General features: G+C 36.6%; 1 protein-coding gene across 1 annotated transcript; it reads right to left on the bottom strand.

The window, feature by feature from the left end:
• Window positions 1–46,148: 46,148 nt before the first annotated feature.
• LOC140251108 (cytosolic beta-glucosidase-like) lies at window positions 46,149–60,309 on the bottom strand. The gene is given in 8 exon segments (XM_072334392.1): window positions 46,149–46,525; window positions 46,719–46,795; window positions 47,683–47,806; window positions 48,869–49,081; window positions 49,083–49,216; window positions 53,797–54,030; window positions 58,164–58,236; window positions 60,124–60,309. Coding segments are annotated over 6 exon segments (963 nt in total). The 3' UTR covers window positions 46,149–46,525; window positions 46,719–46,795; window position 47,683.
• Window positions 60,310–72,089: the final 11,780 nt, after the last annotated feature.

The raw sequence follows: 72,089 nt of genomic DNA, 5'->3' as shown, positions 1-72,089 counted from the left end.
AGGAGTCAGCAGGGGTCCATTGATCAGGAGGCACCCCTGCTGGTCGCTCCTGGACTTTTTTTGTTTTTTGGGTTACCATAGGACGGACTTCTAATAAGTCCGTCTTAAGTGGCTCTTCTAGGTCAGATTTGGTGATCTTAGTTTGATCCGATGTTTCAGGATCCTTACTATCATCCATTGTAATATATCTAATTTGGGGGGTGTTTGAAAAAAATGATGAATTTTTCCCCGTTAATAGATTAATTTCGCCCTCCAATTTTTCAATGCGGGCTTTTAATAATTGATTTTCATGTTCAATCTTATCTGATTTAACCTCTGCCTGATTTAAAGCATTCAATAAAGGCCAAGCAGCCATGGATGCAGCCATTTGCCTTTCTTTGGTTGTCAAAATATCTTTTTGCAACCCCTGAAAGTATTCAGTTAGATGGTAAGGGGACATATTGCCCGTTACCCGTAAGGGCCCCCATTGTTCTATAATCGTCGCTAATTGAAAATATGGGGATGCCTCAAACCCTGGTATTTGTCCAGGGAGGATTTTCCCTAAGGGGGTGATCTTCTCCCCCTTGAACCAGCTAAACACATTCCACAGGAAAGACATTTTTTTTCCGATATTTGCAGGCTCCTGCCTGGCTCGCCAAATGTATTGGTTTTAAATGTACAGATGGAAACAAAATGTACAGAAGGTATATAAGTGAATGAGTAAAGGGAAAACTCACCAACGGTGGTGCCTTGACTGAAGCAGCTGAGGCAGTCCTCCCTGGTGAGCGATCTCCAAGAGATACTGCTCCAGTGGGAGTCAGCCCTTAAATGAGGTCTCAGAGGGGATGGAGTCAAGCTCCACCCCTTCCGGGAGCACAGCTACATCACTCTCACCTGTGCTCCCACAGCTGACCCCATACTTGCCTCAGCTGATTAATCAGAGGTTCAGGCTGTGATTACCAATCTCCCATACAGCATAGCATTCGTATTTCCTTGTACATGTTAGAAGTGCGTTAAAAACATTAACTAGTTAATTCTCAGGACACCCTTGAGAGGTGGGTGTATGAGTATTACCTTCATTCCATACTTCTTTCCATAATAGGGGAACAATTAAAATGAAATCGATCAGCTAACTTTAAAGAGACCCTAATTCCTACAAATAGGAAATAATAGGTCTAAATGAGTATACTTCTGGGTGTTTAAAAGCAGTATTCATCAGCTGGATTACAGCTGATTTTTCAGTGTAATTAACTTTGTATCCAAAAATCAACTTTATTGGTTCGCTTCTAGTATATTAAGCTCAATAGGAGGGATGCCCCATTTTCTCTGGCAATAATCAGGTTCCCTTCAGCCTTGTAATTGATTCAAGCAGGAACCATATTATTGTCTAGTAAAACAGAGCATCCCTCCTATTATCCCTTAAGTAGCAGTCAGTCTGGGAAGAAAACAGTTACAATGATATATGAAGTTAAGACAGATGCCAACTAAATAGATATCTGAGTAAGCTGGAAAGAAAGAATTAAATAGTTTGAAGAATCAATAAAGGTACTACTTCAGCTAACCATTGTGCAACTCATCAACTAATCTCTCATTATTATCATTCATATCCTGAGTGCCCGACACATAGCAAGCCCAAGAGGCCTCACAATCTAATTTGTCAGCTTTCATTTAGTTCCCACTGTTTTCGTACTCTCTTTCCTGTAGCATTTTAGATCTCTGCATTTTGATGTCTCTACATTACTGCATTAGTGTCCCCACTGCTAGAGAATCAGAGGACTTGCTAGGGCTGATTCTATTGCTCACTTTCTTACTGAGAGTTAGGTCCAGAGTTCTGGGACAAAACCAGCTCAGTCAATTATACTTGTTTTTATTTATTTATTTATTCACATTTTCAGTGCAGTGTGGTAATAAAATATACTTTGTCTTTATTGGAAAATAGGCATAACATAAGCAGTGCTTTTATTGCGGGTGAAAGGACCTCTGAAGGAAGGTGAGTGTTGTGGCACTGGAGTATTATGGCACAGCAAGACTAACAAGGGAATTATTTCTATCCTGGTAGAGAAGCAGGAATATGAGAAGTGATTCACTTTCAGTGCCTGCAATGGAGTCTGTGAGGACTGCCTCCGTAGCAGCGAGCAGTTCCTGCAAGGAATACCAGCAGATGGGTTGCACCCAAGCTGGCACTGGCAATGGAAAGAGGAAAACTGACCAGTACGACATGAGGATATCTTAATACTGGAATGACCTCCTCTACAGTTAGAACTGAGAGTGCAAGTTTGTTTTTGGATTCCTACATGATCAGCTTTGGACAGCAAAAGTAGGTGACCTGGCTGAGAGGCTATGAGAGGAAATATGACTTGAATTTATCACATTTTCACAAGTCACAAGCTGAAGTTCTTTCACCACAGTACAGTCTAATTCTAGCTAGGCTTCCAAAGCTTCAAAGGAAATGCAGATTTTTGGAGAAAGTAAAGCCTCATAACTTGGTGAGCACCTTTGCATTGTGTTATGGTGCTACAAGTCACCACATCCCAGCTGAGAAAGAGCTGGATGGATAAGTATTTCTCAGTTCTCTACTGAGAAATAAAGCACATGAGCATCCAACACTTGATCGTTTTGCCAACTCACAGGACTCTGAATGTGAGCAGAGTGCATGCCACTGAAACACCGTTGGCATGACTGCTGGCCTCCTCCACTTGGAAAGAGCCAGGGAGAGTACCCCATATCTCAAACCAGCTTCAACTATGAAATGGTGATTCTTCTCCTCACCCCTTGTGAAAAGTCAGCAAATAAGGATAACATGTCTGTGATGTGAGTTGTCCCATTTGACTATGTATTGGAAAAACAGGGAGAAGACTCACAAAGCAGGCACAGCTCTTGACCAGAGAGCACCAGTGTCCCACTAAATTGAGTTGTGTGAATGCCTTTGTCCTAATTTGGATACAGCAGGACGCTCACAGTACCAAAGCTCAGACTCAGTCACATGCAAGGTGCAAATTTACTTGCTGCAACTTCTAGTGGAGGAAACCTCTCCCTTTTCTATAAATTTGGCAGGCTTGCAGTTATACTATCTCTGATCTGTCCCCAAATAGCTGTTTTACCTCCCTTCCTCCTTTGCCCCTCATGCTCCCCTTATTAAAAGAAAAATCAATCTTCTGTTTGTTCTTAAAACAGACTTAAGAGCTGTTTTGGGTAGGAACCAGACACTAAGGGTACTGGTGCTGTTATTTTATTTTATCAGATCTCAAACCTCCTGTATAAGGGAGGAGGGAAGGGGTTGCTCTCTGCTATTGAATCTTGCGACTAAATTTGTTGTACTTGAACTAAGTAGCTGCCATCAGTATTATGTAGTTGCACATTTAGGAGATCATTTGAAGTGTTTAGAGACTTCCCTTCCACACCTTCCAGGCCACCAGATGGTTTAGAAGCAAATAATCAAATGGAGAACTTAAAAGACAACTGAAAAATGCCAGCTCATTTCAGCACTGATCTGTATTATGGGTAATTTACTCACATCCAAATACATTTGTTTTCCTAACTCAGTCCCTGATGACTTTTCTCCTTTGAGACATGGTGTGATGGCTGCAGCTGTGCAACCTTGCCACTTCCCTCATTTATGTGGGAGAGTGGAAGTATCAGGTTCATTCCACTTACAAAAAGCCACATTTTGGATAATTTGCCTTGAAAAGTTCAGATCAGACAGATACAGACAGCAGGAGGACTGTAAGCCTCAAGTCAAAAGAGTATTCTTGAAGGAACATAGACATTATTATGGTTATAACAGCTAAAATTACCTTGTTCCTTGACATTATTAAGCATAACAAATATTGCCCAGAAGGTTCATAGAGCAGAGCTGAGCATTTATTAAAATCAAGTTAGCAGTATCTCAGTCTCATACCACATTCCAAGAATGAAGAATGATATTTTACCTTCCATATTTTCTGTAGAATAGAACACAAATTTCTTAACCATTTCTTTTAAGAACAAGGAAGTTATTCCCCTCGTACTCTACGATTCTTCTTAAAATCTTGATTGTGATTTTGAGCAATGACATTTTAAGCTATTTTTTTATTATTATCTTTCTGATTGTACAGAACCCTTTCATGGATTCTGGTCTTGGAAGATTTATGGTGTGGTGCTACTACTAACCAAAACGGTTGCAAATAAAAATTTTTAAAAATATAAATAACATCTCAATATATTAAATTCATTATCAAGAAGATGATACACTGCTTTCTTCAGTTTTGAATTGCCTATGCTTTTAAAACTTTGCAAATAATATTAATTAAATGATGGAGGAGTTACTTGTCACATATAACATTGAACAGTCTTGGTTAGCAAAAGGAAAGTCAAATGCTTTTCATCAGATTGCATAGTCTTCTTTAGACACTATGCTCTGTCCAGTGTCTAGCTTTGTGTAAAGTGTTATAGGGAACATAAGAGCTGTGATGTTTCATATATTCAGATAGACTGTAATATTCTTCCCATCTGAAAGACATGGCGATGACAGATCAGATGAAATCATCTACTGAACGTTACTGATGGGTTGCACAGGGTTTCTCTTTGCCCTGCTAAGCTTACAATCTTTTCCTGGAGAGAAGTTATCTGGAACTCTTAATTCTTTTTAGGTGTATTTTCCACCTTCAGAGGGGACTGAAAAGAGTACTACTTTATCACTAAGGCAACAATAAATCAAAATACCTTTTCCCCACATTGCTTGTCTTCAGTATATTTAATCGTGATTTCACCAATGCTTGCTCTCCTCCCCAATGAGGGAGCAATCAATCTGCTTTACAAATGAGGAGTTTGCTCCAGTTGTTGGACTAAGTAGCTCAAAGCAAAGCTACAGAGTTCTACCCTGGAAGCAAAGGATGAGACCAGGAAACAGCACTGAGATTACTGCAAGTGGGAAAAAAAAAAAAAAAAAAAGAGGTTGTGAGATGGAAGAAAAGATTTGCATCTTGTTGAGTACCAAGTGCTGTGAAGCCACACGCTTCTGACCAAGGAAACTCAGCAGTTTCTCCACACTTTTTTCTAGAACAGATGGAATATGCATTTTTTTGAGACCTAGTGGGACTAAGAAAAGTGAATTATAAAATAATATTTTTCAGCTTATCACTTACCAGAGCAAAAATAAAACAGAAAACCACAAATCCACAAGACTCTGAAGATTGGTAGAAGGAAGGAAAAATATTACAAACATTATTTTTCTTGTAGCCTATAATACTGTCTGCCATCTTTTTACTGATGTAGCCAGGATCTAACAAGCTTCATGCTACATTCTACTATAAGCCTTAATAGAAATGTAGTAGAGTACAAATAAACGGAATGCAGAATGAAATTCAGTAAGGTGAGATAGTTGTTGTTTGCTTGCCACTGATATATAATGAACAGAATATAAGAGACAGAACAGTTATGAGTTGAGAGAATACGTAGATTTTTATCAGGGGATACCTTTTCTCTCCTTTCCTCTGAGTCTCAGAATTAACGGTGAAGGTGGTTAAATGCAGAGGAGCTCATTAATCTGTCTGTGTCTGGAGCGTTTTACAGAGATACCATGCAAATCAATGCCTGTGAGGTAGTTAGCATTGTGCTTATGTAAGCAGCACTACACAGGCACAAAATCTACTGTTCTTTAATTGTGCAACGTTTGAACCAATATTTATTTAATTTCGTTTAATAGTGTCAGTAGGCAGCATGAAAATGTTAGCTTTTTTTCTGAAGGAGGTGAGTGAACTGAAAGCACACACACAAAAGACACTGTTGCAGACCCTTTCTCTCTTGGAACAGAGTTTAAATTCTGAAAAAAAAACATGTATGCACTTTTCCCTTATGTTATTATAACTATTGGAAACCCATGTGAAGGAGGGTAACTGTTACTGTACCCTTAATGTGATTAAACATTTCCTAGCTTTCCAGTTTTACAAGGCAGAAAACTGCCAGTGCAGTTTTCATGGCATCAAATAAATGCTCTACATCCTAATTAGCAATCTATATCAATGCTGAGGCCAATGCAGACAAATAAAAGCTATGAATGCTGCTGTGCACTCAGTATAAAGCAGAGCATAAAGATTAATAAACAAAGGAAATCAAAAAAGTTTCTGTTGAGTGCCACAAACAGATACGCTGAGAACATCAAGTCTTTCTCTGAGGCATTAAACTCAAAGCATTAAAAATGTGTCAAAAAATGAAAGATTTTTATACATAACTAAATATTGTTCAGTGATAAAAATAGCTTTCCTCATTCTTGGTTAGACAGAAGAGAAGAACCCTCAGGGTACTAAAGGGCCTTATCAGCAGAGAATAATAGAAAACTGATGGAGGGAAATAATCTCTCTCATCTCAGAGGGGTGACTATAGTTGTTACATTACATACACTTGTTGCCGTTTATCTATATGCAAGACTCCACAGTATCTTTCAGATTAATTTAGTATCTTAGGAATCTGTCATACCTTTGGGGGAAGTGACTCAATTTGGAGATTCCTAGTGGATGTGAATGAAGGCAGCAGCGTTCATTTCAGAACCAGTTTCAGTACAAGTTGGAATGATTTGATGCAGTTGCAAGGCTTTTGCAAATACCTGATGACAGCAGTTATGTAAATCATCAACACGATTTTGACTAAAAAAATTAAAAACTTGAATTTCATATCTGGGGAAGCGAAGGATTGAGAACATTTATACAATCACGGAACCATAAGGATTGAAAGAGACCACTAAGATTATCTAGTCCAACCATCAATCTGCCACAACCATTTGTCTGTTTGGTGGAAGATGTTTACCTGGCTTCTATCACCACTGTCTGAGGTTCATGGAGACTTCTTCTCTCTTCACAGATGGTTTCATTCCCATCACTTCATGTTGCTCTGGTTACACCAGCTCAGAGCAAAGCAGCATCTCCTGAGAGGCAATACCCACAAGTAGCAAGGCTTTCCTGCTCATTGCAGAATTAGGCTCCTTTGTGTCAAATTTATGAAGGCAAATGAGTTCATCTAATGGGTGGCAGACTCCTGTGATTCAAATCAAGTCCTCTTCAGACATCATTTACTGTTCTAGGTTCAGTATCAAATGCTAGAGTTCAGCAAAAACATGTAAATGGAACTGCTTATATCTCTTTAAGATTTTCTGAGATTAACTTAGAAATATTTGTCTTCACTCAAATCCTGACGTTCCTAAAATTTAAATAAAATCCATTAATCAGCTGTGAGATCAGTGATGGTGATTTATTGTGCTGCAGTAAGACTTTAGGACATCTTTGCCATATATCCTCCAACATGAAAGGTATGCAACATTTATAAACGTAATCTCTCCTAGCAGACAAACCTAAATGAATTAGAGATCTAGACCAAGTGTGTTGTAACAATTATTAAGGTAGATAATCAGAATAATTATGAGATTGGCAGTTAGTTTGAGCACATAGAGGTTGAATTCTCTGACAAGGTATTTGGAGAAAGAAGCAACTAGCTAAACAGACAATGGAAATGATTGAATTGGATTGTATAAAGTGTTTTGCATAAGGTTTAGCCCAACAAACAAGTATAGGAATGATTACAGAAGTTTTAATACAGAAAATATATGCTGCTATGGGTTGTAAGAAATAATTCCCCAACTAAAGGAAGAAAGCCACTCAGGGAGTCACTTCAAGATCCAAAGCTATCAGTCATAAACAGGCAGGCAAACTATGGTACTTCCATGGTAATAATAAAAGCACTTACCTCTGTTTCAACTACTTGGACTTCTCTTTGCCCTGGACTCATGCATACTTCTTAGGAGAAGATAAATTCACATGTAATGTATCACTGGTTTTCAATTTCATTGTGATGAACCCACCAGGTGGATAACATAGTCCATCCTGTGTTTTACAGAAGAGCTAAATTACATTGTGCCCTCCATGTGTTCCAAGGGATATTGATTAGACTGCTTCGGAGTTTGAAGAAGAAAAAAAGAAAATGTACTATGAATTTCCTCATCTACATATTTTCTTTTCATCTCCCCATTTTCTGGCAATAATTAGTTTGCAGAAGTCAGCAGGGCTTATTTATTTTCTCGCTTGAAAAACCACAGTTGCATTTTTAAAATAGACCTCAGGAGATTGGGGGAGTTTATTCTTCATGAAGAAACATAACAAAGTGTTTGGGAATTCTCATCCCTTATTCTTTTGTTAGCTTAAATAACAGACAATATCTGAATGCCTATTTGCTTGCAACTTCTACAGAGTTATGTTAAAAAAAGGACCACAGAGACACTCTAACATTACAGGGCAAGCTGGATCGAGAAATATTTAATGCCAGTCCAGAGATTCACAGGCAAAAAACTGCAAATGAAAATTATTACAATGAGTATAAAATTATTATAAAACTGTCACATTTCCAATATTTCATTTCACTTTTGACCATAAGCTCTGCAGCTATAAAAGCAGTATCTTTTACTTCTTCAATGTGCACAGATGATGCTTTGCGTTCTTCAGGGCCTATGATGTTAAAATGCCTTTAATTATGTCCCAGATAGCTGTTCTGAAGGCATTCTTAAATCTCTTCAAGGTCAAAACCTTACTTCTTGCTGATCCTCAGATCATCATTCTATGATTTCTGTTTCACTGACATAAGATCTCTATTATTCTTGGGAATCACTATACTGCTGTGGAGGCTACACTGGCATAGGATTATATCAACTGTCCCCAAAGGTTCAAATGCTGCTTGTTGATGTCTATTTCTCTTTTATTAATCCTTAGAAGTCAGATGGGTAGAAAACTAATGTATGTACTTCCTACTTGAAAAAGATAGCAATATTGCTAAGCTACTCTTTTAGTTTTGCTGCTCTTGGGTTCATGAATATCAAACATATGGTAAACAGAAGAAGCATCTTACAAACTTCTGTTTCTGATGGCATATTGTAATGAAAATGAGAAAGAAATGATTGGTTGCCAATCACAACTATAACTAGGCACCTTGAGATCCTCAGTCCATGTGTAATTTGTGTTGAATTTAAACGATTGCTAGCTATATAGCACGCAGTAATAGACTCCACTCCCAAACTAGTAATTTTAACTCAGACACAAAAATTCAAAGAATCTTCTTCATGGATCACTGCCCTTGTTAACAAGTATCAAATAGGATAAATTGTATATTATAAGACTGTCCACTAGCTCTGCTATGTTTAAATCTTTCTCCCTTTCCATAATTGCAGCATGCCCTTTTAATAGAATGATCACATCCACCAGTTACAAAAAACTGACATAAACTGAAATTTTATGTACTAAAGGTACGTGTACTCCTCGCATAATATTCTGGTTGGTACACATACTAAGAACATTAAAGAAGAAAACTTTCAGCAACACACAAATTCTGAATTTCCCCAATGAACTTCTCATGCAGAATCCTTTTCTAATACAGACAAACAAGAGACCCACTGTGAATATATTACTGCAAATATGCTTCAATTCATTAAATGAGACCACAATACAAATTACTTCTACAAAAATGCAAAATATCATACACAGTAAAATAAACAAATATCACAGAATCACAGAATATCAGGGATCAGAAGGGACCTTGAAAGATCATCTAGTCCAATCCCCCTACCGGAGCAGGAACACCTACACCAGGTCACACAGGAATGCATCCAGATGGGTTTTGAATGTCTCCAGAGATGAAGGCCCCACAACATCTCTGGGCAGCCTGTTCCAGTGTTCTGCCACCCTTCCCACAACGATGTTTCTTCTCATGATAATGAAGAACCTCCTGTGTTCCAGCTCCCACACATTGCCCCTTGTCCTGTGACTGGATGTCTCTGAGAAGAGTCTGCCTCCATCCTCATGACAATTGCCCTTTACATATTTATAAAACATTAATGAGGTCACCCCTCAGTCTCTTCCAAACTGAAGAGAACCAGCATAACACTGTTATATATAAAATTAAGGACTATTTTCACAATCAGTCTGAATGCATGCCTATATTCCACTCCTAGAAATAAGGGTCAATAACCAAACAGTGCTTTTGAAAGAAATACAAGATAGAATAACAGTGAAATCAAAAGCACCATCCTTCTTTCACTTCCAAATCCAGACAAACCTTCAAATTGTTTTCTTTCAGGTTTTATTCTATTCTATTCTATTTATTTATTTATTGGTTAAATGATTAAAATCCCCTATTGTTATCTTACTCAAGTAACAAGCCAGTCATATCTTATTAAATTCACAGTATGAAGGCAGTAAATCCCAATTTAAATAAAGAAATAAATATTTCACTTCACTCTTTTGGTTAATTATAGGATGTTTTGTTTTTACCAGTTATGTAAATAGTCCTGCAGATTTTCGTTAGAAACTGGAAGGAAGTAACACTTCATGATTTTTGTAGTTTTGAGAAAATGGAATCTAACGACTTACATTCACGGTAAAAGAGTTATGCACTTAATTCTCCATGCATTGTACTAAGAATTGAGTGCTTACAAAATACAACGTCAGTTTAAGTGTTACATTCAAACTATATAAACTAGAAAGGTCTAGTTCAAAAATAATGGTATAAAGAGTTTACAAGATGCAATGTCAAATATAAAGCTGTAACAGGTCACACTGGATATTAAATACAAAAATATATATAAATAATAATTAATGAATTGCTATCTGTGAATGAACACATCCACTGATACCAAGACTTGCAAACTATTCCCTTCTTGACTTGGCTATGACTTGGCTGGAACATTTCTTGTCCCTTGTTGCACACCTTATTTTGAAATAAATGCTTAGGAGTGAGTTAATCACTAGTTCACAATTATTAATGAGTTCTGGAGATATATCTACAAAATGAGAAAGCTTTTTTGGAAATCTGGTTGTACTCTTTTTGCTCATTTTCATTTTGAGTGTGCAAGATTGAAAGGTAAGATTTTTGTGGCAAGATTGTGTGGTTGATTACTCAAAAATAAGAAATCAATTTTAATGATAATTCCTCCTTCTTTTACTTATCTGCAGTAATATTAAATAATGAGATTTTAAATGTCTCTTGTGCTATATAGTTCTATAAGATATGTTTCCCTTTAAAGCTACATATTATTTATAGCATGAAAAACACAACGATCCTTCACCCAGAACTCTATCATTACAAAAGCCTAATGAAAAAGCTAGTCCATCAAAGTGAAGAATATTAAACTGTTTTGTTTGTCTAGAAAAAGCATAATCAGCTCTTCCCACTGTTGTTGCACTACCTGTAATTAATACTAATTAAGACTGAGGTACTCAAATATGAAATTGTTAAGGAAATCTGCAGGCTTTGCTTTCCTATTTGTCAACTTTTATTTGATAACAGCAGGTTAAATTCTGATCTGAGGAACATTTAGCCTCAAACTATCATGCAGATTGTTTTGTATCTATGTAATTGCCAAAACTGCTTTGGTCAAAACTCCTGAACACATTTTATTGCTAATTTTGGCAATAAACCTGTTAATTAGTTAATTGTAAAGCATTACTGAATAAGTAAAAAGGATCCATCTGTTTGTAAAACAAGATTTCTTCTGGGCATAACATTTACAAACCACACTGGTAGACACAGTATCACCTATTTGTTGATAAAATCCCTTGCCCTTGATAAAAAGGTACTTTAAAGGAGATTTGTATTATATCATGCACAGTTAATACTACCAAAGTTGTAATATCATCAGGAGGGCCTGAAAAACTGGCAAAGAGCTTTACCTCCTCTCCTCGCCATGTCACTAAATCAGATCTGGCATAGAGAGATAGCTGCTGGAGATGTGGACAAATAAAAGGTGTTCAGTTCTTAAAGCAAATTTGTGGTACCTCCAGTTGAAGAAGATTTTTAAGAACACATCACATCTACCATTGCCATAAGGATTCCTTCTGTGGGCAAACTTGGATGCCAAATAAAGTACCAGGTTTTAGGAATTTTGCCATTGACTTGAATGGGAGGAGGATCACAGATTTTTCCAGGTGAATGCATAAGCAGCCTAGGAAGCTTACACTGATGTTACTTATCTTTTCCATGGCCAATTAAATAGGCTTATTTTCTCAGAGCTGTCAATGTGGCAACTTCCATGAACACTAAATTCATCCTTTAAGGAAAAAAATATGTTAAAAATGTAATGCCTTTTCTGATCTAAAGATACTGAGGAAAAAAAAAAAAAAAAGACATCTTTTCAATACAGAAAACAAATCTCTTGTATATTTATGTGGATTACAGAATAGTTTCCATACAAAAATATTACATTTCTTTTATCAGAGCAAAGTAAAGATGATACAATATTCTTGTCTGAGATTAAAAATATATAAGAATGGAATACTGGAATACTGATAGCACCATACAATATAAAAGAGGATTGGATGATGTACTACGGGTGCTGATAAGAATTATATGGGTTCTAGCAGAGAAGTAAAATGACATAAAAAGATAGAGACAGATGGCAATAGGAAATGCATCTATAGAGGGTACCATAGGAGTAAACAGAGAATGAGTTTGGATAACTCAATAGACAGGCATTTAAGGGATAATACTAATTGAATTATGTACTGTAGCCAGATAGGATAGACTGATGTTTCTAAATGCCAGAGGAAACCTGAGGCATCTTGGCCTGCACTGGTAGCCTCTACTTGCCTAGTCTTTCCCCAGGAGTTCAAAGTCTGTTAACAACTCAAGACTGACTTTAGGCCCACAGTCATGAGGTACCTGCTGAGGAGAAATTGATTTATTAGAAGTGGTTAGGAACAATTCACAGGAGTAATCTTCGGTTAGAAAAGTACCCTTTTAACAATGTGAAAATTTAAAGTGAAGAAATACTAATCTGACCTTAAAGAACTGGTATGTCTTGTGACACTGCAAAGTGGCTGTGTCCCATGGATGGCAGCTGTCAGCTAGCAGAGGTGCATTGTTAAGGGCAGTTTGGGGACAAGGACATGGCCTCGTCTGCTGAAAACATGGGTGGTAGGATGATACAGAGTGGTTCATTTGTAAAATCCTGTCACTGGGAATGTACAGTCAGGAATATACTTCACTGACATTTAAAGCTAGATTCAGTTCCTAGTTCTTCCCTGAACAGCAGCTTTTAGTTCAGGCCTTATGAAAATAGCATGAAGCACATTGCCTTGTTGTAGCTGCAAGGAGTGAAAATTACTGTTTAAAAACAAAAAAAGCCAACAAATTCCCCCCCAAAAAACACATGAGAAACAAACAAACAAACAAAAACAGCCTTCATGACAGACATTTTTTGGTGAACCATGCTGCATTCATCAGAAAACCATTTTAGAAGTCACCTTGGGCACTTTGACTTGGAAGAACAATGAGTGGTACTTCCCAAAATGTTGCTGTCTGTGGGCTGAAAAAGCAAATGCTTTCCTAGCAACATTTTCTCCAAATCCTGTTATTATTACATCATTTCTTATAAATATTATTCACAGAAAATCTTAATTTTCAATATGAGCACCATTTAAAATATTTCTTTTAAAATACTCTGGCTGTACTTTTAAAAACAAGTTAGGGGTATTTTAGAATGGGTGGAGAAGATACCGCCTTGCCAGGACTAACTTAATACCTATCATGAAATTGGTAACAAGGTAAAAAGAATGGAGTTACAAGAGGAAATCCACCAATGAGAGCATTAGCCTATTCAGAACAGTACAAATATAATAGACTGAACTAATCGGGTCAATACATTTCTGTCAGTGTAGAGTACCCATACAAGGTCTCACACATCAGCTGAACTTAAATGCAGTCCTTGTACAGACCCTTTGAACAGGACTGAATTCCACCCTCCATAGTTGAAAAACTGCCTTTCATTCTGATTGCATCAGAAAATTAATTTATTCCGTGCTCCAGCAAAAGAGCAACTGGTTCAGTTGCCAACACAATATTTTGAATAACAGTTTATACTACACTTACAAATAATCTACTATCAGGCTAACCTAGAGGGTTTTTACTGCTTTGTGGTAAAATCTGTTTAATAAAAATACTGACATGTGCAGTGTATCAACTGATATAAGTAAGAGTTATATAATGAAATAAGACCTTGACAATAACATCGCTGAGGCACATGAAGAAATACTGGTACAAAAGAAAATGAAGAAAAATGTCAGGAAAATTACTGAAACCAAGAAAGCTTTAGTGAAAGACTAAGAAACTGGGAAGGATACTGAACACTTATGGAAAATGTAGCATGCTATTTGTCTTATGTCATGGAGCTGTGATACTTTACAGCCCATGTCCTAGCACAAGCAAGGACTAAAGATAGGCACTGTTACCATTTCTTCAGTGCTGAAAGCAGTGAAGATCAGCCACGGGAGTTGCTGGTGACCTCTCTTAGCTTACACTACTCCCCATGTGAGACAACCAATCTGTTTTCCAAGACGTCCATGAAACCCCATGAGGCAAGAGATTTACCTCCCTGGGTGGGCCAGAGTACACACCAGCAGCATTTCTCTCCAAAGGGAGAGCAGAGCAGAGAGTTTGAAAAGTACTTTTGAAGAGTGTTGGGTACTTTATCCATAGCAAGATTTCTAAGGCTCCACTGGCTTAAATATTGTCCTGCAGAAGGTCTGTATACTCCAGCCTCCTGCAGAAGAGTTGGTTTCACTCAATATGCATATCGCATCCTCCTAATTATCCATCTCTTTGTATTAATGATGAAATAATACAATCTTCTATTTTCTCTAATTAAGTTTATTATGGAGACATTTTTATGTGCCTATTTTTGAAAAATGAAATTTCATTAAAAGTCAGTGTATCAGATCTTATTAATTCTATTACATTACAACATGAAACGTTTCATCAGGAAAAAAAAAAAGGCTGAATCAAAACCAATCCTATACTTTGATAATACAGATAAAAAAAATCCACCGCTTTCACTTTTCAATCTCATTTTAAATAGTGCAAAACTTTCCCCGTGTGAAGTTTTTAAATCAATGGAGAATGACTTATCACATTCTCCTAAGGAAATGTATTTTGTCTAATTTTCTGGGGAATTTTCCTCCTGAAAGCATTATGAAAGGCCAGTGTACCTCACTAAGCCATTTTTTCTTCTTCTTGTAATTACAAAAAACTAGATAAATAAATTGATACCAATTACCTTTGGGAAAACCAGGTTGGACTAAGAGACCTTTTAATAATTGGAATGGCAGTGCACTTTGCATGCTGTCAGTGCTCAGTGACAATTGCCACAAGACAATTGATACGCTACGACGTTTTCTTTGTCACTGCTGGACAGTAGAGACTTTAGAGCCAATGATTTTCTGCCATCATCTAAAAGTAATAGGGGCCTATGAATGGTCGTAGCAAGATAAAGGATCCCTTGATATCCCACAGAGGAACTGAAATGCTTTGCTGCCCTCCTGACATGTTCTGCAGCTGTGACTCCAAGGCATGCACAGCTGAATGGTTTTGCTGAGGTTAGGAGACTTTTTTTTCTTGTGAAGCTGCTCCTCAGCATCACCAGTGCCCTGCTTACATGAAGGACAGATCATGTGGGGTGGCAAACAGCAGCAGAAATACTGGGCCTCCTTTGCTGCTGCCAGGAAGAGAGGGACGCCTATTTTACAGATTTAGAAAAGGAAGCCATAACCCATTTGAACAGTCATAGTCACTGTGTCAGGAGAGTGAGAATTTCACTTGTAAAACACGCAGTGAAATGACTTGTAGCACATACCTAATTGACTCAAATTGCTTATTTTGTTTTTCTGTAAACCACAAATTTATGTCATATAATTTCATCTGCTTTCCTTCTGCAGCAGTTTGTCATAATAGAAGGATGTGCAGTCCCTGAAATTACTTACATAAAAACCTTTTTCAGCCGTATTTCTCTTGCTGGAATGACTGAGACAGAGTTTTAAAGATTTAGGAAGGATAAAGGACTGTTTCTGATAATGCTAGATTCTGCCTATTCATTCACTTCATACTGTTAATCATAGCAGGTGGGGTCTGTAGACAACATTTGTTCTCCCAAGGCAACCTAGTCAGCTCAAAGTCACCCCCAAAAGCCCTCTCTTTTGCAGATAACTCAGAAGTAAGTTGTGGTTGGACAGTCTGTCTGGCTTTAGAAGCAGTCTGTTCAGGAGCATCTCACCTCATGTCTCTATACACACAGTGAATGAACAGACAGCAAATGCATCATAATTTATCTGAATTCAGTGCTTCCTATGAAATAAAATTCATACTCTGATGCGGGAAAAATATTCATTAGACACGTTGTTTTGAGAACAGGACAGTAAGCAATGGGGACCATTCAAAGACTTGCTTGTCCTACAGCTGAAGCAATGTTATACAGCCTGCCAGGATGAAAAGCCTAGAGCTGTACCTAACACTTCTCACTGTGGCTGGGATCAGGGCTGTAGGCCTATCTCATCTCTGAACAGACCTTTAAAAGAAAGCAACTCATTTTGGCAACTCCCTCCAAACTCTCCAAACTGCATTAGCAACAAGGAAAAATACGGGCAAGAGACTAAGAACATACCAAAATGAAATGTAAATCTGGCTGATTTTGCCAGGTGGCAATTTTCAGCACAAAGTGACAAACAAATGAAAATGGGACCAAAAAATACCAAAAATAAACATTCATGAAAACAAGGACGCAGCCAGCTATGATTCAGTGTGCAGGAATCTTATGGTTCTACAACCCAATCTAAAGGCATACTTAAAAGGTAACTATTCCCTGCCTGGTATTTACTGGTTGGTTGCTCTCATTTTGTTCCAGAGTGCTCCCTCTAGAGGATAAACAGTGTCTGTGAAATTGCTCTTAAAATGCAGCATTGATGCGGGCAAGGACATGCTTCTCGCTGTGCTCCTGGGAACCCAAGCAATATAGGCACCTTCAACTTTGTCCCCACTTCCAAGGTTACCCTTTCAAACATAATGCACTGCTGAAACACAGGCTCTGCTGAACACGAGCATCCAAGGACCTGTATCACCTGGGACATACAGTTGCTCATATACTTGAAACAGGTCACAGTGTAAGCAAAACTCTGAGTCCCTGACTCTGGCTGAAGACTAGACTGCATCTTTTTGCTTTCTCTACTACTACTTTCACCTTACTGTTTAAAACCCAGAAACACTTCCAAGTGGCATAAAAACATACCACTGAGATGATCTAGAGCATCCAAGGCATCTATGTGAGGCTGGTAAAAACAGCAGAAGATCTGTGGAAGAGCTGTGCCTTCATAGAGTGACAGGTAGGATACCTCAGTATTTAAAATGCAGCCAAGTGTCTGTATTTATACATCCTTCACCTGCATCTTTCAGTGGGATGAAATAAAATAAAAACATATGCAACAAATTCTGGTCTTGTTGCTTGACACACCACTGTTAACAAAATACTAATATTGCTATGGTATGAATTATTACTCATTTGTTTCAGTTCTTGGGATTTCCTAGACAATCTAGTGAAAGACAGTTGAGGAATCCTAAAGGCTGATAATACTACAGGGATTACAAACTGCAGTTTCAATAGAGTTGTCTGTTTGCCTGCTTGAGAAGTGGCCTTTTTACACTATGGAGAAGCTAACAATTTTAACAATTTCTTAATAAGAGAACTGAAAGAATTGCTCTTCCATTACAACCCCACTTTATGTTTAGGGCACAAATCAGAGTTCCTGTATTATTACTGCTTAATTCCAGAACAAATGTTATCCTCAGCCTCTCAGAGAGTTATAAACTGTGTCTTTATTTACTTGCATGGCACAGTTTTCACACATTTGACAGACCATTGCTCATGTTCCTCATTGTCATGGTATTAGTGAAATGTAGCATAAGCTTTAAATTTCCAACTGCTGTCCAATCAATGAGAAGATCACACCATCCGGATAAAAGTATGATATGTGACATTATCTATTCAACTGTTCTATTCCTTGGAACTTGAGAATACTGTCGCACTGAAAATGAACACCATTTGCACTGACAGATTCTTCCTCTATTCAAGACTTTTAATGAATGTATTTCAGAATGAGGTAGCAGATTAAATAAATTTCATGTCATATCAAAACAGAGATATTAACATTATTTGGAGCAGCAAAGTTCCAAGTAAATTACACTGAACATACATATGCAATGCTTTTAGCAAGAACAGGGTTTTCAGATAGCATAAATTTGTTGGATGTCAGCTTGCCATAGAATCAATATGTAGACCTTATTCTCCATATTTTCATGACAAGAACAAAGTGAAATTTGGTGTAGTTTTCTAATGCATCAAATTAGTATCCAAACCACAATTCACTACTAATGCTGAAGTTCACTAAAGATGACTCCGTGAAAGACTAGTGTATTTGTGACTGTGACATAAAATTTTCTATAGAGATATCTTTTCTTGTGACTATTCCCCTTTAATTTGTGCATTGCATCTGAAAGTATCTTTTTTGATAGACTCACATCATTCATGAAAGAATGGCTCACGGTTTAGTTCTCTTTGGACATACAAAAACCTATGCTGCACGGCAGAGACCACAATCCCAGTGCAACAAGAATTGCTTGCACAGAACAAACCAATACTATCAGACAGTTCCCATACACACAGCAGACTTGTGTGAAAATTATTTTAAATGGATACATATATTGTTGACTGAGCTACTTGGTGTAGGAAGGCTCTCAGAATCTTCACTAAGTGTCTCTTTGTCTTTCAGGAAAGACAGTCCTAACAGGGTTAAATGAAATTTATGGACTTTAGGTAAAGTCAACACTCGGAATTATGATTGGAGAATGGTGTATCAAAACTTATGCAACTGGGGAGTGCTTCAACATCCCTCTGTACTGTAAGAAAGGAAACTGCAAGAAAGATGTCATTCTCAGAGCTCTAGCCCCACTGTCTAGTGCAAGCAAATCAATTCACAGTGCATTAAGGTAATAAGAAATATATGTTGTAACAAGATACTTATAAGAAAACTGGAAATATAATGTAGTGTTCCCACCACAGAACCATTTATTACTGGTGTGGGGTTAAGTATATATATATATGTTTTCAGTTATGTTTGACACTAGCTTAATGTATGAAGGAACACAAAACCGGCTATAGAAAAAAAGCTTAGAAGTTGAATTCCTAAAATGAGCTCCTAACTCAGTTGGCAGTAATATTCAGCACACAAATTCCTTACGTCCAACTCAGCATGTATACAATAGATCTTGTGAGAAGGTCATTCTTTAGAACAGTTTCCTTCTATTGGAAAGGCAAAATCTGGAAGCAATGGCTTCTCAGCAGTGAAATGCCATGCTGCTCAAATGCTGCTAGGGAAAAAAAGCTTTTGCAAAATTCTCCAACAGTAAAGGCTGAACTTTCATTTGCAAACAAAAGAACGCTTCCTTCCTCTATCAGCTTCCTTTCCTAGTTCTGCAGATGATGAGTAAATCTCTACTCTTCTACTTTGAGTGGCTGTCATTCTTTCTGAACTAAAAAAGCACGTAGCCATTTTGGGATCATTGTTTTCAGTGGGACAATCTACAGTGAGGAGCACAACTCTCACATACTGGCCCAGAAGTAGTAGATGACTGCAAAAATGAAAGCTGTGTGCATAACAATATGTCAGTGATCAGAAAATTAATCACATCCTTACTGCCGCACAATCTTTCCCCAATGTTACAACACTCCTTGAGAGCCCCTCAGAAATTACGCTCTAAGTCTGTCACTATTTTTTAAGAAGAGAAAGCAAAAGGAGGTTCAGCATTATAAATGATCTCTTCTCTCTCATTTATCCACTTGAAAAACAAAAGGTTGCTACTTACGCATTTGGTGAAGATGAAACAGGGAAAGGTCTTGATTAAACCTATAAATAGGTAAATGTTTTATCTGTTTGTATAGTGGGAAAATAAAACACAGATTTTAACTAACTCTCTTCACTAACACAATAAATTAGAAATAATTTTTCAAATCCTTAATAAGCCCTCTAAGAAAAAAATATTAAAACCTTGCCATGATTACTCCAATTCAAAATACTACTGTACCTCAAATTCTATTTCAAAGCTTTTAAATTAAATAATAGCGGCAGAGTATTATGATCAACTAATAGAGGAGAATGCAGGCTTTCTTGTTTCCATGTTTGCAATATTCTAGAACTTGAGGGGGTAATAAGCAAATGATAACCTTTAGCATAGCTCTTAGCAATTATCAAGTTGGAGAGCTGCACAGGGAAACTGGTGCATATCATAAGTAACATGCACATTTTGAATAGTCTTTGGGAGCCTGATGTTTCCAACTCTGCTTTTAGACTTCATATACATTTACCTAGCAATTGACAGGAACTATAAAAACTTGTATAGTTTCTCAACATTTAATTGTACTAAACTGATTAATGTGACAAGGTCAAAAAACAATCTGTGTACACCTAGAGCAGCATTACAGGATAGGAAAGCCTTTTTTGCGCATCCTTCTTTTTGGCCAAAAAAGATGCCATAACAGTGCAATAGTACAAATAAGTCAAGTTAAGAATGTCATAGCATGAAGTATTTAAAAAACAAAGAAAAACAATCAACCAAATTTTCAGGAGACTTCATATCACATTCACGGAAAGTCACATCCCCATAGAGAAAAGGAAATTGAAACATTTTAAGGCTACTTCTCCTTTTCAGGGCCCAGCAGGATGTGTTTGTACCAGATGAAAAATTCATTCTCTTATGAGGATCGACTGAAAATGCCTCGTGTGATGATTTCTTTGTTTTCAGTATTTGAACACAAATTCTGAAGTTTTAAGTGTTGTTTTTATTCTCTCTCTTTTTAATGTTTTTCTGTAAAGTTTATTGTACTTCAGGCTCTGTATTATAAACTGCTGAGGACGATTATATCCTAAAGTACAGTGATCACTACTGAATATGGTACTCCAGGTGAAATATATAACTAGTAATTAGGTACTATTAATTCTATTTAGTGTGATTTACAATCTGTTTCTCCAGGAATTAAATACAGCATTTGTTTGACATGTGTATCTCAGTTAGGGATTCAACAGCAGGTTAGGAGAGATTGCTGTGATAATTCCTTGTTGGCCACTACATTGGAAATTTTTTTATTTTTAAAAAGTATTAACTGTGCATAAACTACTGGTCCATTTATATATATAAATATTAATAATTGAAACTTTTGACCTTGATGAACGCTGATCACTAGTACTTGAGCTATCTTGAATCACTTCATTTGCGATATTCTCATTAGACAGTCAAATTAGCTCTAAAATATACCTTCTAATTGCCTCTAAAAAAAATCCTGGTCCTCTGATGAGTTGATGCACTGTTTTGACAAACGTAGCTGAATTTTTTTGTATGAAAGCTTTTTCATCTGAGAAGGCTTTTCCAAAATGAAATTTTCTGAGAAAGGTTGATTTTCAGTTTTTTTGTTTTCCACTTTAAATATGATTTTGTTTTTCCCAACTGAAAGTAGATCTCATTTCTATCTCATTTTTTTGTTTCTGCTTAATGTTCCTGTTTTTTGCACCCTTCACTTTTAGCTATTGTCCAGTTATAAGATGTAAAGTAGTAAGAAACTTGGCAACAGAACTCTTACATTCAAACTATCATGGATTAGCTAGTATACAGTTATTTCCAATCTGCAGTAATTTGTTTTGGATACTAGAAAGAGTGAGGTTAATAAGGGGACTGGAAACAAATGTCAAGTTGAAAAACATGGAAGTCAGGTCAATGTTGTCATCTAGCACTATGATATTTGCTACCAAGGTAATATTCTGTAGTAATAGGAGCAAGGTCCTCCATGTGTGCAAATATGCTTTTCACTCAATCCAAAATCTAGAATGAAGGCTTCAGTTCAGTGTAATACTCAAGCATGCAGCCAAGAGTTGTCTTCAACAAGCAACAAGTGGAGATGGAGGCCTAACATTGCGTACAATATGCGCTTAATTTCAGGGACTTCAGTTTAAGGCCTACAACCAAAACCAACCTTGTTTGAGCAGACACTTTCTTCACAACTTCACACCAAATTCAGGAGACACTGACCTAAACAAGGCTAATCAGTTAGCTTGAATAGATCGCTCACATTTTGTTGTAAAACAGTGCAGCATCAGCAAACTGGTTGGAAAAAAGTAAATAAATACAACCACAAAACATTAACAGTCTGCTCGTAAATATGTAACTCTGTGCAGGTAATGTATTAAAGCCCTTTCAAATTGAGGAAGAACATGAATCCAGGTATCCTGTCTCCCGGATAATTGCTCTAACGCAGGACAGTTAGATAACTGAGGAAGTCCTGATGGTGTTTGTTTCTTTTAAGCAGACTACAGGTATATTCTAGGAAGTTTATTAGCCTGTGGCTACCTTGTTAACTCAGGAGCCTTATGAGGCGTTATACAGAATAGCTAGCCTTAGCATTCCTACCAGCTTGCTCCAGGTAGATTTCTTCTACACTTGCTGGCCTTTTTTGTGTCCTGTTTACAGGTCTGTAAACCTGCCTCAGCCACAGTCTTGAACTTGGGGATGAAGGAACAGAATCCCTTTCTTAGAGTTAGTCTTGAAGCCCTTGAAAATGGGCACTATTTCTTAAATCATAGTCTACAGAGGAAAACTATTGACAGTTTTAGGAGAAATTTCTGCTCTTGGCACTTTAATCACAAACTGAGAATTAAATGATCACTTTAAAGTCAAACAACTTCTAAAATTACTTCCTATAAACAGATGCACTGTTAAAGCTGTTTTGTTTTTAAAGTGATTTTGGAGATGTTAATTTGTGTGATCAATTAGTAGAGAGCATGAGAAATACATGTGGCTCTATGCAAACATTGAAATTTTTTATTTAAACAGAACAGAAATGAAACATACCCTCTTTAATACTCAGATGACCTTCCAGACTTCCATGTGCAATATCTATGGATTTTTAAATATAATTAACAACTTCCATTTTAGTATTTAAGAGCTTCAAGTTCTGTTTCTTTGACAGTCAAAAGCTAATCAATCTTGTTCTCAAATGCTAATACAAGCAATTAAAAATAACATTAATTGAAATACTGCAGGGACTGTCTTTTTTTTTTTTTTTTTTTAACCTCATGGCAACACTAATTTACAGTACTAATTAGTGAATTGCCCTTTGTATTATAAATCCTTAGAAGGGAGAACCGGCCTTTAAAGCCCAACAGAGAGATGCAGATGGTCACTGTATTTCAGTAAGCTTTCATGCTAACTATCAGGATATTCAGTTCACCATGTACATGCACCAAATATGATGGATTATATTGTTTACAATGAAGAATATTAATTTCTGTGTAGAAAAATGCATTGCCCATTTGTCCTGTTGTAAAACATGCAAATATCCTTTATAAAATAGATGATATTCTGCCCAGTTGTCCTAATTAGAAGAGTATAACTGCCTCATGAGAAACACAGGAGGGAAAAGTAAACTGACAATATGTTATAAACCTGGACATGACAACCCGAGGAACAGATTAAAATATACAATACATAAACTAATATGCTTAAATAAATGTATTTAAAAATTGTTTGCTGTGAATTAAAAAATAATTAAGAAGTAAAAAAAAAAAAAAGCTAAAAATAGTATAAATGTTGAACCACTTTTTTTTTTCCCCACAAAATCATAAAATCCAGCTTAACGTAGCAGTATGCCATCTTTACTCTCAATGCCAAGACTATAAGTGTAGTTTATTGGCAGAAAGTTACCACAGTCTAAAGGTGACTTTGATCTAAAAGTAAGGCTGGAAATCTTTAGTGATCACAATGAAATCTGCACAAAGTAAATTATGATCTATCTTTGATGTAACATATAGCACTATCCTATACATAAACATGAAATTATACTTTTTCTACAGTCTTGAAGGCTATATATATATATATGTATATATATTTTTCATAAAGTATTACCATTGTGGGCTTTGGAAATCTGATATTAATTTGTAGATTTTTAATAACAGGGAAATGGAAATACATTACATTGCATTTTTTAGGAAGTCATTACTAGACAAGAGGTGAAATGAAGGTAAATGAGTACAGTAAGGTGTCATCAACTTAGTACACATACAGATCCTGAGGGACTTGTGTATGATGTACAGAGGTCATTGCTGGAGCTCTAATCTTCCAGAAATGCAAATCTTCCCTTAAAATGGAACATCACATCTGGTCCTAAATTGCCATCAGAATCATGCTTTCTACTAGTGATGCCATCCCACACAAACAGAAAAACATACATATGGGGAGACCATAATTTAAACACTTAGGGCTCTGGATATGAAACTGCTAATAAAGAAGGTTGCTTTTGAATAAGGATATACGAATAAGCTATGAGATATGGTTTAGTGGTTTATTGTAGCTACAGTAATGGGAGGACGATTGGACTAGATAATCTTGTAGGTCCTTTCCAACCTTGTGATTCTATGATTCTATGAAAATAGGCCTTTACCACGATTTCACTCTTTAGGCAGTGAAAGTAGGATAGTCAAGACCTACAAGCTAATGATTAGTTACTAATAAATGCTGATACAAATAACTTATCTAAGATGTTTCTTTCCTATTCCTGAAATAAGAATATTTCTTAGGATTCTCATCTACCACAGAGACACTTGAGTGCAAATAACTGCAGTGATAATCTGATGCTGGCTGCAAGTTTATGACCTGGTTCTTTGGCTGAAGCTGAAATACCCAGAGAATAATTTATTGGAGCTTCTCTGAAGTGCAGGATGAGGGTGGCCTTATGGGATCAATACAGCCACACATTAGTGATACCAGGTATATCCACATTAACAGGGATTGTGCTTCTGCCACTCACTTGCACCGCCCACTATGCAGCAGCAATGCCATTGCCAACATGGACTGCATAGCCCTCTGCAGGTCTACTTGGAAATTATGCACTAGGAAGTGTGGGGGTAAGAAAAGGAGAAGACAGAAAAGTAAGGGAAAAAAGAGCAAATTTTACAATGAGATGAAGAAAACACTGTTTTGGAGTCTAATCTTGATCCTAGCACCACTCTGAAGTAATTATTACCAAGAAACCTCGATCTGTAGGTGGTGAAATCATCTCTGCCATCAGTTGTATCAAAAGTCAGGAGGCTAATATTATGACAAGAGGCTGGCCAAATATTGAAATATTATTGCAGCTTGTAGCTCATTTCATTTGTGGTTTTTAAGATCCCAAACTTCATAGAGGTGACACAGGTCAGCTGCAAGAAAAGAAGGAGCAATTGTAAGATTAACCATTAGTGTAAGATCTGAAAATAAAGCACTAATTTTATATCTAGCTCCTTCCTCATCTGTAAAATGTGGGATATTTAGCACTCTGAGTTTTAGTAAGAAACTTTAATGTTGAAGCATGAAAAATGCTTCTCAAAGAAAAAACAAAATATTACGACCTTTTCCTTTTCCTCTCCTTTCTAAATGCCACAAGGAGAAAAATAAAGTCGATTCAAGCAGAGTACCTTGATGTAACTCTGGAAAGTGTCCTTTATAAGAAAAGGAGGGAACAAAGCCAACAACTGTACTTGTTTATGCATTAAGTCTTCTGGTCTTTTGTGAACAGATGCAGGTTGTAAGCATTGTGTTTAAGGGTAAAACAACTTGTTTTTAATCTAAGCATCAGAGCTATGTGTTTGGGTTCTTTTTCCTATCAATTTATAGTTTTTTCACATTAATTTTTCTGTTGTAAACAGAAATACTTTAAATAAAAAAAAAAAAAGTTTTTTTTCTCTCTCTTGCAAGAAGACAGCTGCTCAGCTGGTGCAATGAAACTCTTACTCTGAGAGTATGCTGAAGCAAGGGGACACTCACAAAACGTTTGAAATAGCATTCATATATTTTACAGGCATGGAACAGCAACATTTTCTGCATTGCCTAGCAAGCCATAATAAAGAGATGGTGCTCATTTAAGAAGAAATAAACTCGCATATCAGTGGCAATGGTAGCTAGTATCATGACTTACTGATTCACCTTGAGCCTTGGTTGTAGCTGAAAGAAACAAGCAAAAAAAGAACATCAATATTTCACCTTCTTTTTGTTAACTTACATTGTTCACTTGTCAACATTTTCTGTGTAATCACTTCTTCTTTTGCAGTCATTTCACTTTGCATGACTGCAGCCTTCACAACAAGGTAAAGAAGAGCATTTGAAAATAGAAGATTGTGACCCTAAAATGACAAAAGCAAGCAAGAAAATTCACAAGCTGTGGAAGTGGCAGCTAAGTTATTGCTTAAGACCGTCTCAATTTCAGGTTGGCAGCATCCCACTAAATGCAGTTTAAACTGCAGTTGTCAATTCTGTAAGTAATCTCCTCTGTTCACAACATCAGATATTCCTGTTTCAATTTATTTATTATACAAAATCACTGGGGCAGTAGGTTGTTTTCCAATTCCAAATGCTAGTCTTTGCTTTATTATATAAAATTTCATGAGAAAGAAACATTGGTACCAGAAAACGCTCCTACTTCTGTTGCTTAGCTGATCTTGTTATTGTTGGTCAGTTAGTTTTGATGTCATTTGCATAATCTTTTGCTGACATACAAGGAGTACAAGGAATGTTTGAGTTTTCAGGGTCGATGTGGAATAGTCCAAATCAAATCCTTCATTGGCACACACATTCAAAGTAATCAGAAGGATCGCACAAAACATTCAGTAAGCTGGACAATATCATCAGAAATGTCTGAAACTAAAATAAAACACAACTGCAAATGTGAAGTGTCTATTGGTTCGGGTTTTTAAACTCCACTTTTAAATGAGTTGATGTCCCAAATGCAACTCTTACTATGAATAACTTGTCCTTTTGTGAATGCAATCCAAAGGATTAATCTTTCCCTGCTGTTCATAAAGAGAGCTTGGAAGAAGGGTTGGCAGACCTGAACATAACATTGTTTTACTAATGGAGGTTGTTTAACTCCCTGTCTCTACATTTACACATGCTCAATTTTATAGTGGTGTGAAGGACTATAGTAGGGCAGCAAATTTCCATTCCCTTCCTTTATGAGAGGAAGAGTCGTTTTGCAAAACTACCAAAACCAATCTATACAGAATCCCACTTCTGTCCTACAAACTAAACAATACAAGACACCTCTTCCCATCCACAAAGGTTTTTAAGGAACGATTGGTATGTTAGGGACAAGGCTGTGCACCAGTTTCTAGTTGCATTCTGCAGCACAGTAGAGAAGCAGCAGTCATGATTTAGCCTGTGTACAACTTCTGACTGTGAAATGCCTGTTTAAGTTATGCATGTATTCCATGAAGTAAATCAATATGACCAAGTTATTGCTTGAATTCTCTTCTCTATGCTCACACATGTTTTGGTGCAGATTACGAAGGCAGAGTTTAAAGAGAATCATAATCATAGAATCATTGGATCACAAGTTTGGAAAGGACCTACATGATCATGTAGTCCAACTGTCCTTACACTATCATTGCTACCACAAGCCGCTAAACCAGCCAGCTTCCAGCCACCCTTCACCTCTTTGTTCTTTCTTTAATATCAGACTGTGTGATAGGAATTGGTGAAACATCTCCCGGTCCTAATCTAAACACTTGAGCCTTTAGTTTCACTGTATCAGTTGCTACCCTTACTTTGGGGAAGGGGAGTGAGAAAGTGGTTGTGGTGGAGTTCAGCTGTCCATCTGAATGAAATCATCATAGTTTATTCAAGTAAATATGAGAGTGGCCATAAGACAAGGCTTGCAGAAAAGGACAAATACCAATTGCCTAGGCAGCTGTTTGGAGATTTTCTTCAAAAAAAGGAAACATGAGAAACTGCATGAAAGTTTGCATTGTTTGCTTAACTCGGATGATGTAAATCTGACAAACATTAAGTGAAGAGAACCTGGATTCCTTTGACTGGTTTTAGAAAATAAAGACAGCCTAATCTGTTTCTTTCTTTCATATTCCTAGAAACATACTCATACATGTCACTTATTACACATAAACATAATTTTTAAACAAAATGTAATATAGAAAAGCAGTCTCTCAAGATTAGATGATGTTGCTACTGTAAGGGAAAGGAAGGATCAGAAATCTTTAGAAACACAACTAGGCTCACAGCCAGTAAAATTACATGGTTTTGATAGTTGGAAGTATGGCTCTTCTTTTGTGATAGGGAAACACTGGCTGGGTTAGAACCACAAAAATAAGAAAATAAGTTAGAAAATAAGCTATTGGAGAGCCTACAATACATGCCTATCTGCATCCAATAGACCAAATAGGGAAAGAGGTAACATCCTGTGGCTTGTCTATTTGATTTATGAAGTGCCTAAATCTTGTGGAGAAAAAAGCTTTTGCTTAACAAACCTTCTCAAAACAGTGTTACATGCAAAGATAACTGAGACTGAGAACGATGTCTGTTAGTCCAAGGAAGCTGGAACAGATGTGATAAGCAGTGCTCTTGTTTCTACTGTTTTTGACTTAAAACTATTAAAAGGGAGGGGCAAAAGCAAATTTAATTCAAAGATGAGACAAAAATAATATCTTCAGTGAACTTTTGATACACTGCTGCCTTAGTAATAAGATGGTCTCCAAATACAGTGAATTTCATGCTGATACTTTGATTAGAAAAACACATTAGGAGCTCATTATTTTTAAGCCCTAAGCACGATTTTCTAATACTGCTAGTGAAATTGCATGCCAGCTTTTTCTTGCATAGGTTAGTTGAAGGGTTTGTTTTCCTTCAGAATGAGTAACCATTAAATAATCTTATAAAATATGGGGTTTTTTTGTTTGTTTGTTTTTTTATTTCAGCTTCAAAGCATGAGTACTTCTAATTCAAAAAAAGTACACTGTACTTCAGCATAAAGAGGCCTCCTCTGCTTTTGTTATACCTGACAGAATTTTGCTTATTTGGAATATGTTTTTATACTAACTCATCTAACCAAAATTAAAGAAAATATTCTGCTACTGGATAGTGACTTTCTTTCTTTAACTGACTGCTGAGATACTAGATACTGAGATCACAGGCACTTTATAAATAGGCATAGATCTCCTTGCCCCTATCATGCCATTTATCACTGTGTTTGGAAGATCTTCTAATTACTCTGCCAATGTAGGTGGTCGCAGAAGCTGAAGGAGTTGCTTTAGGTGTTCTGCCAAGTATCTAATTTGTCTTGTCATCCTTCACATTAAGCTCCTATTTCTTGTAGGTTCATTTCCCTGTGCTCATTCCTCCTTGATAGCTGTGTTACCTTTGACTCTATAGGCCACGTACTTCTCCACAAGGAACTCCCACCCTCAGGTTTCTGTGACACCAACTTATTGTTTCCTCATGCGGCTGACAGCATTAGAGAGTTACTGCTGATAGATCCTCTATTTCCCCTCTGTTTCTATTAGCACCTCTTAAGTCTCTGTCATCATTCCCTTTCCACTCTTTCCAGACACCTCCTGGGTGTCTCTGCCAGCTGTCCTGGACTCACTTATTTCCCAGCATTAATGTACTTTTCTGTCTGTCCAGGTTTGCCTCTGTGGTACCTGATACTGGATGCCCGTAGCTTCCTTAAGATGAATGCGCAGTCCTATATGTGGCAGGTATACAGCAGCTTGTGCAGGCATCTCATGGTTATTTTGGCTGCTCCATCAGTTCCATGTCCTTACAATCGGCAAAACTTCTTCCTTCTAAAATATTGCATCTCCTATCACTATTCTTCCAAATTCTCTGCCTAAATTTTATCTAAGATTTTTTCTAACTGGAATGGAATGATCTTTCTTGTACCTTCACTCTCTTCTTTGCTATGTGCCTCCTGTTCCATTTTGTTATAATACTTGTTCAAGGCTATTCCCTATCTCCTTTCAAAATGAGCAAATTTAGCATGTGTATATGCTAAAGTCTTTCGACATAGGAATCTGGAAAATATAAAGGAGCTTATTTGTTCTCAACATATTATTTCTTCAAGCCAATATGGTCAAAATATTTTACACAATGAATATTTGCAATACTAACAGAAATGTTTAATATATAACAAGTTGGCAAAGTAACTCCCTGGCTCTGCAATAGTACTGTTCATTTTTTTTTTTCACAAAGTATTTTCTATAGCAATCTGTTTTACAGTATTTTCTAATTCTTTTCATCTTGAACTTACAGCTTTAGCAACCAGTAATTTGGGCACCTCATTTTCCAGCTTGCAATTTCAGCAAAGCTAGTTCTACAAAACTGATTTGGAAAACTCTGCTAGTGTTATTAAAACTGAGGGAGTGGATTCCCATATTTTTTGTTACTGAAACGTTATATTCAGTTTATCTTTGGGCTTTAAAAGGGATGGAACAGCTTTAGTCAGAGGAAAAGACATTTCTTACATGGTGGAAAACATTATTTCTTGTAAACATTCTTCTGGAAGATGGGAAGTGAGAGTTAATGCCACTAAGAGCAGAGATTAATTTTCATCAAAGAATCATGGAGTGGTTTGGGTTGGAAGGAACCTTAAAGCCCACCCAGTTCCAGTCCTTTGCCATGAGCAGGGTTGCCATCCACTAAATAAAGGGTGCCCAGGGCTGCCATCCAACCTGGCCTTGAATGTCGTCTTGGACCTGCTGAGTCCCTCAGCCTTCCCCATATCTGTTGTTACTAGTTATTCCTTCTCACTTATCATAAGGGGAATTTGGAACCCTAGTGTGAAATTATATGCAAATATTCTTGTCAGTCACATCTGATTACTCTTCTGTCTTCTGGGATGGTAGGTAGAGAAGAAGACTTGTTTTCCAAATCGTTAACAGGCATTGTGTGAGGTAGGCAGAGTCTTTTTAATCCACTTTCACGCAGTTATATGGCTGCACAGGAAAATAAACTATTGACTCATCTGGCAGACAGCAAGGGCACCTAGGCGTGTAACAGAGTTTTGTAACTGGTGATGATGACTAAATGTTTGGTCATTTTGAGTGCACTGAATCCTAGCAGTTAATTCAACAACCAACTGCTCTGCTTTGTAGGATGAAATATTGAAAGTATATAGTGACTACTCAGAGATTACAAACAGTGCTACTGAAGAGTATTTTCCACTTTTCTCTATTTTCAGTTTCACTTTACAAGCTCCACTGCAAATTTAAGCAGTGAAAATCAGCCAAGAAAAGTAATGAGAAATAGCAAAAAATTCCTGAGAACAGCATTTCCAAAAGTGTTGTTCTGAAAGTGACATCTTTATAGCACCTAATGTCTGCAGGACAAGCAGATTTGTGAGCAAACATTATCAGTGAATCACTGGGCATATTAATAAGGCAAAGAATAAGGGGAAACCCTGGATATAATGCAATAAATCTGTTTATTACAAATCTCCAGCTTTTACCTACTTAGTGTCTTAAGTGAAAAGCGTTCCAGGTACAACAGCTGATAACCAAGATCATGAAGATTGAGAACAGGTGGACAGCAGTACTTTATCTACGCATGGCTGGTTGAGACTTTAACCTCAAACTCATACCATGCAGGAGTCTGTAAGAGAGATTCCAGGCCTAGAAAAAAACCCTTGATATTTCTGTCACTGAATACCAACTTGGAGAGTTAGTCAGTAGGGGAAGGGATAGGGAGATAAGAGTTGAATGGTGTCCCATCGTGTTCTAACTGCTATTCCCTTGTATTGAGCACCTTTTTCTCTCCTTACCTTAGGGAAAGGCACCCAGCTTTTTAGGATGCTGTTATTAACATTGGACTGAGCCCAACCTGTGTTGTTCTGCAATAAGAATGTAATCTGAGTGATAGTTGTATCTATATTTATAATTACCTTGCTGACTCTTATATATATATGGAATAATGGTAGGCTATAGTATTTGCTGAGAATATTTGTTCACGGTGAACCTCTTCCTGTCATTCTGGGGTCCATTTCAGAAAAAATTGGACATTCTTTACTGATTCAACTGGCGATACTGTGTTATTTAATCAAAATTTGTGAATACTGGAAATCCACAAATAGTGTCCCATTCTTAAAATGAAAATGCCAAACCTTGAATTGCATACTGGTTTTGCAGAAGTCATTCTATGTCAACATAGCAGTTAAATGTTTTTACGGTGAGCATATAGCAGGAGTCAGGGTATTTCTATCCTATTGGACTGCCACAAATGTTCTAGTTCATCATCAACCAAGCTCTTCCCTTCTGAATAAAAGCAAGGGTTTTACATTTGTAGTATGCAATCAATACTGGCTCAAAAAATAAGATTCCTCCCAGACCACAAAGTGAAAACTGTGAAATACACCTCGCCTTGAAAATTTCTGGAGCTTGCATATACAGAATATGCCTCACTACCAAAAGGCTTTTGATCATACAAATGAATTGTAGAGGCAAATGATATATATGGATTTAAATAGATGTTTAATAATCAAGAGAATAGAAAAGAACATTAGAACATTAATTTTATGCCACATTCATTATTGTGCCTCATACCTACATAGAGTTAGCATATTTGGCATATATACAAAGGGGAAAAAATTGATCTAAACAATGGAATGAGATTAGGCAGGGAGGCTAAGATTTCAACTGCACAAACTAAGAAAGTACAAGAGAAAGATCAAAAAAGCTGATGAAAACTCCAGTAATACAGTAATGACAATCTGACTTACTAGCATAGAAATATGACATATGAAAACAGTAAACCTGCATCCCAATTTTCACAATTTATGAGTCTAAATATTTGAATAATGTTCCACTGTACAGAAATACACAAAAATAATCATGAAATACTGCAAAAATACACCAAAAGAAAATGTCAAAAGATTCAAACATACTCATTCCCTTTTGTGACTGATGAATGAATTTATGACTTCCTACTAAATGTATTCTATATTCAAGTATAATTATTTCTTGGTCACATTGAAGTTAATGGCAAAACAATCTGGAACAGATTCCACTGAATCTGGAATCCTGAATTTTGTCTGTGTGGCATATTCAGCTATTCATCACTGACAATATCACTCACAAAAATTATCAGTACACACTTAGGTAAGTAAGAAAACGTTGTCCTAGCTAGGCTGATGCTCACCAAACGGAGATTTCAGTGTGCATCACTGTAACATATATTTACCATATCATCCTTATGCACCTAAACAGCACTACACAAGACACTTGAACTGAGAAAACAGAAGGCTGGATTTCTGTTTTGACTTACAATTGTTCATAGGAAAGAGACAATTAAAAAGTGACTTTGACTTTTCCCCATCACTACCCAAATATGTCCTTCTTTTCTCAAAACTAACTGGGGGTTGGTGGAGGAGAAGCAGTATTAGCAGTCCAACAATATTCACTCGTTTCCCAAAAATAGATGGACAAGGACAAGAAAAAAAAAAAACATTTTTGGTACAGAAACAGATTTGAGTTTAAAGCCTCTAAGGAATTATTAAAACCCTAATGAATGTTTTAATTAACATTCACAGTGTCCTTTTAAGTGAAATCATTTAAGAGTTGCAGTGGAAACCTGCTAAACAAATTGCTACTTGGAAAAAAAATCTAACTCTGCTTGTTAGTAGGTCTTCTCTTCCAAACAGCTCCATGCAAACCACCTGGCATATCTAGAAACTGACAGTGGTAGATTTAACCAATATTTTGTTGTTTTTAAAGATGAGATGTCAGCTAACTTTACACCCAGATGGTGTGAACTGGTGTTTGTTGAACAGATACGCCAGTCTATGCTAGCAAACAGGTATCTTTCTGCATCCTCCACTAGTAAAGAGAATAGATACTCAGAATAGATCATTTTCTTTAATAGATAAATATAGTATTGTTTTACAGGTTCGGGTACGCTCAGTGGTTTGGCTGGTAAAAAAAATCAATACCCACATACAGTGTGATATTTTGTAGCCCGGATCTTTGCAGGGCAGCTGGATTCTGTAAGCTGTTAGCTCATCTCCTCTGTTTCTTTAAAGACTCCTATAGTTAGTCAGATTCTAACAAAGTGCTCAACATTTCACAAAGTGAAGAACTTCTCAGTCCCAGAAAGGAAAAAAGAAAAGAAAAGAAAAGAAAAGAAAAGAAAAGAAAAGAAAAGAAAAGAAAAGAAAAGAAAAGAAAAGAAAAGAAAAGAAAAGAAAAGAAAAGAAAAGAAAAGAAAAGAAAAGAAAAGAGAAGAGAAGAGAAGAGAAGAGAAGAGAAGAGAAGAGAAGAGAAGAGAAGAGAAGAGAAGAGAAGAGAAGAGAAGAGAAGAGAAGAGAAAAGAAAAGAAAAGAAAAGAAAAGAAAAGAAAAGAAAAGAAAAGAAAAGAAAAGAAAAGAAAAGAAAAGAAAAGAAAAGAAAAGAAAAGAAAAGAAAAGAAAAGAAAAGAAAAGAAAAGAAAAGAAAAGAAAAGGGACGGGAAGGGAAGGGAAGGGAAGGGAAGGGAAGGGAAGGGAAGGGAAGGGAAGGGAAGGGAAGGGAAGGGAAGGGAAGGGAAGGGAAGGGAAGGGAAGGGAAGGGAAGGGAAGGGAAGGGAAGGGAAGGGAAGGGAAGGGAAGGGAAGAAAAGACAAGAAAAGACAAGAAAAGACAAGAAAAGACAAGAAAAGACAAGAAAAGACAAGAAAAGACGAGACGAGACGAGACGAGACGAGACGAGACGAGACGAGACGAGACGAGACGAGACGAGACGAGACGAGACGAGACGAGACGAGAAGAGAAGAGAAGAGAAGAGAAGAGAAGAGAAGAGAAGAGAAGAGAAGAGAAGAGAAGAGAAGAGAAGAGAGAAAAGAGAAAGAAAAGAAAAGAAAAGAAAAGAAAAGAAAAGAAAAGAAAAGAAAAGAAAAGAAAAGAAAAGAAAAGAAAAGAAAAGAAAAGAAAAGAAAAGAAAAGAAAAGAAAAGAAAAGAAAAGAAAAGAAAAGAAAAAAAAGAAAAGAAAGAAAAGAAAAGAAAAGAAAAGAAAAGAAAAGAAAAAAGAAAAGAAGAGAAAAGAAGAGAAAAGAAGAGAAAAGAAGAGAAAAGAAGAGAAAAGAAGAGAAGAAAAGAAGAGAAGAGAAGAGAAGAAAAGAAAAGAAAAGAAAAGAAAAGAAAAGAAAAGAAAAGAAAAGAAAAGAAAAGAAAAGAAAAGAAAAGAAAAGAAAAGAAAAGAAAAGAAAAGAAAAGAAAAGAAAAGAAAAGCCACCTCAGGAGCAGGGCAGAGCTGTGGTTATTACTTGTAGTGGGCTAAACCAAAGGTTTGTTTTCACAGTGCCTGGCTTGCTTCTTTATTCTTTTTTTTTTTTTTCCTTTACACAACTACAGCAGCCATGCAGTATATTCATACTTCTGGCTATCTATGACAAAGAGGAATGTATCCCTCGTTAGAAATGGGTTTTGCCTTTGTTGCACACAGAACTGATGCTACCCTTATGGTATGTTTTGTATGCAATTTATAAGCACTACTTATTTATTAATAAAACTAAAGTCCTGGAAAACCTTTTTGTTTAAGTGAAGGCATTTTTCTTTTATATTAATCTTCTCTATTACAACTTTCAAACTGGCGCACATGCTTTGCTTATTTAAAAGAGATAGATTAAGACTGAGAGAACAGAAATGGACTTTTCATGGCTAAAACTGACTACAGAAAGGACGCAGCAGAACACTGCCACCTCCAGTTACAGATCATGCACAGAACACATTGTCTGTATTATTCAGACACTCAGAATAAATGAAAAACAGGTGTGAATTCTGGCACCGGGCTCACACTGACTGCCAGCAAAGAGCCACATGTAAATTTGAGCCTTTGATCGTGGTTGACTTTTAAGAAAATAGTAAGGAAAGCTGATACTAAAGAAGCAAATAAGCTATCAGTCCACATACTAGCAACAGCATGTTGCCATGTTAGTGAAATTCTTCTGACTAGAGTCTATTCAATCAGAGTCTCTAATCTTTAATTTCAATACTTTCCCCACCCAGCTCACATTTGGTGTTAAGAATCTACTTTTCCACATGTCCTTGCTTGTTTAGTTGTCTTGGATTAGCTACAGATTGAATGTTAACAAAATTCTGGGGATCATATATGACAGAAAGTCTATATAGAGAGGATATGTCTGGGCCTAGGCATGAGGGTCTGTGCCCCATGAAGAAAACACAGGTGGTGGTAGATGGTAGATCAGAGCTGAAAGATTGCATTGATTTTTTTAAAAATATTATTACTATTATTATTATTATTATTATTATTATTATTATTATTATTATTATTATTTGTCAGTGTGAAGGGAGAATTGTTACCCAATTCTGTGAGACAAAGAGGGCAAAGGTGAAGCTGATGAGATAAAGAGAATGACTATGGCTGTTGCTACGAGTGGTGTAACAAGATGAGAAGATTCCAGTAAAACACATAGAAAAGCATGAGAATTCATCTCCAGAGGTCCAGGTGGATAAAATCTTGTGAACCTGTACCTTGTACTTCTTTGTAGCTATGGCAGAATTTCCAACCTTTTTTGCAGCTGTGCTCAGTTACTGCCACATTCTCCTTACCTGTCCTTTCTTTCTGATCTGCCTCAACCAGTCATGAGACCTTTTTCTTCTCGTTTCTGACACTGAGCCTTTGCTATATACAACTTGGCTTTCTACACTGGGCTGTTATTGTTTTCCTCTATTCCTTCCCTAACTTTAGACGTAAGAATGTAGCTTGACTTTTCCCAGGGTGAAATTCCATTGGAGTTTGCTTGAAACACAACAGCAATTGTAACTATGCAATAAATTGGCATTAGTGTGATCCCATGTATGACTTTTCTGGGAGGAGGTGGTGAGAAATTGAATGAAGGTGAAAAAAACAAAACAAAAATGATTGGTAGAAAAAAATGAATTATCAGCTGAGACAAAGAGGAAAACATAAATATGCTTCACCTGACTGTGATGTCTATGGCTACAGAAGAAACGTGATTAGAAACAGTTGGAAGAAAGAACAAAAAAGAAAGGGAGAAATTATTTAGCATGGGACTTGGAAAGTATAGCAATAATGAGAAAAAAATAAGGAAGTTTATTAGAATTAAATGACATATATTAGACTGCAGAATTGCTTTCCAATTCTGGGTCTTACAATAATGTTAACATTGTACTTTTAAAACAATTTGTGAAATATAATTAACCTTTTAAAAAATCTTTATCTTTAAGGATAAAGCCATTACCATTTCACACCTATATATGATTACATCATTTAAAAAACTATCACTGCCTGCATAAATGATAATGATTCTCTGAGAGGAGAACAAGTGAGAACAACCAAAGAGCATTAGGGTGGAACATGTTTCTCTGTTATTCTGGACAAATCTTTAGTGATATTTTCATGAAAATAAACACACTGTAAATGCAATTATAGTGAGACAGGAAGAATTCCTTCAGCCAGAAAAAAAACAGTGCAAAACAATCTGGGGAAAATATAAATATTCAAACTAAAAATCTCCCAGAAGAAACAGTTTGATATTTATTTATAAAACATATATTTTCAAATTGCTCTGACTTGAAAAAAATGAAAATAACTTAAAATAATTTAAACATTAATATCTTAAATACTCAGCATCAATCCATTCCATTAATATTTTTATTTAAAAAAAAAAAAAAAGTTGTGTTTTTTTTCCCCCCCAATCATTATTTAAATAGATCTACATCAACAAAACCATTGTCTAGCTTTTGCAAGGCTATAGCTCAGTCCAGCTTGATTTTCATGATGTATGGACAATGGCTGTTGTCGGCACTTTTGAATTCATAGAATCAAAGACAGAGAGATCACAAGTTTGCCCAATCTGACCTTCTGTGTATCACAGGCTCTTAAATTTCAGTAGATTCCCTGTAGTGTATCTAACATTTAGGTTTGGCTAAGGCATATCTTCCAAACAGCATTGATATGAAGGCAAGAGGTGCAGAATCCAGGACTTACTGTAATTTGTGCCGATGTTTAATCACTTTCCCTGTTAGAAAATGTGTCTGATTACTCATCTGAATTTGTCTGGCATCCCACCATTGGCTCTTCTCATGCTTTTCTTCAGTAGACTAAAGAGCCTTTTAGTATCCTGTATATTTTCCCCATGAAGGTTCCTGTACACTGTAATCAAGTCCCCTCTCAATCTTCTTTTTTGATAAGCTAGACAGATTAAGCTCTTTTTGAATCCCACCGTAAGGCATTTTCTCCAGCCCTCAAATCATTTTTGTAGCTTCTTTCTGAACTCTCTCCCATTTTTCACTGTCTTTTTTAAAAAGTGGACACTAGCACTGATGAAATATTCCAGTCGCTGTCTCACCAGTTCCTTATGCTCTTCACTGTACTTATTCATCCTCTGAAGAAAGGCAGAGCTAGTCAGAAGGCACCATCTGGTGAGGAAGTCTGGCTGGTGGGGGGCAGATTTAAATACTTAAAGAGTAGCAGAGGGGAGGGTGGAATGAAAAAAGGAGCTTTAAAGACTGACTTTCTCGACTATGATCATTTTTAGTATCCCCAGGAGGTTAGTGAATTCTTCTCCCTTGGACTCCTATTGCCTGTGTTTAAAAAGGTGAATAGCAGCAGACTATAAAATATGGAAAATGAAAATTTCATTGGGATTACGCATGGATGAGGAGAATCAGCATCTGCCTGCTGGAAAACACAGAACTGACAGGGGTAAGGCAAGCAGGGAATATAGAAGAAGAGAAATACCATGATAGTCAAATAAGAATGGAAAAAATCACAATAGTCAAAAGATTACAAATGGAAAATAGGATTTCATGACCCTAATTTAAGTAGTAACATATATAAAAGAGTATTACTGAAGTTTCAGGATGCAGGTCCTGTACTCAAGCCAATGCTTATCCTGCAGAGCCAGTACCTGAGAGAGGAGACTGATTAGCTCCACTCTGGCACTGAAAATTGTTCATCTTAGTGAAAGATCCTTTTCAGAAGCTTATAAAGATGTTGAGTAAAGGGCAGGATGCAGAACCTGTGAACTGTTTACTTGTGCACCCAGCTGATCATATCTGCTGGGGTAGCTCATGAGAAAAAGACTGCCAGACAGCCATAAAGCTGGATGCTGAGATCAGAGGTGACATTCAGAGTTTCAGATATAAAAGGCATGCAAGTCCAAGAGAGCTTTCAATTCACCATTTCAGAAGCTGTGGAAGCAAAAGCACTCTCTTTCCTTCTTCTGCAAGAGCTAAAGCATTTGTCTCTGGAACTTCAGCTATGCTTATTCATTCCTTTATGATCTTTAGATTGGATTTCTACAATGCAAGATGGCTGAGGAATAAACTTGAAAAGTGCACAGTAGCTTCAGTTGTTACAGCAGGAGTGTACTTACCGCTGAGAAGGTATTAGTCCAAACAGAAATTATGCTGCATGAGCCCAGACCCTGCATTCACAATAGGAAGAGTATTGTTTTGTCTTTTTTTTTTTTTTTTTTTTAAATCACCCAAATAATCAGGACATATTCTTAAAAAAGGACATGTAGTAATAAAAAAAAAATAATAATGTGTAATTCTTGACTTTTTTTATAACACACAATTGTTGGCTTTTGACCATCTAACTTTTAGAAACATTCAAATATGTAAGGCACAAATATGTAAGGCACAAATATGTAAGGCTTCAGTTGATCCTTTCTGAAAAATCAAAGTGTTCCTTTGTTGCTTAAGCCCTTCACTAAAGCTCCTGTAGCCCCTACTAATATCCCTATAAACTTTATCATTCCATGCCGACATTGCCTGAATTCCAATAAATTAGGCAATGCAAAGAATAGCAACAGCGTAAACAACATTTTTGCTGAGGAAACAGTGTTTCCAGGAATTCACCAGCCTTTGCTATTCCTAGCTCACTGGCATTACTAAGCGAATGCAAAGAAGGGAAGGCTAACATGGAAGTATCTAAAAAGCTTCCTAAAAACTGAAAGAAGGGTGAGATGCAGTGTGGGTTGTAGGATAAGGAACCTTTCTCGACATCCTGCCCTTACACATAGACTGCACAAAGGACTTTGTTCCCTTACATGTCAATTAATCCCATGTTACACCAACGCTAGCAAATACTTTTCATGCAAGTCCAACTCATTCCAGATTTTATTTCCCATGCAAGACTCTCCGTATTCTGATGCTTCCAGTCACTCTCACAGTGAGTACGTGACATAGAATGCACAACTTAAGATTATAACAACAAATTCCTCTAAGTATCAGGAAATATTTCTAGGTCTGACTTTTCTAAAATAAAATTGTGCCAGCAACAGAGGATTTCTCTCAGGAAACAAGAAGAAAAATACATTTTATTGTTACATTGTTGTAAGAAAATTAAATGTAAAAGTAAATTATTTTTAAGCATACATGAACATGAAGAATGTAATTCTCCTCTAGATAATTACATTTTCTTAAATTGATTTCTTCCTGAACAAGTGCTGTTAGGGAAATCCAGAAGACTTCATGTAGTTACGTTTTTGTTACCTCAATATGAATAAGTAAATGCCATATTTTTTCTTAAGAAACTTCTGTATTCTAAATTGTGTTGCATCCAGACAGATTTAACATTCTCATAGAGGTATAATGACTTGTAGATATTTTACTATTTGATAGTCTGATTTTTCCATTTGCCAGAAATATAATTGTCCACCTACTTTTCTGGAGAAATGATTCCACAGCATCATAGAATTATTAACTCCTCAAAAAAAAAACAAACAAAAAAAAAAAAAAACATAAATAAAATTAAAAAAAATCTGTTCAAGCATCAGAGTTCCCTCACTCAAGATAACCATATTTAGTATATTTTGGATAGTAACATTTTGCATTTAATTTCCAGCTTCTATATGAGTTCAGTAGATGATTTTTGTATTAGTTTTTGATAGAGGCATATACCATGCATCCCTGTAGATCTTTGTATTCTCTGATATGAATGTTTACTTCAAAATGTGTTTATTCGCAGCAAGAATGTGACATTGAGAACACAGAATCAGAGAAGGAGAGCAGAAAATCCAGACAGTACATCTAGTATTAGTCCCATCTTCTTTTTGACCTTAGCTAAATTACACTGAACTTGTGCTACCTCAATTTCCCTAGTTTCAAATTGAGATAGGGGTGCTTCACTCCCTGTATGATGAAGCTAAGTATTTCTTTATATAAAAATGAGAGACCCTTTAGCAAAATTGATTCAATGCAAATAAACTAATGCAATGTTATGGTTGAGAATCTGAACAGAGAGCTATCAAAAAATGCAAAGGCAAACTCCCACAGCAATTATAAAGTAGGTCATAGTGAATGTATGTGTTAATGCATTGAAGAAACATACACTTGCTCAGTCAAAACTGCAGTGGAAATCATGGCTTTAAGTCACCTGACATCTCTGAGATCAAATTCTAATGTAGTAGTATAGCCTAATATTTTTCATTTTCATTTAATATGACTTTATAAAAGATAACGCCATGTTTGCATTTTATTCAATCACTGCTGATATTCTGCTCTACTGAGCTCTACTCAATATTGTTTCCTTCTGTTTATCTTGACACTGTAGCAACATACATGTAGAACTGAAATGACCCTGTTTCATTTGACATTGTAATATTTCCCATACAGTTGCATTTACTTCATTTTCAGCCCTTTAGAATTACAATATCTCCCATGAAATTAAATGATGAGCTGTTACTATCACAGAAACACCATGAAAAAATAACTAGTGAAAGCTAGCCAGCAATACATTAGCTATCCAAGCTAACCTAAAAACAGATAATTTTTAATACTTTGGGGTTGTTTTTTTTTTTTTTTTTTTTTTCTGTAGACCCTAGCTAAAGGTTCTATTTTCATTCATTCTCTTCTTTATACTTCTATACATGGGTCCAGGAAGAAATAAAACAAAACAAAACAATTAGCAAATCTCAGATCTGTCTACTTAAATGGTCAATAGCAGGCATGTATAGAGAAAGAAGAGAAACAGTGAATGAATACCTTACATGGAATTCATCATTTGGGAGCACATTGAGAAAAAAGTTATACCTTCACCACTAAATTTAACAGCTTTCTCACTAATTCTCTCATATCTTTCGGAAACAATTTTCATAATATTTTGTGGTAATGAGTTCTGCACTGAGACAAAACAGATTTTCTGTTTTATGTCTAAATGCAAAATCTCATTTTCTGGAACAGATATCTGTGACTTTTTGAAGAGACAGGTATATAAATAGAGATGTTTATTCCAACAAACTGGACCTGCCTCTCAATTGCAAGATAAATACATGCTTATATACATAGAAAAGCTTACAGTGTTGTATTTTATATATTAACTTCATTTCCAGTATGTGTGATCCTGTACATGATCCTAGGAAAAACACTTAGAGTGCACATAATGAGCTTGAGTTATTTGAAACTCTCGAAAAAGAGAGGATTAAAGTTTAAAACTATCTCAAAGACACACCACCAGCGCAGTATTTTTTTATGATGTGCCTCTGTGGATTCAGTATGCTGCAGAGAGGTAACTCCAAATGAAGTATGTAGCTTAGAACTGATTTCAAAACCAGTAACGTTGTGTGCAATCCATATCTGATGAACAGAAGCTCGCAATTTTCATAAAAGGCTGCTTATTCATCAAAAAGGCCCAAATCCCTCTTTTTATTTATGAAGGGTTTTGTTGTGTTTTTGTTTTTTTGTTTTTTTTTTTTTTTTTTCCCAGTGGCATTGCCATTATCTTTCAACTTGTACAACAAATAGGCAGAATCAAAAAAACTACAGTAGGTGCTTCTGATGTGAGATTATGTTTTGTATGTTCAAATCATTTCCCAAGGGAAATCTCTAAGTTGCAGGTAAGTAACAGTTGTCTCTAACTTTCTGACCACATAGACAGGATTTGACGGTTAGCCACTGAGATCCCAAATCTTAGCTTGCACAACTGGAAGCAAAGCTGAGGATATATAATAACAGCCCAAAGGAACTTGATCAGGAAGTCCAGCAGCGGTACCGCATCCACGGGGCCTAATATTTAGGTTATACTCTCTTAAGTAACAAGTAGTCACAAAACTACCCGCGCTCTCTCTTCCCTACTGAGTGGGAAGTATTCTTGAGCTGCAGTTGCTAATGCTTCTGAAAATTTATGGTTCACTGAGGGCTGGTTATTTTGGAATCAAAATACATCGCAGATACTGCATGAGGATATGAAATACTGGTTGCACCTAGATTCCCTACAACTCAAGCACAGACACACTACGCAGACTAGCTAGTCTTTAACACTGCATACAAAACTCCTACGGTGAAATCCAGCAGACCCTTTCTCCAGGGTCCATAGCCATCCTTGTTTATTCTTACTTTCCATTTATTCTTTCCATATGAAATCAAGACGCTGGCAAGAAATAAATTTACAATCATATAGAGAGACATTTCTTTTCTCTTGCTGTACTAGCCAGACTCCTGTTATTCTGTTTCCAACTGAAGAGATTCCTAACAGGAGCTCATAAGTATGTTGCATGTTTTTCACTTAAGATAGTTTTGAAGGCACATTAGAGAACATTTTGGAGAAAGAAAATGTTTCTTCACAGTTTTCCATTGCAAAACTGTTGGTTGAGAGTTGAAAAATTGAAGTGTTCACTTCTGAAGATTCAGATTATGGGATTAGTTTGAAAAAGAAATAAAAATATGTTTAAGCATTCAGTAACAAGAGAATCTTGTCATTGTCTAGAGGTAGCTTCAAACATCTATCCTAATTTATTATGTGTGCTTGTGATAATGTGAAATTATGAAACTGGCATTGAAGTGAAATTGTATAGAATCACATCCATATATTCTGAACATAAACAATATTAAAAATCTGATAAATGCATCATTCTGTGCCAACTATCATCTTCATGAGTTTTTGGTTTTTCGCTGTTTTGTTTTAATCTTTGAACCCCTTATGTTATTGATAACCAAATCTGCTTGATTTGAGAAGTTCTGTGGTGACTACTTCTTAATTTTTACACTATAATGTAGTCAGTATATTTATAGTTCTTGAAAATGTCACATGGCAATGTTATGCCAGGGACAGCACATCTCAGAGACTCCTTAGGTTGTCTGCATTGTTGTATTCTATTTGTAGAGGCGTTTTTGTCGGTAGCAATGAAGAAACAGAGCTGCAGCTCTTTCAATATCATTCAAGCTTATAGTTGACCTGAGGGGATCACATTATGACATCCATATTTAATTTAACAATAAACCATATTTTCAGGTACTACAGTATTGCATTAGCCTCACTGTTTTACGTGCATGGGAACACAGCAAGAGTAGGCTAGTGTGTGTCTACAATGTAGACTAAACAGTTCACGAGAGCAAAATCAAAGTGCACAGTGACAACAATACATAAAAGGTTTTATAACAAATCTTAGAAGTATGAGTGGAAAGAAAAAAGGACCTAAAAGCAGTCCAGAAGAAACTGCATTTAACATAAGGTGCATTTTAAAAATCCTCTTAACTGTATCACCTTGCTTACTGTCAGTTTTAGTTCTGCTCTGCACTTCTCATGGCAGTCAGCATTCTCTGTGTCTCATTTCCTTTTCTGCTTCATTCAAGTATATTTAAGGAGAAAATTAACACCATCTAAATCTTAAGCTTTACTTATCCCTTTCTTCTAGCAATAATTTCTCTCATTTGCCCTGCATTTTTCACTCTTGACCTTCTAGCTAAGTCCAAATTGAATGTTCATATGTTTTCAATTTACTGTCAGCTCTAGTCCTGCTTATTCTCATTTACTCTTGCTTCTCATCTCCCTCTTATTTGCCTCTGCCTATATCACATCACATCATCTGCAACTTCTTTACCTTCTATTCATGCTAACTTCACTTCTCCTTCCACTGTCTACTTCTTACAACCCTTTGCACTTTAGCTTCCATTTAATCCGTTTTTTTCCTCCCCATCAGCATTATTATTACTCTTACTGGCCAGATTATGGAATAAACTCTTTGCTCTTCTCCATCATCTGCCTGTGGCAACAGTTTACCCACTATTTACACTGCTCTCCTTATGAAACTCTTATTATCTCTTTTAAAAGATTCCACTTTCCAAAACTAAGTAGTTTCAATTACCTTTTTATTGGCAGTCTTGATCTTAGGTCTAGATGTCATCCTTAACATATATTACATAAAATTAAGGAAGAGCAACTGTAGTAAAAAGCAATTCACAACTCTGATCCATTTTCTCTTTATACATCTCATCCGGCCTTCTGTTCATCTTCTCTTCATGCATTGTATCTAAATTAGATTTTAAGCTCCTTGGGGTAAGAAGACATCCTTTTCATTTATCTGTAAAGTACCATGCATGCTTATGGCTCTGTAGAGATGTTAAATATGTATATCCACTTTTATTAAAATATTGATGCTTTTATCTATCCATATAGTGAAGAAGCAACATGGCAGTGTTTAAAAACTATTTTCCATCTTATAACAGATATAATGTGATATATTTGTAGTGGCTCCATGCTGCTCACTCGATGCTTCCTAGTTCATATTTACACTGCTGTTTCCGTTCTTATTAACTAATGATGCCCCCAAAATAAAAATCTCAGTTTTCTGACAGCATCAAAATCTTTTTTTAAAAAAAAAAAAAAGCATAACAATAACATACAGTGTTTTTTTTTTTACTTATTCACACTGTGTAATCACAGTCTTAGTGGGTGAAGGATGTTAAGTAAACTCATGAAATAAAAAGTTTGCTTGGGAGCTCCAAAACATTTTACTTCAAGTAGTCTTTATATCCAAAATTGTTGGCATTTTGCACACCTGCAGTCCTGCTACCTATCTTGAGAGGCATTGAAGTATGTGATTTTCAGAGTACCAGAGTATAGCTCTTTCTGACATTCAAGGTCTCAAAGAGGGAGAAAATATTTTTGTAAAATATAGGCTGACAATATTAATATAAGCAATGCAGCATGCATTCTAAAAGGCAGGAGGATTATCAAAGCAAAATATAATATCAGAATACACATTAAAATCTTATATTTCCAAGTGCAGTTACTGGCTGTTGATATACTCTTCTTTGTAGTCAGGCGTATGTATTTTTCGGTTAGACAAAAAAGTAAGTATGCCCAAATCCCACAGCAAAATCCACACAAGACCCTATCATGACCCCAGAGCTCATTGCATGAATGAGCCTGTACTAATAATTTCTAAAGTTAGCTCAAAGATAAGAAATTATTGTTGACACTGTATGCAGAGCAATTGAAGCGTTCTGCTTCACATAACACTTAATAAATGGTTAAGAATTTAAGCACTGAATAAAGTGAACATCTTTGAAAATCCTGTTTTTCAGGGTACCTGAACTGAAAACTTGAAATGGGTTGTTCATTCATGGGTCACTTTGTAGAGAGTGGGTATAAGAAACTGTTTACTCCAAACATCAGGGGAGAAATTAGTGGAGATAAAGTTACTGGCAATTCTTCACAGAATGCCTTACAGCTGATGGATTTAATATTTATATTATCTTTGTATACAGAGACCTGTTTCAATCAGTGGCCCACCGTGTTTATTGCTGCATAAACAAATAGACGTAAATAAAACATAATGTTAAAATAAAAACCTAACTAAGCCCACGTATAGCTTCATTGATTTCAGTCAGACCACACATGTTTAAAAACTTTGTTGGACTGAATTAACGGCAAAGTAAGTCTCATTTTACCTGAATGTTGGTGTTTCCCATATATGTGCCAGTCTCAAAGCCAGTCACCCTCATTGTCTTACTGTACACGAACAGATATGCACTAAGTGGTGGTTCATCTGACTGACTTTAAATGTTTACTTCAGGATAAGACACTGCACATTATAGAACAGCTAGATTTGAAATTAAACCCGTGCTTATTAAACTCTTGATATCTTCTTCACAGTAAATCAAATCCAGACATCCTGTAAGTAAACAAAACAGGGTCAATTGTACGATTCAAACACAAGTACTTGGTAATCCACAGAGATTAATTTTTACTCCATTACAAAACCACTCTCCAGATATTGTTTAGGGTCAGATATGGCACAGCATGGAAAGAGTAATCCAAGACAGCTAGAATGTGGTATACCAGCTTTAGATAGAAGTAGAACCTACCTTCTTCTTGTTTTTGCACTTTCTTTCTTTGCTGAAGAAACAGCTAACTGGCACAGCTGACAAGTCTAGGTTGAGACCTGGAATAGAAAGGATGAAGACAGGTAGTTTTTAAATGATCATTTAAATTAATGAAATAAAAAATAAAAGCATAGCAGAAATAAAATAGAAGCAAAATGAAGATGGAAGAATGACTACCAAAACTATTAAACAAATATATAAAATTCGTGACTGTGATCACTTTGGACAAATATGACAGGAAGACTGTCTGAATCAGTATCTTAAAGTACTTGATAAATAGAGAACTGACCTACTCCCTGTAAATTGCATCAGAGAATGCTCCCAGCAGATGGAAGGTAGATGGGGAATTTCCAGAAGCTCTCAATATTGGACCAACTATGTTTCTACCGAAGTCAATAGTAATGAAACTTCCAAAAGCAAAAGAAAACAAAAAACATACCAGTATTTAATACTGTTACCTATCCTGACATAATGGCAAAAGCTGAGCTATAAAGAATTAATAGCCCTGTGCTGGAATGTATTATTGCAGGGACCTCATTCTGCATGGGAGGTCATATTCTGAAAGTGTATATTCAGACATAATGGTCAGTTTTTAGGTGAACCCAATTTCACATCCTTCACAATGAGAAGCGTGTGATGAGCATTTCTGAAGATCAGCGTGGTTGCTTTGTTCAATTAATGGTCCTACCAAACTGAGTTTAGAAATGTATGTATGGAGAACTTTTTCATCTCTTTCCATCCCAAAATGGGGAAATAAGAATAAAACTACTTGCTTTCTTGCCTACTAAACATTTTTTATTTTTATTTTTTTCCTAATGACATCGTTTTACTCTGATTTACATGAGTTTTAGCTTCAAGAATCACTGGTCATTGCTGAATGCAAATAAGCACAAGGGAAAATTATATAAAGTTAGAACAATTGATCTTTCAGCATCTCAAATGGTACCTTATAAAATTTCCTGTAAATTCAGCCTGAAATACTCCCATTGTTGGCTGTCATCAAGTAGAGCAGGGTCACTTTGGGAAAACCCATTCTCAGTGATGTAAATTAGAGGGTTATTATATATATCCTAGAACAAGAGAGCAGAAGTTTTATTCAGAACAGATGTAAGAAAGCCCATAAAATCAGATGCATTACCCTCTATCTTTTCTAAGCTAAAACTAAAACTAGTTTTCATCAAATTGCACTGACCCTATTAACTTAATTTTCCATGAGCTGACCTTTTATGACTAACAATGGAAAAGCAAAACTGTGCAAATATCCATGAAGACAGTGAAATGACTTATTTTAATGAGAAGTCTAAAATATCTTTCCTGCATTAGCATCTGCTTATTGTGACTGCTCCTTAACCCCTTGGTACTGGCAGTCACCAGAAGTCCCATTGCCAGAAGTAGATTCATGCCAAGAATGCCTTACTGCTGGCATGAAAAAGATAATTTTTGGAGCTGAAAAGATGATAAAACACTGGTATTTCTTTTCAAACTGTAAAATAGCTATCAAGTATAAAGGCAATAGGGAAACAATAATGCTTCTACTTTTTATAGCTGGCATGCAAGCATTAAATTAAGAATCCCAAGGTGACTTGTTTATTTATATCTTATACAATGTCTTACGCCATCCAGATGGGCTCCTCAAAAGAAAACAAATCACCAGTATTTTTCACTGGATTCTCAGATCCTCTTACCGGCCAGCATGTTGTCCTGTGAGCCTTACGTCATAGTTCGATATAATATGGAAGTCAGTATAATCCCCATGGTACTTCAGCAAGCTGTAGACTCCCAGTTGCAACAGACCGTGAGGGTTCCATTATTTGATCAGTGTCACATGCCACTGAGACACTTAGCCTCTTGTCTGTGTTGTCTTAATCTTAGGTGAAACAATTCAGAGCAAAGAAGTTACCAGTATGCAAGGCCATTGTTTTTAACTATTTACAAAATTCTAGAAGCCTTTATGATCAGTAACCCTGAACAAAACATGTAGCAGGACTTCACAATGGTTTGATATTCACCATAAATATTCTGACAGAGATTTTTAAAGTAAAGGACAGATACCCCTCAGCTGCCTCGTGTTTTGCTACATAATTTGTGGAAACACCACCAATCTGACTTCAGAGCTATAGGCACAGGTCCACATTGTTTTCTCTAATTGTCCTATCGTAACTGTGCCAGGATTTAACATGAGCTTTTATCAAATTATGAACTGCCTTGTAAGTTCTGGTACAAGATTCTGTTGTAGCAGGGGCTATACCTTTTTCACAACCATGTACAGCAACAAGATAAGGCTCATTAACAATGATCTGCAGCTTCACTCAGTCTTCAAATGCTTTGCAGCAATATTTTGCATAAATTATCAAAGGTCTCAATGATCTTTTTAGATCTCCAGCCACCTTCATCTTCTAAAAAAGCTGGAGTAAGTCAAAGCAATACTGTGAACAGGTTGTCATTTCCCAAGTTACTAATTATTTTGCTGTAAAAATTGACTCCCAAAAATATTGAAAAGAATAAAAGGGTTAACATATTAAATTTATTATTTTAACACATAAGTAACCTTACTGCATAACTCTCTGTTATGAGATGCAAAAATTCTCTCTCAGTTGTATGCTGACTGCTGTTACAAGACCTCAGAGTTGGCAAAAATGCTCAGCACACAACACATTTCATTCAGGCACATAAAATGAAATGAGGATGCAAATTTTCAAAATAGATCAGTGGACAGCAACTCCCCAGGAAAAAAATAACTGTGATTGGTGCTGGTCACGTGAAAACATAATCCTTTCGTTTTAATGCCTGAATGGCAGCCTAGCTGCATGTACAAGACCAAAATGCATTGGAAAAATCCTGTCAGAGGAGTTGGACAGGTAGATTTGTTCTAATGAAAGAATTTCTCTCCTTGAGAAGTGTACATTTTACAAAGTTTAGTTCCATATTCAGCAAGGTAACTAAGCTGATCATTTATGATTTGAACTTGGTTTGCTGGTAAGCTGCCTTCTCTAGGCTATTCTTTTGTCTATCACTCTCCATGCCAACATCAAGACAAGAAAACACTACCAGCACCCAGCACATTTAATACCTTGCAATGATGTGAATTCAACCATTTCCTCATTAGACAGGGCAACGTATCAGATTTATGTGAGATTTACAACTTTTCATGGGGGTATATTTTAGAGTTTCGGATGCTGGTCTGTTCAACTACTAGCTCAAATTCCTTGGTAATAGTTTATTCAAGAAACCAACTCTTCCTTTTACACTACCATTACACAGACTGATCAGTCCTTCTGGTACCAAAAAGGATTTAGCTCACCTCTCTAATATCTCATGATTTCCAACCTCACTTGCCCCCCTCGATATGACAGAGTTCAGTGATAATCTCTTGGATGCACTGTTAAAAGTGGCCAGCACTGGGGATGCATTTCTAGAGGCTTAAAGGGAATTCACCTTCTGTTCAGATTTAGAAGTGGTTGACATGAATATGTTTCCTAAAGGACTATTTTTATGCTACTCAGAGTTCACTGCAAGTTTAAATATCAAAATACCTTAAGCTCTCATATAAGCATTTTTAATTTTACTTAAATCCAAACACAGCTACATTGCTTTTTAAGCCTTCTGAAAATATTAGACATTGCAAAACATCATAAGCTCTGGTTCAAAGAATATCAATTAGCATGCTCTTTTACTAGAACTATCTGGTTTAGTGAGGTAATTGGAAAAGGCCAACAGTGGCCTTGAATTATTATTTGTTAAGCTGCAAGGCTCCAGCCAGTAGTAGTTCTCCATCATGCTGGGGGAATGGAGAAATCAGACAGCTTTTGCTTCACTTGGGCTAAATATACCAAAGTGTTAGAGAACCTTAGTGGGTTTTAGACTACCACATATCCTAAAAAGACATTTCTGCTTAGGAAATGACTATCCTGAGGAGTTGCTGCAATGAAACTCCAAACTAAAAAATGCTTTCTGAAGCTGAGAATGCAGTTGAAAGGAGGAGGGAATAAATTAATGGCACAGGTCAACAAAATACAGGCCTTTGAGACTATGGATTGTTTGTATTGTTATTACCAGTGTGTGAACAAAAGATTTTTTTTAATCCAAACAGGAAACCAGTTCATTAATAGATATGTCTGTATTACACTGTACTATATATTTCTAGGGTGTTTTGTTTTGTTTTGTTTTAAACACAGCATATACTGCATCAATCAATTAAGAACCCAATATTTAGACAGTGACTTCTTGTAAACACATCCTTCAGCAGAGAAAGACTCAATAAGTTTGTTTACCAAGTAATTCACCATAAATCTCACAGGTAGTTTGCTTTTCCATCTGAATATGACACCAGAAGAACTGAAATTCTAAGGAGATATGTATGTGAGTCTCAGAAGGCACCCACATAAAAAGAGAAGGAATCTCTAGGAACTGTAATTTTTTATAATTCTTGCTGTTTGCAACCCATTTAGTATAAAACCAATTTGTTTCTGTCATACTTTAACAGGGACCCATTTGATCTGGTTGTGTGTTAACTGTCGCTGAGAGAACTGCAAGGTTTACTACATAAATTGATTTGGGGAAAAAACCCATCACCACCACCACAACAAACAACCCTTCACTGGTACAAGATCCCATTCTACCACACTAGGAGTCATGCTTGTACAGTTTTCTATTCTAATAATAGGTAATAGGGTTTTCTATTCTAATTTTCAGAGTAGCCTGATTTAGTTCTTATGTTCTTATATTTGTGGGTTATTTAAAAGTGGAAATACATAAGAAAACGTTCTTCCAGGAAAGCCTATTGATAAGGGATATTTGGAGACAAATCAAAATTATGGGATTATAGACATTAAGGAGTAATTTATCAGTAGAAAATGAAGGACTATTCTTCTTTCCTTACTGTTGTTTTTCCCTCCTCATCTTGATTCCCTGTCTTAATGCTGAAGTGAGGCAAAACATCCAACTCTCCAAGATCTAACAGCCCAATGGCTACTGCTTCTGTCCTCCACATCTTTACCCAGTGTTTAGCAAACAACATTCTGCTCAGAACAGCTTTTAGGGCACAATTAACACTGCTAAAATACTTCAAAAACAAACTTGGTGTAAGTTTTAACCTAAAATAAGACACGCCCTACAGCATTGCTGCTTTAAGAGCCCCCACATCCACTGAGATGGAAACAGAATGGTTTTAAAGGTTTTCAAATGTCCTCTGTTTTAGGTGTGAAATTGGTAAGGAATCTCTTGGTGTGAACGATTTTATTTGAAAGGACATTGCTCTAAGCTTTCTAATTCTTCACATGCTCTTTATAAAAATGTTTATATAGAAGATGATGGCCTTTCCATGCTAGGCAGCTACAATTGCTTCAACAGATCACTGCACAAGAGAAGTGAACTCCTGCCTAATGAAAGTTAGCCTACTTGGAGTTTCTCCAGTGCCCTTTTGCTAAATGTAAAGTTCATAATATTAATCAGGCAACTGCTTATACTACAGATCAAGCGAACATTTTCTGAAATTACAGATGAGTTTTGTCAAAATGTTAGCTTCCCTTACCAAGTGTCTACTTGCTTTCTCCCAGTCTGACATCCAAGAAAAAGAAAAGCCTGTTCAGTGGGCTGCTCAGTGGTGTTGCACAGTGCCTGCAGCACAAGCTGAAGGAATATCAGGACAGGGAAGAAATCACAAGGACTCAGCCAAATTTAAATTCAATGTGCCACAGAAATACATTCCAAGGGAAGTACAAGCTGTGCTAGTAAAAGTGGGCCACATATTGTAAACTTTGGTAGCAAAGGGAAGGCTTCCATTCAAGCCTCTACGGGATGCTGGCACAGTTTTTGCAGTCATGCTCTGCAGGGAAAATGGCTGGTTGGTCTGTTTACAGCAGATCTCCCCCACCCCCCATTTGAATTCCTGAAACAAAGGCTCCTTCACTCTCTGGTGAGAAACGTAATCTGCAGGATGCAGAGGATAGACTGCTGCCTCTTGAACAGCCAAACTCTCCATGACCAAAATCTGCAGAAAAATATTGTTTCTACTTCCCAGTGCACATCAGGATAACCTGACTGACATTTTCTAAAAAATTCTTTGTAGATTTCCATCTTTGCAAGCTTCAAAACAGTGAAAGAAAGGAATTATCAAGGTAAACATTGCCCCAGAAATGAAAAGCCACATATTTAGAACTGAAATTCAGAAGAGTAGGAGACAGAGCTGAGATTCAGAAGTTCATCCAAACGTACTTTGCTTTTGTTTTTTCTGGAACATTATCCTCCCAGAATAAAGGAGACCTCAGCCAGATGCTCTTATTCTTCCATCCTTTCTGGTTCAGCTTCAGTTGCTTTTATACCTCACAATTTTCTTTATTTCTTCTTTCTTCTATTCCTTATTTTTTGCAGGGAAAACTGCCATTTCCTTTCTTTTCCCATTAAGTCATTTTCACCTTTTCCCCAATCTATGCAACAGATTCTATACCTGACATCTAGCAATCCATCTGCCTTGTTTATATGTTATGTCCCTTTATGCTTAGACTTCTGCATTGTCTGTTGATATTGTGAAAACCCTTCAGAGCAAGGGCTGGCTTGTTTTTGTCATAGACATAACTCCTAGCTGAGCCTAAATAATCCCTTTTAATGTTCTAAAGAAAATATCTGGAAAAATTATGTCCCTCTTATTGTAAAACTGCCAACACGAAGTTCATTACATCAGAGAATGTTGACAGCCTATCTAAATGTATTTGCCAAATAAGAGACTTCTCTATTGTAAGCCATCCAAAAATATCCTCATGGCTAGGATTCTTGTAACTAAAAACATTCTGATGTAGCAAAATGATTTAGAGTAACAATTAAACTGATGTAAGCAAAAATACATAGGAAACAATACTAATCCTATCCCAAAAGATTGTGCTATCCAAAGGGATCTAGAATATTAATTAGTAAGTTGTTGCAAACCTATAAAAAACCATCCCATAATTACTCTGAAAAAAGTTGCAATTTCAAAGCTACGCTGCAGAATAGCATACTGGATTAATTATGCCAGACTGCAGCAATAACCTTGAATTAAAGCTGCAACCTTCTATTTTTAAGAAACAATTGCCTTTCTGGTTGATGAAACCTGTCGTCCCATCAGGTAACAGACGTGACCAGGAAAGAGAAAAGCGATAATGAGTCAATCCAAGCTGTTTGATACATTTCAAATCTTCCTCCCACAGAGTGTAGCTGCCACAAGCTACATCACCAGTCTGGTTCTTGAAAACTCGATCTCCTCCCTGATGGGTGAATGTGTCCCAGACATTAAGGCCACTTCCATCTGTATTCCAGCCTTCTGCTTGAAAAACAAAACTTGGTTGTTACACTTTTGACATCAAAAAGCATATGTCGAATGTAAATATTTATCACAAAGTAGGCACAAGAACCTCAGAATCCAAAGAGAAAAGCAAGTGGTATTCCCTTCCCCCTCCTCATATCATTTAAAGTAGCTAGGAACTTTCAAGCATTAGTATATATTTTCATCAGGTTTTGCATTTATTCATATTTTTGCTTGCTGCTAATTATTTGAAAATCCTGTTTCTGAAAGCACTTGGAGTTCTGACACACTTCATATTTCCTTAGCCAAAAATCTGATGTTTGCAACTCTGGAGATATTACAGGTTTTCACAGAGGGCATTTTCTAACACAGCTTCCATCCATAAATGTAGAAGATCAGTCCATATCAAAGAAAGCCTTTAGGGTATGAGAAGTACATCCAACAAATAGGCACTTATGGCTTTCTAGATGTCCTTTGAAAATCCTGACAGTCTGTTAAAAAGAAAGGAATGCCATTATGAGCTATTGCCCTAGGCATATACAAGCTGAATTAATAACACAGCTCTGCAAAACTTCTGCTTTTTGCCTAGCCAAACGTTCACAGAAATGAATTTTAAATGTTCAAAATCCCTGCACCATTTCCTTCACTCTCACAGACTGGGGAAATTTCTTTTCAATTCCAGAACAGAGGCAGTGAGATTATCTTTAAAATATTCAAAATCCCAATGTAGTTTGAGATCACGTATTCTTAACATTACATACTATTGAAGCCAAACAGATGTACCTTCCTTCCTGACGAGCTTCTTTGTCTTTCCAGAGCAATGCTGTAGAAGAGGTAAACATTCCATTTTTAAAATGGAGAGCTCTGTAAAACTCCTGCAAAGTGTGATTTTATCATGAAATTCCAAATGACCCCAAAATGGCCAAGCACATTTACCAGCAAGATTTTTCAGAGCTCCAGTAAATGCACTGTTACAGGGTTACTCTCTAAAAACTAAAATGACATTGTGTGTTAGAATCACGTATAAATTAAATATCAGTTGGGTTGTAAGATTAATAACTATATAATAGCTACATATCAATCCTCAATAAAAGCGTTTTAATAATCAATTAGTATCATAGAAATTAGAGATGGAGGAGAACTATTAGGAGGTCATTGAGTCCATCCCCTGCCAACGCAAGATTGCTCCCTTAAGTATATTCAGTACTTAATACACATCTGTCTTATTAAATCTAAGTTTAATGCAAGGTTAAGCATATTGAAGACACTTAATTTAAAGCATTACTAAAATTTGTAATATCCCTTTTGTAACCTAGCTTTTCAAAGATCATTGTCACATTTCATGTTCTTTACAGAATTTTATTGCAGCACATGAACACTGGTACATCCACGTTTGGTTGGTCAGTCAATTAAACTCTTATGTGGGACAACCTTCAAAGTAGGTCAAATTTTAGATCCAGGCAGCTCGAGTTTCTCTTAATCTCAGACTTTATAATAGATCTTGTGCTCTGTGTGCATGCTCCTCAGAAAAATGCCATACTACAAGTTTTTCTGTCCTGCTTTTGATTTTAAATGTGCTTATAAAAATAAATTTCAGAGGAGTTCATGTAATAACAATTAGTAGTAGTTCTTTCGTGGTACTTAGAATTTGGAAGCCCTTAAGAAGCCCTTCCTGCACCATATCAATGTGCTACAGCTCCTTTTCACCACGGTGGGGTGAAGGGAAGCCAAAAGCTCCCAGACTGGGCAGCGAAGACACTGCAGCTAGTACAAATGCTGCACCATTGCTTTCCTGCCTGCCTTCCTCCAGCAAAGGAGATGGGTGGGAGGGGAAAAGCACTTGATTTCTAGCAGCCTGCCAGTACTTCTCTGGTGGTCTTTAGCTGCTATAAAGCCCTGACTGGGGCTGTGGCAAACCAACCCACTTTTAATTATCCCTCATCTTGTTCACTGAGCCTCTCTGTACAGTGCGGAGAACTCAAGCTAGCTAAATAAAGTGCAGGAAGAAATCTAGCCCAGGCAACAGAGAGCTCAACACACACTAAGGTATCCTGCTGAGCCACAATTAGCCTGCACAGAGCTCGGCTCTGCTTCAGCTAGCTTCAATGAACTGAGCCTGCTCCTCTAAGCTTGCTCAGAAGCCTTAATGCTGTGCTGCAGCTCTTACTGTAGACATATACTGAGTTTTAGTGAGCTTGGGGCCAGGAAAAACACTGATAGGGAACTGATTTTACATTTCAACAGGGGAGGCTTAGTTACCAGATCATTATGTATTTGTATAATATGTCAACAGGTGATAAACACGATGACAAATGTGATGAAATGTGATGCATGTTCCCCATTCTCTGCAATTATTACAAGGGAATAAGAGAAAATTATTTTCCTTTTGAGTGGAGCAGGGCTCTTCCTGATCAGATTATTTGAGTTTTCATATACTTTGCAAGTTTGCTCTTTCCCTAATTCAACTGTGTTTTCATCTTTCGGTGTGAAATTTTCTTGGCTTTTTCTCTTCCCAAAAGTTAAATTTTTGTTTGAATTAATGTATCTCAAGTATTTGGCATATGAAAGAAGTGAAGAAAACCCCTTTTACCATTACAGGAATTTTTTAAAACTTTTCCCTTTTTAAAAAATAAAATAAAATAAAAATAATAATAATAAAAAAATAATCAAGCAGAGAGTTGAAATTTAGCATAGAAATGGCCCTCAGTAAGAAGAAGTGCCTTTGAGTGTTCTGGTGCAAATTGATTTTGATTTGACTGAGTCATGAACCTCTGAAATCTGCACTTTGAGCATGCAGAGTACAATTGGTATGATTTTTTAACACTTTGAAATATGCAGAGCCAATAAGGTTGTGCTGTGCATAAATACATAGCTGACAGTAAAAAAAAAAAAAAAAGTAAAGTAGCCTATCAGCCTTTGCCTCATCCACTGTGGATCTCGTGATACATACAGCAATCGAGTTTGGACTCTACAAGAACTATTGCTTCAATCACGCTGCCTTGAAGTCAAAAGCTGCACAGCTTCCACAGCTTTTAGGAGGAGGAATTCCCTGTTGAGTTTCTTACTTCAGTGGGAAAGGGGTCATTTAAGTAGTGTCTAGACCACATTATAGATTTTTTTTTTTAACATCTCTCCCACTCAGAAGCCTTAGGAAAGCTCATTAAAAATACATTAAGAGAACATTACAGTTGCACTTCCAGCCACTCAAAAGGCAGGAAATTATAATGTCCTTCTGTATGCACACACAATTCACATTTTAAGAATTAGTTAGCAAAGCTCTGTGCGTTGCTGGACTCGAGTTAGGATTTGGCCCAGAATATTGATTCCCAGGGAAGAGCGGGCTGTTCAGGCCATTAGGTGAAATGAGCAGAGCTTGTTAAAAGGTTCCAGGCATTGGTAAGTATTCTCACTTTCAGCAATAAGCAAGAACTAAAGGCTACATCCTCAAAGACAATTTTAGATCTACAACTCCCATTTAGGCACTGAAATCAATGGGAGCTGAGTGCCAGTATGCTGCAGGGTATAATATGAGAAAATCAGATCTATATGTATTTTAGTGGTCTCTAAGCACACATTTATGAAGAGAGAAAGGTTGGGGGCTTACAGCTGTCAGTGTCCCTGTACCTTATGGGTTTGCATTCCCTACTCTGCCACACAGATTTTTAACGTGCTGGGCAAACTGCTTTATCGGCGCCACCATTCAGTTTGGAATATGACATGTGCTTGGGGGTCTCAGTAAGTCCCAGCTCTCTGTTTTTCACATTGCTTGAAGATGAATTTCTCACTAAGAACCCCCATGCCTGACTAGGTAGTTCTCCTGTTTTGTTTTGGAATAATGGGAATATTATTTATTTCTTCCTTCCCCCTTTTCCCTTCCCCCCTTATTTCTTCTTTTCTTTTTTTTCCCTTCACTCACAGTTGGTATTGGAAGGTTCCTCCCCATTTCCAATTCCTAGCCATATGTTTCTGAGATCTGTAAAATCTTTTACCCTCCTCGTACTGCTTGGGCAAGAAACATTTAAATGGAAGTGCTACATGTATTTGCATTAGATATAGCATCTGTGCAATGAAGGAAAGATCTCTACTTCCTGGATCCTGACTTCTTGTTCACTGGAAACTTCCATAACAGTTTGGCATTTAAAAATTGACACCTTCAATTTGATATGCTGCTGTAACTGCACCCCAAGCAAATCCAGCTGGAAAAGCAATATCCTCTGTCAGCAGCTGCAGAGGACAGGCGAATACACAGCATTATGTGATGGTATGGAGATGCAGGCTTCATTTGCAGACAACAGCTTCTTGCTCGATGACTCTTCCACTTGTTACAAGCAGATTCTATACTGAAGACAGAAATAAACCCTGTGCAGCTTCACAGGCTGAAGGGTAAGCTATGTACTTTGCATATCACAGGATTAGAGCAAAGAGGTTCAGTCACTAACAGTGGAAGTGAAGAAGGCAGCAGTGGAAAAGCCTACAGTGGTCACGGTGAAAGGGCTTCACCAGCACACAGCATGAGCACGCAGAGCAAGTGCCTCTTCACTTCCCCCTCTTCCCCCATTGCCAGAGGGCTTTGTGGACCCTTAATATAACATATATCCATCAGATAACAGGTAAAGGCTCATTTCCATTCTTTCCTAGCTTCAAGAAACAGCAGCTTCTCTGCTCTTCTCGCATCAAATGCATATTTTTTTTTCTCTCCCCACACCAAACAATTGGCCTGTCCATGCTGCAGTGGATGAGAAAGGCTGTTTTAGCCACTACGTGTTTAGCAATGGAAATCACTGAGTAGAAGAGGAGTGTTTATGTAGGAGTACCAGCAGAAGAGCTATATTTTTCCTTCCTTAAAGTCTTGTGGATACTCATTTTTTTTATAGAGCAGCAATGACAACCTTATGGCCTGTGTGCCAGGACAAATACCTGCAGGGCAGCCCCTGGGCCCTCTCCTCTGCTTTGTGTCATTGCTGTACCTGCCACCCTGTCACAGGCTGAGTGGGAAGCAGTCACAGGAGAGCTGGCTGAGCAGTAACAAGTGGGATGGGCTGAAAGGAGCCGAGTGTCCCTTTCCAACAAACTGCAACACCTGGCACACTAGATGGCACTACTGCAATTTTTTTTTATTATTATTATTTATCTTCATTATTATTATTTTGAGTTAGAGGACTTTTCTTCCCATTAATTATGCTACTAAAGCTATACTGCTTTTACCAAGGTCAATATTTGCACTAATTTGACTGTCAGATGATAATGCACACACTTCTGAGAAATACACGCAACTTAAGAGTCAACTTATTAGGAAAATGAAAACCTTTGCAGAGAAGCTGATTTAAATCCAAAGTGCGTATTACAGACAGTGCAGATGCAGGGCAATATGAATCCGACTTTCACAGCAGGCATGTGCTTCCTCAAGTGTCATTCAAAGGAAAGGTAAAAGCACCATGAATATAAAGGAACAAGGAGGGAAATGTAGCACAGCATACAAACTTATTCCCAAAACACACAGTGATGCGTGCTGTAGGCAGACATACCCCTTACACATTTCAGAGAGATGACTGAAAACTGGTGCAATTAATGGGTTAACGTTCTCTGTTGGAATCAGCCTCCTCAGGCTTTCATATGCAAGCAGGTAACCATTGGACAGCTAACTGTAAAACACACTGGGGACATCTTAAACCATGATTAATAGGTATTAATGAACCAGAGTAATTACGCATGTTTTTTACATCATTAAATGTTATTGGTAGGTACTTTTTAAAACCTAAGTGACATTAAATAATTTTCCCAGAAAATCATTTAATTCAATTTCACAAGAGATATGATAAATATGTAACTCAGTAATATGGGGGAAGGGACAGGCAGGAGATTGTAGCAATAAAAACCCAATAAAAAGTTTTATAAAAATGTTTAACCATAAAAACAAAGCTAAAAAGTGTCACTGACGATTCCCAGGCAGGAATCAACAGAGACAGAGATGGGTTTTAGGAGAGATTGAGTGGGTGGAACATATTCCATAAGCAGTTTGGTCAGGGGAAGAGTAAACAAAATTTGCCTCAGAGGTTATGGTGGGTTCAGAGTAATGAGATAGCAGACTATGGCAGATAAGTAGGCAGATACTGAAAGATACACAGCTTCAAAATTCAGAGAAACTGAGTTTATAGCAGCTAATCTCCATCTCTTCTGGCAACCCAATTCCTGTATTTGTGACCTCATTTTGGGTTGTATTTCTGGACTCCTGAATCCATTTCCTGTTGCAGATGTGGGACTTGAAGTCGTATCTCCATTAGATCCACTTCGCGTCATGGCTCTTAGGATGCACACTGGGCTTCTCAATGACATTTCTCTGGCAATTTTTATAGTAAGCAGTCTCACCTCACCCTAAAATTCAGTGGTTCACTGCTCCATTGTTTTTTCTAACACCTGCAAACACAAAACTATAAGAGAAGTCAGTAATACCTAGATGTAATTTTTTCAATACAAGATTTAGTTTAGTGTAGTGTTTTAGGTTGGATTTTTTTGGTTGTTTGTTTTTATTTAACATTGCACTGACTCAGACTATACGTAATTTTAAAAGCTCAATTAAGGCGTTCCTAGGAAAAACGGAGTAGTTCTTGGACATCAAAATACACTTGGATAAAGACAGTTTAGGCAAGTCAATAAAAATCAAGAGTAATTGGGTCTGATGCTAAGAGCTGGCAATCCATCTTTACAAAATACTAGGTGTTATAACAAGGTGAATGGTGAACAGGTTTTTGTGCTGGCCCCTTAACACCCATCGGATTCATTATTGTCAGAGTATGTTATCAAGATGGGTTCTTCCTGACTGAATCTCTGTTTCCTATCTACTTATTATAAATATGTTTATTAATATTTACTGTGCAATTTAGAAATTAATCTTTGGAGAGGATGTGAAAATTAAAGTCTCTCTCTTGAAACAGTACACTGTGTAGGAACAGAAGGATATAGTTACTTTGGAAGTGCACTTCTCAGAAAGAGTTGAAGATACAAGTTCACGTATTTCACAAGTCGTCTCTGAAAATGCTACTCATAAATTCAGCTTCCATCCCTGGCAAAATAATGGAACAGCTATTGAGGAAAAACATTTACTAAAACACTTTGAAGTCCACCAGACAAAGCTGATTTTTTACATAGTAATACAAAACTAATGAATGGGCAGCAGAAGTTATACTATCATGTGTCTGAATAGTAGCAGTGCACAGTTTTCTTCAGGACATTTTAGCATCAACTTGGCTGTTCTAAATTACAGTACAGAGACTATTTCCACCTTGCACTGTTGCTGCAGCAGAGGACTTCTTACTTTGATCATCTAAACAGAGCCTTAATTAAAACCCTCTACTGGACTGTTGATTAGCCTTTCTTCCCCCGTCTCCAGTGTGTCAAAATACAGTTCCCAAGCTTAAATCAAATTGGAAATGAACTCTCATGTTGACTGAAATGAAGGGTGATGACAAACAATGAAGGGTAATGATAAACAATAATTTTGAAGGGAGGCATTTAGTGCAGTACACAGAGATTAGTATTACTTCTGATCTCATTTAATAGCTTCAATAATGAGCTAGAAGAGGGAGTAAATGGTACATTAATGAAATCTGAAGATCTATTAAACTAGGAGGAGCTGAGCATACTGCTGAAAATGGAGAAATAATACAAGGGGTCATGGCAAGATTAAAAACACAGGCAGAATATTGTAATGAGATTCAGCTTAGAAAATAGAAGAGTAATATTTGGGTAAAAAAGATCAGCAGGCCGGTATAGACCTGACATTTGGGCAGAACTGGTAAAGACTAAGCAGCAGTAACTACACTTTAAGCTTCAATGTACTACTTCAATGTAAACGGTTCTACCATCAGCTCTCCTCAGCATTGAATCTGAGCACTGACAACACAGACTATCAGTCAGATATTGAGAGGTTTTGCAGCTACATTTTTTTCCATGAAGAAAACTTAGAAGCAAGCCATCCATTTAACAAACAGAGCATTGTCCTTCATGGAGTGAATGACATAACTGCAAACCACTGGCTAAAAAATGGTAAAAGCATGAGACTGAAGAAATAAAATATGATCCCACTGCTTCTGGTAATTGTATCATGTAGCTTGACTTTTTATATAAATATTGCTTAGGAAACTGCCAGTGTAATGCTGTCTGCTATGAACTTTCCAATACCAGATATATGTGCACAATATCTTGGAGAGCTGAAGCTAGTAGTGAGCAAGTTAATTCCACTTGAAGAGCTCCCAGAAATTATTCTTGCAGGGAATCACAGTATGCAAGTTACAGTGGAGTGCCAAGCTAATGTTATATCACTGCCTGCACCAGAGAGAGTTTCGGCAATTCAGCATGGCACAGCATTAGGATGTAGAGTATGTATGTGAAGTGATAGTCCATATGGGCCATCAGTCATCAAAAGTCCTTGGTAGTTCTTGGCTGCTGACAGAATCGTCCTTTATTGCTGAGTGCCTCCACACAGAAATTTTAACTGGGCTGGGCCACTCAGGAGTTTGTCACTGTCACAACATTACAACCCAGGACTACATGTGCAAGGAGCAAGGCGTTGATCCACAGCTCCTAATTTGCACACTCCAGTAGAAAAATTGGCAGAAGCCTTCTCATGTAAAACCATGCTCCATTCATCTGTATTTCTGCATGCCCTGCCATTCCACATTCCTGGATTACATACCTCCCTAGGAAATAGGTTGAAAACCAATGAACCATCATGTAACATCATGTACACAGAGGGGTAGCCTGACAGAATGGCATCTGACTTGGAAGTGTGGATGAAACAAAGGTGTGTCACTGAAAAATGTGTCCCACTGACATTCATTAATGCTTGCTGAACATCTATGGAGAACAAAGAGTAGATGTGAGCACAGTGAAGCAGTGGATGATACATTTTAGCATTGGCAGCAGCAGCATGAAAGATGAGTCATATTCTGGATAAGCCATACAGATTTGTATGAGCACAGCAAGCAGGCTCCTCTTCATCACTGGCAAAAATACAGCTAATGGTGGTGACTGTTAAAAAGTAGTGTTTTGTAGCTGAGAATTTGTACTAGCAATAACCTGCTATAGTGCTCTTTGCATCTCTTGTAATTTCCATGGAAACACATAGGAGGCATTACTTTTGGAGTGACCTACATCTGTAAAAGACAACAAAAAATACAGTATGTATGTATACACATGAGAAAGATCCCTTGAGAATGAAACTTCTTTGTTTCATTCTTTGTTGTTGTTCCAGGGAGAGCTGTCTTAAGTTTTCCAGATATCCAGTTTCAAGAAATTTGTTGAAACTGCCTACTGGCACTGATGTGATTTTGCCAGGAAAATACCTGCTATGGCTAATCAGAGTGGTTGCAATTGGTTAGGATGATATTGGGATGTTTTGAAACTAAGCTTGTTAACATTTTTAAAAAAGAAAGCCCAGAAGTCTTAGATACATGTGAAAGCAGTGCAGTTTCCTTGTTGAAGTCACAGATTCACAGGCTAATTCCTCGCAGAGCTGAATATGCAAAATCACACACATATCATCTTAATTGCTCACACCAAGTTCTGTTGTTCTGTTTTAAAACCATTATGACCCATTTTTTTCCCCCCACTGCATACACTTTGAAAGCCCAGCACCTTATTCAAGTTTTGCCTGACTTTGGAACATTATCCAGGTGTCCATAGGAATACAAATGTGGAGGTTGAATGTGACTCTCTTGAAAATATCAGCTTAGAACCCAGCTGTTTTGATGCTTCCTCCATGATGCTGCCACTGTGCCCCAAGAGGGAGAGATGAGAGCTCCAGCCACTGCACACAGTGTGAAAATCACAGATATCCAAGATCCTACATGAATGATGCAGCAATGTCCTTAATAGTCTAACAACTGATCTCCATGGAAATCACTTTCCAGATTCAACTGAATTTGATGGAAAAAAATAACATTTTTGAGAATACACAGCTAAATAAGTTTTTTGTACTGGTCTTCCAACTGACGGATAGCCTGAAAAGTATGTTCAATTATATTGATATTTATATACACACACACACACACACACATATATATAAAATGCCCTATTATGATAGGCATCAGAGAATACTCGTAGGAGAGATATTTATGAGTGCTAATACTTGGAAAATGCTTCAAGCAAGATGTATGAAACCACAAAAAAACAAAACAAACAAACAAACAAAAAGCAAAAATCCAAATTCTCATAAATCTCTTGGTTTTACAAATTTGAACGTCACATAACTGTTTTTATTTTTTTCAGTTCATTGAAGATTGTTTTGCTGAGGTACTAGTAACCCAGAAAAATTATTTGGTATTTTTTTAAACCTTTTAGATATTTATGTATTTATTTATTTTAACACATGCCTAGAATAAGGTAGATAGGATTCTGTCCTGATTGATTTTGTACTGGGGATATACTGAGTAAACTCAGTGATTTCATCATTCATTATGTATATTAAGTCCTGTAAAGTCCCACATTTTGTTTTCAGAGTTAGCCAGAAATAGCGAGACTAGGTTTTATGGCAGTGAAACTGTATCTTTCATTTTCTTTTCTATAGAAATGCTGTTTCTAATGTCACTGACTATGACTAATGACATTGACTATGACTTTAGCAAATATGCTTGAAAAGCTTCTTCCACCAGTCAGGATTAAGAAATCCCATTATACTAGTGCATTTACATAAAATCCACTTCTCTATATCAGCAATATGAAACTATCTACTATTAAGCAGCAGCACAGTATGAGAGACAGTAGCTGATATTACTTTTCAAAAGATTTGTGCTGTGCCATTATGCTGTAAATATTTTTTTCCTTTTGCAAGATATACCATCCATTGTACTCTTCATTTTTATCCTGAAAAATATTAGTGAATACTACTGCTTGCACCTGGAAAATGAGATAAGTAGCAGAGCAGTACTTTAATTTGACAAAGTAATCCAAGTACCTATTTGGAGTTCAGTAAATACAGGTCATTTTTCAGACAACTCATGCTTTATACATATTTTTTGGTCTTCCAAACAGTGTCACAGATGTGCAGTGATGTCTGAGGATGATGTTATTCTGGAAATATCACAAAACACACACCTGACCCTGAATCAAAACTAATAGAATCAAAAGAAAATCAAAATTCAATATAACTGTTTAACATGGCTGCCTTCTGTTTGATTTAAACATACAAATAATAAAAATATATATATTAAAGGATATGGCAGGTTTAATGGTACAAAATTGACAACTTTATTTATTTATTTATTATCACAGAGGTTGTCTACTTAGCAAAGAAGTCACACAGATGAACACAGTATCTCATTCAATTTAAGTTCTTTAATCTTTCCCCATATTTAAGCTTTGCTCAGAGAATGTTAAACATTCACACAGTGTAGACAGAATCATGTACATTTTTCCCTCTTCTGATTAAATACTAAATAATTTCATAAACATCACGCAAGGAAAAAAATGTGGAGTTTATGGGTAAGCAAGTCTGTTTTTCTATCCACCTCCTCAGTATCTCTTCATTACCTTTTTCAAATCAAACTGGAGAACGGATCTAGTAATGTTTGCTGTTTTAAAGCTTTTGGCTGTGAAGTGATCAGTTTCCAGTAGGAGGCAATAAGTAACGATGTGCAGATGGGAAGGCTGGCTGAATGCACATACTGAGCTCTTTACAGTCTGGCTCTTTACATTTCCATGGAGGCCTGTGGAAAAGTAGTGGGTGTTTGTGTAATTAAAGGACTATGTCACGATCAGATTGATACAGACTGGGAGGGGGGAAAGACAATCTATTATTTTCAAGCCTTTGAAAAGCAGATGTTGTAAATTACCATTCTGTTAGCAGAATGCATACAGCACTTTATTAACTGTACTTAAAATACAGCCACTTGTGGTGCTGATCCTCACACCACTTTCCTCTCTTCATCTAAGCCAAGGCAAGAACCTGTAGCAACAGAAAGCTGTTACCCTTTATGTGGACTTTTACTACAGCCTGTCACTGGTTCCAGTTATTTGTTTTCTTGCCAACGACTGAGGAACTTTACGTTGGGTTCCAAGTTCTGCAGCAGAGTGTGCTCTACTGATTATAAATTATTTTTATACTCTGTTTCTGGCCCAAATTCCTGATCTTAGTGCCTGTTAGTTTTTTTGAAACAACCTTTGGCAGCAGTAGGAAAATGAAAGGGAATGTTTTGCTTGGCCTCTGAACTCCAGAATGGGGCCTGTTCAGCCTCTGCACGAATGGCCGAATCCAGGTAATTCAAAGATGCTGTGAAAGACTGAAGCATTCTCAAAGGAGACTGAATCTTTGGAAAACTGAACAGCCAAACTCTAACAAGTCCTCCACTGGGCTTATGCAAAGAGCTTTTCTTCCAGGGCTTATATTGGGTCCAAATTTTAATGAATCATGCCAGATATGGCAAGAAACTAATTCAAATGCTAACACACATTTGGCATTTCTGTCCAAATTTCAGTTTGTTCCTTCGTTGTCTGTAGATGCTAAAGCTAACCTTGTTTTCCCTGCAAAAATCTTATGTTTCAAACAACTCTGATCCGACCAGGGCAAATCTGAGACCAGAAAGAGAAAGAAAAGAAAAACAATTGTGGTTCAAAGCAACATGGAGTATAAGCAAACTAGAGGAGTGAGCTGAAATATTTGCAAAAAAAGAATCAAGTTCTTACTTTGCAGCAGTCGGGTTGGAACATTAACTATATGAGTGCCCTAAGCAGCACATGCTGCCTAACTCAACATTGAAATTATTCCCATCCTCCTCTAAATTCTCACAAAATATCTTAGCTCTAGCAGTTCCAACAATCAAAACAAATATATAAGAAGTCATAATCATCACTACATTTAAAAATCTTTCTACTTTTACATTTTTCTTCCTTTTAAATGAACTATTGTGGAATTCCTTACAGTGCAGTCAAACGTAAATTCAATCATGGTTCTAACAAATACATTACCAAAAAAATCCCACTTCAGACTCCATGGATAGAAACAACTTATGTGATCAAAATCAGCTCAACCTTTCCATTAAAGTCATTGGAAGTTAGGTCAGACCTTAGTTATCTATCTATCTATCTATCTATCTATCTATCTATCTATCTATATGCACATATATACATACTTAGTCAATCTAAATGAAAGTAGAGGAAAATATGACAGGTGAATGGTACCATTTTTTCTCCCTCCAACATGACATCTTTTTCTTTTTCATAACTGTAACTGATGTTTTAAAAGCTACTTTCTCAGACTTCTATTAACACAATTGCAATTCTACTGTTGCAACAGGATGTTAAATGGTTATTGCAAAAAAGGACTGGAATTTTCATTCTATCCTGATCAAGATTAACCAACTCCTAGCTAACATGGGCTACAGATAAGATTTCTAAGGGTCTTCTAAAGACTGTAGGTTACGGATACTAAAAATATCTGCATTTCTCTTGCAGTTACAGCATAGAGTCTTGGACTGACGCCTAGAACAGACCCAAGATGTGTATCTCAGCATGCTCTGTCATGTGCAGTTGGTTACAAAGCTTGCAATTGTTATACAGCTCGCATAGTGCCTTAAGCATACCTTTGCCTTTCAAGGAGAAGGTTCAAACAAAACAAAACTTTTGTCCTCCCAGAAAAGTGTGGCGAGAATGTCAGCAAGGCAAAGCAAGACTGGAATATTTTCTTAAGAGAAGTTATTGTGATGACTATAAATTTTATTTATAGTAATATCTATCTATTTGCATAGGATACTTTACAGCAGCCATTTATTTATCTATTTATTTATCTTACTCCTAAATTTGTTTTTTGATTTTTAAAAAAGGTGTGATATTCATTTCTGAACTTTTTTCTTACATGCAATGAGTTTTCTAATGAGAAGTTTCCAGATGGAACAGCAGAAAGACAGCAAAATAAGCACGGAATAACAGTGTCAAGTGTGCAAGATGAAGAATCCTTAAAAACAACAGCAACCCCCACAGCTGATACCAAATGTCTACAGTATAGTAAATAGATTACAGCACAAAAAGATTCCAGTGTTGTTAAGCTTAGATCCTCTTTCTCTGTTCCCAAAAAGATACTATGAAGGAGAAGAGAATCTGTGGAGGAAAGATAAATTATTTCTTAAAAGCCACAAGAAAGGTCAATATCAGGATTAGGAAGACATTTAGATCTCTCAACAGGCTAATGTCCTTTTCAGGATAACATCTATCTATACCTTCTGCAATGTCTGTAAAATTATCATCTGTAACTGAATTTCTGTAGAGTTTGAAAAACATGCAGAGGGGTATTTTGTTCTACTGCATGCAATTAGAAAAACAAAAATGTAGTAGAAGATTTTTGTTAGATTTATTTTAAATAAGTTACTGGGCTGATTTGTCCTGGAAAGCATATGCAGAAAAAAAATGCTCAATGGAAATAATGGACTCAACTAGTCCTTCAAAAACTGACATTAACAGAACTTCATAACTCAGATGTTAAAGTGTCAGAAAAAAAGTCTTTAAACTCTAAATCATGCATCTTAGCTCAGGCCATCTGAACATTTTGTATGCAGTAACTTCTATGTGCTACTGAGTGGATACTAAAAATGTATCTTTTCATTCATAACTTTGCAATGGCAAGTTTCCTGTACTAGATTTCCTTTGCATTTTAAGTAAAAAAGTTGAATGATTGCCTATTAAAGTAAATACTACAATATCTCAGACCCTGTGGAGAAGTAAATCTTAAATGTTTGCATTCACCATACAACCAATTCTAACATCATTTACAGAATTCATGTTTGAGATTACCTTTTTATCATTCAAATTTCTCCTGTGAATCTGTCAGAGAAAGAGGTGGTTTTGTAAAATAAATAATTGGAATTGCTGTTTAAGCAAGCTGTGATCGCAATCTCATCAGAGGATGGATAAGTATTTGATGGAAGAATTGGAACTTTAAAAGATGTGGCAAATCTATCTGCAAACAATAGCTTTTTTCATTGGACAGCATTACAGCATTACTGCTACGCTTTTCTGTTGTGGTTTATCTTTGCTGTTGTCCACACATCACTTTAAAATTTATCCTCTTAGCAATCATTAAAACTAGAATGCAAACTCTTCTCAAACTGTGTTTGTGTTCATATAGATATTCATCACTATGATAAATGAAGGGAAGTTTCTGTGATGGCTGGAAATACCCTGAAAGACTGTTAGCTACCTGAGCCTAACTCAGGGAAATCTATGGAGTAAAGCTGTTACCCTGTTCACAGCATCCCACACCTGCAGCCCCCCATGAGTTCACTTGTGCCACTCACTTTTTTAGACACAATGTCTCTTGATGATACTGTGACTTACTTAGACCATTGTGGAGTCTCTCCTAGCTGCTAGATTCCTAAGTGAAGCCACTACATCTTTTAGTGAGAGAATTGCTTGCATGTACTTATTCTGAAACACAAACCTCTCCAAGGGGAGAAGAAATAATTCAGGTTTCTAAATATTGGCAACCTCATAATTTTCATTTGATTTTTTTGAAGTTCTACACCTTTCCACACACAGCCAACATCACTGAAAAATATAGTTTGAGCAATCCGTATGACTGTACCAAATAGGAATAGACTGTTAATACAGTACTGAAAAGGATGCCTATACTAAATGCTTTCCAAACTAAATTTCTAAGTCTTCAATTATAGGTGTTACATAAACCTCAACAAGAAAAAAGATAATCACAATGCATTATGAGGGAAAAAAAAAAATAAAAAATACAAACTTACATGACTGTGTTTTGCTGAAATGTAAAACAGTAAGTGAACTTTGGCCGGTGATCACATCTGACAACTTTCAGCTATGAAGGTAAAAACTTTGCAGTCATAACTGAAAAGGACAGAAAGAAAACATTAAAGAAATTATAGATGTCACTGTACTCTCTGTCTGAAACACCACTGCTAGTTGCAATATAGTAAAGACAACAAAGCAAGGTGATCTATGAAGCAACAATTGGTTACTAACAGAGGAAAAACGCTAGAAAGACTGCAGTTGAGATCATGGATCATTCAGAAGACCACCCACTGAAAAAAAGAAGAGAAAAATAAAATTCTATTTAGCTAACTTCAGTGCTTTGCTGAACTGACCCTTGAACCACTAAATCATCAGTTTCTAAATATCCAGCTTTACTAGCCAATTACTCAGCAGAACTTGACACAATCAATGATCTGAAAGTTTTCAGTTGCTTGTATTGATCAAATATAAACACAAAACACAACTGTCAGCTGCTCTGAGTTCGTCTGATGAAGTGATGTTTAAAATAATTAATGAATAATTGGTTGAACATGGAAGAAAAAAGCCTAAGTGATATAAAAGAGTAAAGATGTGTATTGCTCACTTAATTAATAATTTGTTTTATAATTGATTTTTGAATCATTTGACTGGCAAAAGAAAGGTGTGAAGCATAATTACAGGCTTCCTATATTATTCATTTTTTGATTTTAGCATTTTTAAAGTGAAGAAAGCAGGATCTCTGTGCCTGCCACGCTCTCTTCCATCTCAGACAGTGCCAGTTATTACAAAATGTGATGGTTGATTACTTTTTGTACAAAAAGGCAGAGGAGAAATGCTGTGGTATGCAAAGGTAGGGCTTGGACACACAAAGGAATTATTGTAAACTAATGAGCTTCCAGGTGTCAGCTGAGCTTGGGTAACTAACAACATTTGTACTCTTTGCCTGAAGCAAATCTGAAGCAAAACATGTTAGATTAATCTTCAGGGATAGCATCCATCCTCTGTTAGCAGGACCAGCCCCAAACAATGTTTGCGGTGGCACGCCACAAAGAGCAATCTGACTCCCCCTTGTACTGATTTGAGAATGAGAGCAATTCTAACTTTTAATTCAGGAATTTATTTTATCTTCTACATCAATAGAACAATTCAAGATTAAGTTCTACCACACCTTTTGAGAGGATGCTGTAAAACAATGGCTACTTTAAAAAAGAGACTCCAAATCAAATTCCATACTGGTTTCACTGGAAAACTGAATGTATGTCCTGCTTGGCCAGTTAAAACAACAGTCTAGCTGTTAGAAAATGAATACCTCAGTCCTTAGGGAGAGGGAGAGAAAATACAATGAAAAGAATGCTGTTTAAATGAAGGGTAAAAGATGAGGGATTAGCTAACTGTTACTCTAGTTCTATCTGTCATAAATATATTTTAAAATTCTTTAGACCAACGTTCTTCTGATCTATGGCTGTTGCCATTATTTCTTTGGATTTAAAATGCCTGTTTTGTTCGGCAAGTGGATGCTAGAAATCTTGGGCTATTAAAAGATGTTGCCAATGTTAACCAGTATACAAAGGATTAAATCTTAAATAAGTAGTATTAAAAAGTGACTCTATAAACCCTTATGTTATTGGTAATTCCAAGGTTTTTCAAATAAAAGAAGACCAATATGAGGGATTAATAGTTAAGGTTATGCAAAATCCACTTAATCAGCATGGCTAATTTTAGCTTAAAGTAAAGCTTCTGGCAACTACGTGCATTTTGCTTTGGGGCTTTACTTTTGAAGAGGGTGATGAATGCATTTTTGAGGTAAATTTATCTTAACTGAGACTCTACCTAATGCTCTTTAGTTGCTGAAAAGGTGATTTTAATACCATTTGCATGTAGGAAAGGAAAGAGGTCTTCAGCTGTGCATCTGTAAGACCCTAAAATAAGCATTTTATTTTCACATTTGTATAATATACTGCTTGACTGTACATTAGGTGGGGTTCATAAACAATACAGTCATCAACACGGGCATTGATTATGAAGGCAGAATTGTTCCCCTGATACTGCATAACCTATTTAGAAAAAAAGACTAAGAAAATTGGAGCTCACTCTGAAGGTATGAATACAATGACTTGCCAGACTATCTGGAGCACAAATGCTGAGAATAAGGGTGTTTCACTGGTAAATGCAGCCTAAGCAAGGCAGATGTACAGAATGTCAGTTCAAGCACCCCAGGCATTTTAAGCCGGAAATATAAACTTGCTATGACTTACAGCTCTTTGACCCAGCTCCAAAATCACAAAGGATTAGATCATTCCATGTGAAGTGAAAAAGACATAGTTATGCTCTAAGTC

The sequence above is a fragment of the Excalfactoria chinensis genome, chromosome 4, assembly GCF_039878825.1.
Source record: "Excalfactoria chinensis isolate bCotChi1 chromosome 4, bCotChi1.hap2, whole genome shotgun sequence".
Taxonomy (NCBI): domain Eukaryota; kingdom Metazoa; phylum Chordata; class Aves; order Galliformes; family Phasianidae; genus Excalfactoria; species Excalfactoria chinensis.
The sequence above is the reverse complement of the archived record's forward strand: the minus strand, read 5'-3'. Positions and strand labels throughout refer to the sequence as shown.